At 38.1% G+C, this 71,232-nt stretch overlaps 4 protein-coding genes across 5 annotated transcripts in view; 2 read left to right on the top strand and 2 right to left on the bottom strand.

Annotated features, from left to right (window-relative positions):
• Positions 1-9,376: 9,376 nt before the first annotated feature.
• LOC128384248 (type I phosphatidylinositol 4,5-bisphosphate 4-phosphatase-B-like) lies at positions 9,377-20,314 on the bottom strand. The gene is made up of 7 exons (XM_053343795.1): positions 20,066-20,314; positions 15,596-15,780; positions 13,746-13,852; positions 12,325-12,436; positions 11,418-11,470; positions 11,219-11,309; positions 9,377-9,564 (listed from the first exon to the last, which is right to left on the bottom strand). The coding sequence occupies exons 1-7, from the start codon at positions 20,166-20,168 to the stop codon at positions 9,421-9,423; spliced, it is 795 nt and encodes a 264-aa protein (XP_053199770.1). The 5' UTR covers positions 20,169-20,314; the 3' UTR covers positions 9,377-9,420.
• Positions 20,315-32,258: 11,944 nt separating this feature from the next.
• Positions 32,259-34,459, top strand: LOC128383539 (uncharacterized). Its single transcript, XM_053343147.1, has 5 exons — positions 32,259-32,372; positions 32,718-32,899; positions 33,054-33,194; positions 33,629-33,773; positions 34,229-34,459. The coding sequence occupies exons 1-5, from the start codon at positions 32,259-32,261 to the stop codon at positions 34,457-34,459; spliced, it is 813 nt and encodes a 270-aa protein (XP_053199122.1).
• Positions 34,460-47,962: 13,503 nt separating this feature from the next.
• Positions 47,963-54,667, bottom strand: zgc:77880 (zf-DHHC domain-containing protein). The gene is made up of 9 exons (XM_053343793.1): positions 54,543-54,667; positions 53,329-53,417; positions 53,161-53,234; positions 50,234-50,346; positions 50,039-50,100; positions 49,516-49,639; positions 49,341-49,413; positions 48,171-48,345; positions 47,963-48,084 (listed from the first exon to the last, which is right to left on the bottom strand). The coding sequence occupies exons 1-9, from the start codon at positions 54,665-54,667 to the stop codon at positions 47,993-47,995; spliced, it is 927 nt and encodes a 308-aa protein (XP_053199768.1). The 3' UTR covers positions 47,963-47,992.
• Positions 54,668-55,639: 972 nt separating this feature from the next.
• Positions 55,640-71,232, top strand: part of stk26 (serine/threonine protein kinase 26) — a 43,034-nt gene continuing 27,441 nt past the window's right edge. For both annotated transcript variants that reach the window (XM_053343788.1, XM_053343787.1), the window contains exon 1: positions 55,640-55,982. In XM_053343788.1, coding sequence (XP_053199763.1) covers positions 55,962-55,982 — 21 coding nt within the window. In that variant the 5' untranslated portion in view covers positions 55,640-55,961. The remainder of the gene's footprint in view (positions 55,983-71,232) is intronic.

Here is a 71,232-nt window from a genome sequence, read left to right as displayed (position 1 = left end):
TTCTGGTGTAACACCTGTTCAAATGGCACTGCTCTCACTTGGATTAATTAAAACTAAAGCTTAAAATACATGAATGCATTTCTTTAAATCTGTTTTCATCACGCACACAGCTCCATACTGCACCCGAAATTGAGCAACATGTCTTTAGTTGGTACTTTGAGCCTGGACAGTATGTGTTACATGCATAGCTGACAAAAAGTTTTAAAGCCTTGGATTTAGACAGATGAGAAGTCTGCGTATACATGCATAAGAGTGTCACATACAGTTGTCCTCTTGATATAGCTATTGGGTCAACTGGGATAGCGAGGGTAATACCAGATGACTATTTCACACTTGCTAATTGCTTCATAGGCACACGTGGCCATACAAGAATGTGAGAGCTTTAAACTCACTGCGCCTAATGCAAGATGACCACTGCTCCATCCGCCTAAATCCTTGTAAGGTGTTGAAAACACATATTACCAACATGGCTGAGACAGTTTGATCCTGTTACTAACCCCACACAAACCTGATGGAGGTTGAATCACGCTTTCTGTAGCTAAGTAAAGTATTTTTTTTCCCCCAATTGAGAATTTTCTACTACAGTCGGATGAAAATGTTCAGACTAATAACAATATTAGCATTATTAGACAAGTAGCATAACTTAGCTGTCTTCATTAGGTTGTGTCAGCTATTACTGCAAAGCCAGGATGGGATTGTGAATCTTTACTTCATTTTTAATTGTAGTTTAATGCAGTGTATTAATTTTTAATGTGTCTTTTACAAGGATCATGTACTTTGATCAACATCACTGCTGTAAATGTGTTAGCAAGATGTTAAATCAGCCATTCAAAGCTCGACTGTGGACCTATCCATGTGTTTAAGATGTTCACTTTGACCCTGTGCTGTAACGTTACCAGATTTTATGTCGGTCACATTGTCACCTTTTTGGATCGCTTGAGAAAATTTGTGAAAGCAAGGTGGTGAGTTACAAACCAGGTTTCATTGTAGATTAAATCTAACTATCTAAATTCTGACCTTTCCCTTTTTCTTTAATTTCAATAATGGTCATACGTTTCCTGTTGGACTTGAGCATGAATAAAACCATGCATATTTAAAACCAAGCAACACATTTTGCACAACCTTGGATGCATACAGTTCTCTCTCACACAGAAATAAACTGTTAATTGTTCTCACCGGCGTGCGGGATCGTTGGCATTGCTGCTGTGAAAGCTCTGGTTGGTAGTTTTACCAGCCGTGGCCGAGTCATTATTGTTGTTGTTGATCTTCGACACCTTTTGTTGACCGCCATCCACTGAGCTCTGCTCCTGCAGAGAACCTCCGCTGGCCTTCTTTTCCTCCAGCATGGCCGAACACACACTCACACATGAAACACTTCTGTAATGCTTCTAATATTCTAATTTTTCTCCAACTGCACATTCACATTTATAAAGGCCGGCTTTTGCTGCAGAGGTTTTTAGGCAGGAAGCACACATCCAGTATAAGGTTAAATCCCAAGACTTCCCAATTAAGAAGCAAAACATGGAAAGAGGATTTTTCTCTTGCTATTTAGTTTCAATTAATTCCATATATATATAAAGAAAGTTTTATCCAGAAGAAGCAATTCCTGTACCCAGTTTGCAAATCCTCACGTAGTTCCAGAAAATTAAGGCAACTTCACTTCAAGGTGCTTGCAATGGATCATCATCAAAGTTTTTTTTAAATACAAACAAATGCAAAAAAAAAAAGAGAGTAAGTTTATCGTTCCCAAAGCTTCCCAAAAGTCCACCAATTATTCCGTATTGTTTCCCAAAATTTCAGGCATTCCAGATCTCGAGCATTTTGGATTTCTGAGGGCTTAAGACATGAGTGGCTCAGAGGGATTTGAGCTGCGTGAGGAACTAAAAAGCAAATCAGGAGGAACGCCGTGCTGCTCTACATACTCGTCCCACTAGAGCCAGCAGCTGGAGGAAGTGAGAGAGACAGGGTGAGATAGAGACAGACACAGAGAGAGAGAGAGAGAGAGAGAGAGAGAGAGAGACAGAGACAGAGACAGAGAGAGAGATAGAGACAGAGAGAGAGACAGAAAGAGAGAGAGAGAGAGAGAGAGAGAGAGAGAGAGAGAGAGAGAGAGAGAGAGAAAGAGAGAGAGAGAAGGGGGGACTAGGTTGTACTAATAAAAAGGTCACTTACTACCAATTTTTACCAATGTTATTCCTCTAGGAAGGATCTGCTGCACTGTGACCATTTTAAATTGTACAAATGTGGTTTAAACATCAGCTGCAGCTACAATAAATTCACTGGAGCTCAGTCTGTTGTCACATTCTCTTCAATACAGCTCAACAATCATGGCCGAACATCAGTATTGAGGTTTCTGGGAGGCTTAGGATCACAAAATGACCTTAACATGTTAATTACGTTATTGGTAAGACTCTTTTGTGGTTGAAAGTGTAGAATATGTTCATGTTTTAGGCTCAGAGAAGAAGAAATACTAATTTAAGAATACATTATATAAAGTATACTGTCATGTATCGATCTGCAGAAGCAACCAAATGGAGGCCAAACATAATCATATAAATTTGGCAAGGTCAAGGTTTGTGTTCATTCAGCTGCTTCCGACAACCGAAGCCATTAAAGTTTATTTTTCAATGGCAGATGGTCCGAGGAGGTCTTAACACATAAACTATTGTTTGTTTAGAGATGGACAAAATTACCGAAACAGGTGCAGAAGCTCAATTATAGACTAGTGCCCGAGAAAAACAAGGTAAATATGTGCTTGAACAAATGTGCCACGATCATAAACCATAAGATATGACAGTAAATAGTTGGACACCAACGGCTGCTACTGGTGTCTTCTCCGTCACCGCCTGGTCGAATACTGACCTCATGTGGTGCTCTGTGACAAGTACACGGAAATCAATAGTATGTGCTTGTATGGGTAGGAAAGGAGGAAAGGAGGAAGGAAGGAGAGAAGGAAGGACAGGAGGGAGGAAAGAGAGACGAAGGAAAGAAAGAGAGAAGGAGGGAGGTAGGGAGGAAGGAAGGAAGATAGGAAGGAAGGAGAGAAGGAAGGAAAGGAGGGAGGAAAGAGAGACGAATGAAAGAAAGAGAGAAGGAGGGAGGGAGGAAGGAAGGAAGGAAAGGAGGAAGGAAGATAGGAAGGAAGGAGAGAAGGAAGGAAAGGAGGGAGGAAAGAGAGATGAAGGAAAGAAAGAGAAAAGGAGGGAGGGAGGAAGGAAGGAAGGAAAGGAGGAAGGAAGATAGGAAGGAAGGAGAGAAGGAAGGAAAGGAGGGAGGAAAGAGAGACGAAGGAAAGAAAGAGAGAAGGAGGGAGGGAGGGAGGGAGGAAGGAAGGAAGATAGGAAGGAAGGAGAGAAGGAAGGAAAGGAGGGAGGAAAGAGAGACGAAGGAAAGAAAGAGAGAAGGAGGGAGGGAGGAAGGAAGGAAGGAAAGGAGGAAGGAAGATAGGAAGGAAGGAGAGAAGGAAGGAAAGGAGGGAGGAAAGAGAGACGAAGGAAAGAAAGAGAGAAGGAGGGAGGGAGGAAGGAAGGAAGGAAAGGAGGAGGGAAGATAGAAAGGAAGGAGAGAAGGAAGGAAAGGAGGGAGGAAAGAGAGACGAAGGAAAGAAAGAGAGAAGGAGGGAGGGAGGAAGGACAGATGGAAGGAAGGAAAGGAGGAAGAAAGAAAGAAAGAAAGAAAGAAAGAAAGAAAGGAGGGAGGGAGGGAGGGAGGGAGGGAGGAAGGAAGGAAAGGAGGAAAGAAGGAAAGGAGGAAGGAAGGAAGGAAGGTAGGATGGAGGGAGGAAAAAAGGAGAGAGGGAGGAAGGACAGAAGGAAAGAAGGAACAGTAAAATCAGACGGGGTCGATTTGACCCGGGAGGACGACACAATGTTTAATAAGAGACGATGAGGTATCAGCGCCCATGAAGGTTTTAAAGGCCGATATGATGAATTATGTTATTGGACGCTCTGAACAGCCGCGTCGTCGTGCTGACAGCTGTTCAGGCGCCGTTTGGGAACCTCGGCGAGTTTCTTCTGCCCCATTTGTTTCAATGACAGGTGTCGAGTGGAGCAGGCAGTATGAAACTATGAAACTATGAAAACGTCTGGTTAACCCTCCCTCCTACCTTCCTTCCCTCCATCCTTCCTTCCTTCCTCCCTCCCTCCCTTCCTTCTTTCTTCCTCCCATCCTTCCTTCCTTCTTTCTTCCATCCTCCCTTCTCTCCTTCCTTCCTCCATTCCTTTCCTTCCTTCTCCCTTCCTCCCTCCTTCCTCCCTCCTTTCCTTCCTTCTTCCATCCTTCCTTCCTTCTTTCCTCCCTCCTTTCCATCATTCTTCCTCCATTCCTTACTCCCTCCTTTTCTCCCTTCCTTCCTCCCTCCTTTCCTTCCTTCCCTCCTTCTTTCCATCCATCCCTTCCTCCCTTCCTTGACTTGAGAACAACAGGAGGGTTAAAGGAATGTCTTCGTCCTTTTATCGGTAATTATGGGAGCGGAAATGAGGCTTGTGCATGTTTGTCTAGTTCCACAATGACAGAGATTTATAATAAACCACATGTACAGAGTTTTTGTCATGAATCTACACTATAAAAGTTTTTTTTAAATATATATTTGGGTCAATGAAGTGATGTAACCCAGTGTCAAATTCCTTCCTTCCCCCTTTCCTTCCTTCCTTCCATCTGTCCTTCCTCCCTCCCTCCCTCCCTCCCTCCTTCTCTTTCTTTCCTTCCCTCCTTCCTTCCTCCCTTCCTTCCTTCTTTCCTTCCTTCTTCCTCCATTTTTTCCTTCCTTCCTTTCCTTCCTAAACCACTTTTGGAACATGACACTATGTTTTTTAAACTAATTTTACATAATTTTTAACATGATGCTGCTTATTACTGCTCAATATTGACAAAATGCTTTAACATTCAAATGTAGAAATACTCCAAAAATGTTTATTTTCATTTGATGTTTTAAAATGGAGTAATTATTTAAGTATTAAGTCCACTTGAATACACTGTAGGTGGATAAAACACTTAATATTTATCATTCTTCTGTGGTTACACCATTTGACATTTTCAGGAGCATTCAGTCTTTCTTTTGGTTTAAAAAAACGGTGCAAATGTCATTTCAACAAACCTGATGCTGCTTTTAAAACTATTTTTTTAACATATTTTTGAATTTCTCATCTTGACAATAATTTGCTAATAAGTCATAATTATCTAAAAGGACGCCGTTGATTAGCTGGAGAATTCATAAACATGAGTAAATAATGAGATCAATTCACTATTTATTTCAATAAATAATTAGTATACACTCTTTATAATCTAAAAATACTATAGATGTTTTCTCTATAATTACATTTTGTTAGATATTTTTTTACAGCAGTTCAGTTTATTCTAAAAACACTTAATCTACAACCAAAACCACGTCAACCTGTTACACACAGGATTAATAGTTTAAAATAAGACACACTGGAGTCAAAGAGGACCTTGTTAAAAGTATTACTTTGTTTCACAATGTACAAAAAAGAAAACAGTCCACTCACCTGAATAACTGTGACAAAAAAAACATACAGTAGTAGTACATCAGTACAATGTAGTGCAACATGTTTCACAGTCAGCGGGTACTTACATCAATCAGCCACAAGGGGGAAGCAACAGCTCAGATAATTCTGTACAGTCCGAAACATCTACAGAATATATTTACACTTTTAACCCTCCTGTTGTCCTGGAAGGAAGGGAGGAAGGAAGGAAGGAAGGAAGGGAGGAAGGAAGGAAGGGAGGGAGGGAGGGAGGAAGGAAGGAAGGCAGGATGGAGGAAAGAAGGAAGGAAGGTAGGAGGGAGGGAGAAAGGAAAGGTGGGAGGAAGGAAGGAAAGAAGGGAGGAAGGAGGAAGGAAAGAAGGTAGGAAGGAAGGCAAGATGGAGGAAAGAAGGAAGGAAGGAAGGTAGGAGGGAGGGAGGGAGAAAGGAAAGGTGGGAGGAAAGAAGGAAGGAAGGGAGGGAGGGAGGGAGGGTGGGAGGAAGGAAGGAAGGAAGCTAGGAGGGAGGGAGGAAGGAAGGGAGGGAGAGAGGAAGGAAGGAAAAGAGGAAGGAAGGAAGGAAGGAAGGAAGGAAGGAAAGAAGGAACAGTCAAAACAGACGGGGTCAATTTGACCCTTTAGGACGACACGAGGGTTAACAGAGAAAGAGACACTCCGTTTCTTTATTAGCTTGATTCAAGTCAGATCATAATTAAGATAAATGAATTCCCTGTGTGTGGTTTAACTGAAGAGAGACTCAAGACAGGAAAACAGCACTTTTAAGGTTCGGTTACAAAGTGTTTTTGCACATTACGACCCTCTGAAGTTTTACATATTGGAATATTTTCACTTATTTTTGTCCCTTTTTTGGGTGATCCACTGTGGAAAATGTATCCTTTTGTCAACCAAAATACTTAAAAGACCCCGTGAAATGACGCTTTTACTTCCTTTATTGTGTGTTGAAACAGTAAAATATCGAATTTGGAGTGAAACACACATTTTATTTTAAGGGATAGAAGGACAAAAGGGATGTTGAAAAGGTTTTATTGGTTGAAATTTGAATTTAAGCCCCACTCGTACAGGAAGTAAAAGTCACAAGGTCATTTCATGGGGGAGCTTTAAAGTATCACAATATGTTTTTTTGGCTTCTGTGAAACAAATAATTTTAAATTTTTTTTTAACGGCTGTTAAAACAAAAAAAAAAACATTAAAAGTAAATCAAATGAAATGCTCCATGATCCCTATGATGTGTGAGATGATAGGAATGCTGACATGCTACTAAAACTGACTTCTAAAATAAAATAAAAAATAATGCTGCTTACTCTCAGTTAATGCCTGCTTATTGATTTAAAGGTTCGCCCATTGCACATCCACTTAAGACTAACTCACCTGCACCCCCCCCCTCTTCCTCCTCCTCCTCCTCCTCCTTTATTGTCTTTACTCTTTATTAAAAAGCTGTTAAATAGCATCTGTTTAAAATTAGCAGATAAACTCTACCCATATCAAAAGGTAGGGCCTTCTCATTTTAATCAAGTATCACTTACAGCATGTTTGAATGTTGATTATTAAACACCATGATCATTAATTTAAAATAGGGCTGTCAACGGGTTAATCGCGATTAGATTAATGCAATCCATAACGCGTACATTTGTTTTTATCGCATTTTAATTTTGCAAGCCTTTTTGTCCCTTCTACTCCCCCGTAGGCGGCTCCTCTAGCTGTAGCGCTATGCTTTGAAGTGGCCTCCTGCAGTAAACCTACCGCGCTGATGGAAAGTAAGAGAGCTACTGGACTTTTGAACGGCTTGTTTAACTTTAAAACACTTCCAGACGGTTCAGTTGACAAGTCAAAAGTAAAATGCAACCTGTGTCAAACGGAGTTTAACTACCACCGGAGTACGTGGAGTTTGAGTTAGCACCTCCACGCTAAACACCCAGGTGCAGCCAAGCCAGCCTCAGCTCCACCAAAGGACCATTTTGGAGTGTGGGAGTCGCAGCAGAGCCGTGATTGATTCCCAGTTAAGACACTCTGGTAAGAAATGCTTTACATTATGGGCTTAAAACTGCCTTGAAATGTAAAATAACAGGATTTTAAACATGCAATTCAAAACGCGATTAATCGTGATTAACTATGGAAATTCTGTGATTAATTGCGATTAAAAAAATTAATCGTTTGACAGCCCTAATTTAAAAACAAAAACAATTTAATTTAATTATCAGTGAAAGCTAGTTTGACATTTTTCCCTTTAACAAAGGCGCCCTGTGGAGTTTTTTTGTGTATCATTTGTGCTCAGTGCATTTCTGCTAGCTTGTAATCTTCCTCTTCCTCACCTTTATTGGCACATTGCAACTGCATTTCTTGGTGTATATCAGTGTAATAATGTGAAATCATTGACTGTGTATTGCCTCACCCGCATGCATGTGCATCCCCTAAGATAAACACAACTGCTCTATAGTAGAAACTCCACAGGGGTATCCTTTAAATGTCCCCCCAAAAACATATGTGGTTCCATATGTAAATTGTATTTACAGTAAACGATATGTGCAATTTGGCTTGTTTTAAGTTTAAAGTTCAAGAGATTTTTTGTTTTTTTAATATATATAGTGCTTGATCGTTGCAAAGAAGATTTATTCACTCATTTGTCGTTTCCATCATTAGTTCTGCAAGATGAAAAACCAAAAAACCCCAAAAATGAAGTTACTATAAACTGCTATAGATTTATTCCATTGGGTAACTAATACTGGCCATTTTTGGAGTTTGTCGTCATGTTTAATGGACCCCAGAAAATAAATTCAAACACACTGCATGGCTTCAAATTTTTAAGCTTCTAATAACTAATTTAAAAAAAAAAAAAAAAAAATCATTTTAAAAGCAGTAATTTGAGATTCGGTGATGGGTTTTTTTTTCAGTTTGGAACAAAAAAACAAAACCAAACTCTTGCAGCTGGACCCAAAAAATGTACAGAGACCAAAGACACACACACAAAAACACACAGAGCTACTGAATCTCAATTTAAAAAGTAACAAAAATAAACTCATCTTGCTTTCTTCTTCCAATTTGCTTAGTTTGATTATGATTAATTAATGTTTTCCCCTTATTTTGGTTTGATTAACCCTCCTGTTGTCCACGAGTCAAGGAAGGGAGGAAGGGAGGGAGTGAGGAAGGAAGAAGGAAGGAAAGGAGGGAGGAAGGGAGGAAAGGAAAGAAGGAAGGAAAGGAGGAAGGAAAGTAGGGAGGAAGGAAGGAGAGAAGGAAGAAGTGAGGAAAGGAAAGAAGGAAGGAAGGAAGGAAGGTAGGAAAGAAGGACAGAGGAAAGAAAGAGAGAAGGAGGGAGGGAGGAAAGAAGGAAGGGAGGAAGGAATAAGGAATAAAGGAGGGAGGAAGGAAGGAAGGAGTAATGGAAAGGAGGGAGGAAGGAAGGGGGGAAGGTAAGAAGGAGGGAAGGTAAGGAGGGAAGAAAAGGGGATGGAGGAAGTACAGACGGAAGGAAGGAAGGGAGGAAAGAAGAATAAGACGGGGTCAATTTGACCCGGGAGGACGACACGAGGGTTAAATAACTTAAAAACACTAACAAAAACCTTCCCCTGTATTTCCGTCCCCCTTTTTAACAATGAATATATTTGTGTGAACTCTCTTTTTTCTCTCTCTCTCTCCAATATATCATCTGTTCAACCTCTTTGTACAATTGTAACAATCATCCACAATCTGTAATAAATGGTAAATGGAGTCCTGCTTTTCCACATGTGTCATTAAATCCAATTTGAATGTAGAGTTAATTTTTAAATATCCTAAACACGCCTTTTTCTTCTTCTTTCTTTCTTTCTTTCTTTCTCACATCCTTCTCCTCATATCAACCAACTTTCTAACCTTCCTTTTCATTCTTTCATTCCTTCCTTCCTTCCTTCCTTCCTTCCTTGTATTCCCTCTTCTTGCGTCTCCCTCTACGTGATGTTGGATATGGGCTCGCTGATTTTCAGACACCTCCAGTAGATGGTTCTCATCATGGCGAACAGAGCGAGCACGATCAGCAGCACCCACGACACGTAGATCCCTTTAGAGCTCTCGGCGGGCGTCCATGTACCGACCTGAACACACACAGATATACATACAGGAAAAAATGACAGAAAATGAGACTCATGTGTGTAGCGATCTTGAGATAATTTCTCTGTACAAGATTTTGCTCTAATTCTTTGTAAAAGAATCTAATCTGATCAAAATTATTCTCTCTCCTGTGTTTATGACTCAAGAATGGGTGAAAATAAATGCCAAGATAATCTTTCAAAGTTCCTTAATGTTTTTTTCATCTGTAAAACAGGAAGACAGTTTTGACAGGTAACATTTTTTTGCACTTGTTTTCCCAAAAAACAAACAAAAAGAACTTTTTTCCACTTACTTTCTGAGTCATAAACACAAGATCAGACTTACAAATTGGATCTCCAGAGGAAAACCCCCCGACCAAAAACAAAAAGCTCACTTGCCTTTCAGGGCTTCTGTATATTTTCAATACTTATCTATCTTATAATTGAATTCAATGCTTCTTCCAGATTTGGTCCAGGGGGCAGACACCCTCCCTACATTTAAGAGTAGGTTTAAAACTTTCCTTTTTGATAAAGCTTATAGTTAGTGCTCCTAGAGCTCTTCGCTTATGCTGCTATAGGCTTAGACTGCCGGGGGACTCCCATGATGCACTGAGCTCCTCTCTCCTCCTCCCTCTCTCTCTATCCATCCATCTATATCCATTAACATTCATGTTCTATTAATGCATTCAATAAGCTAAACTTCTTCCCCAGAGTTGTCTGTGCTTTCTGGTCTCACAGGTAATCTGGACCTGTAGACGTCCGGATGACAGATTCCAGTCCCGGACCTTCTAGCTTCATTGTTGATTTTCATTGTACTTCTCTCTCCTCTAACCTCTCTCTCTCTCTCTCCTTCCTCTCTCTCCTCTCCTTCCTCTCTCCTCTCTCTCCTGCTGCTCCTCTCTCTCTCTCTCTCTCTCTCCTTCCTCTCTCTCCTCTCCTTCCTCCTCTCTCCTCTATCCTTCCTCTCTCTCCTCTCTCTCTCTCTCCTTCCTCTCTCTCCTCTCCTTCCTCTCTCCTCTCCTCTTCCTCTCTCTCCTATCCTTCCTCTCTCTCTCCTCTCCTTCCTTTCTCTCCTCTCAACCCCAACCGGTCGAGGCAGATCTTCTCCCACTCTGAGTCTGGTTCTGAGGTTACTTCCTGTTAAAAGGGAGTTTTTTCTTGCCACTGTTGCTCATGTGGGAATGTTGGGTCTCTTTAAAGTTAAAACCTGAAGAGTTCGGTTTAGAACCTGCTCTATGTGGAAAGTGCCTTGAGATAACTTTTGGCGCTATACAAATAAAGATTGATTGATTGATTGATTGATTGAATGCTTTTTTAAAGACTTTTCCAGACCTGCCTTAGAGATACCTTAAGCTCAGAAAAGCTATTAAGTTGACCAGTGAGTTTGAGATTTTTTTTGTCACAATGCTTGGTTGCAAAAAAACTGCTGACTTAAGTGTATAAACTCAGCTCACTTGCATTATTTCCTCTCTTGTTCCTCAAAGTGATTTTTCTAGATGTAAAGTAAAGGTCATGCGAATAGAAAAAAAACAAGATTTGTTTACCACACATGAATTATTTTGGTATTTACGCCCTCATCGTTTCACATCTTGTTCTGAGTTTTCTTAGAAGAAGCTTGAATTAACTTGAAACAGTCAAAATGAAACACATAAACACACACCATAAGTCCTGCAGTGGAAGCGGCGAGCACTACGAAGAGCAGGAAGCAAAGCAGGCTCCTCCTCCTGGGGTACCGTCGACCAATAGATGAACTGGAAAACACAAACGGGAACATAAGCTTAAAAAAATAAAGCGTCAAAACAAAACTAATCACACACTCATACACACACACACACACACAGATACAGAGAAGTACTCACACTTTTCGGCAGTGTGGACATCTCGCCAAAGTTCGGTCTGAAAACTCTGTCCACTGAGAGAGAAAGAGGAAGTGAAAGGTTAGTGTGTGTGTGTGTGTGTGTGTGTGTGTGTGTGTGTGTGTGTGTGTGTGGTCTGTCATAGGTTACAGTTTGTGCAACTCCAGTCAAAAGGTGTATCCCCAATTGGAAAAACCCTGATGTATAGGTCAGTGATAATAATGATAACAATAATTACTTTCAAACAAGAAATGCACCTCAAAAAAATTACATACAGCAAGTGCTTCACATTAAAAGAGCCTAAAAGGAGCATAAAACAATGTTAAAAATGAACAATAAAGAAAAACATAAACATGTAATTTAAGATTAAATATAAAAATAGTAATAATTTTAAAACAGTAAAAAAATAGTATAGTACAGAGTAAAAGTAGCTGAAGTGGTTAGGGTTAGGATAAGGAAATGAACTGAAAGTCTATGTGATGTCCCTAAAAGTGACCTGAAGTTACCATGACCTAGTGTGTGTGTGTGTGTGTGTGTGTGTGTGTGTGTGTGTGTGTGTGTGTGTGTGTGTAAACAAAAGTTGTTTGTTGATATCATGTGATTTTCATAATCTGGAAACTCCCAGTAATATTACACTGGCCAGCACCTCTTAAAGCCATTCTGAAGGGGGTTGTTAAAATATGCGTCCCCAGAATTCACATAGACGAGTGTGTGTGTGTGTGTGTGTGTGTGTGTGTATGCGTGTGAGTGTGTGTGTGTTAAAGTAGCAACTGCAGATGTCAAGTAGATTAAAAATGAAATAATTACAGAAGTAAAATGTGCTCTGTCATTTTTAATGCACGCCTGCTTTCGTGTATGTGTATGTGTGTGTGTGTGTATGTGTGTGTGTGTGTGTGTGTGTGTGTCCTACCAGGAACGTGTTGGAGCAGTGTCCACAGATGACTCTAATGCCGACGGGCTGATGCTGCGGTTCAGGACTGTCCCTGCCAATGTGGACTGGTCCCAAGTTGATGATGCGTTTACTGGCAGGAAAAAAAAAAACGTGTAAATAAAAGTTAAGTAATAAATAAAATAAAAAAACAACTAGATTAAGTGGCCAAGCATGAATGAATTTGGTATTTATGCCCTCATCATTTCACATCTTATTCTGGGTTTTACAGAAGCAGAAGTTGAAAATTAAAATATTATATAAATATTAAAAACTAGTCAAAACTAGATCAATACTAAATTTGCTCCACCAATTTTTAGCAACGTGTGATTTTTACACTTTGAATATGTGATCAATTTTAGACATCTGGTATAAAATTAAGTACAAACCCAAAATGTCATCAACACCAGACATTGAAAACCATTAAGTACCAAAATTTGGCATCAAGTTTGGTCAAATTCGTAAATTGATAATCTGGTCAATTTTAAACTGTATTTTATTTTGGTAAATTCCTTAAACAGCTGCTTGTATTAACCCTCCTGTTGTCCTCGAGTCAAGGAACGAAGGGAGGAAAAGGAAGGGGGGGGGGGGGGGGAGGAAGGAAAGGTGGGAGGAAAGAAGGAAAGGAGGAAGGAAGGACAGGAGGAAAGAGAGAGGAAGGAGGGAGGAAGAACAGAAGGAAGGAAGGAAGGAAGGAAGGAAGGAAGGAAGGGGTTGGAGGAAGGGAAGAAAGAAGGAAGGAAGGGAGGAAGAAGGAAGGAAAGGAGGGATGAAGGAATGAAGGAAGGAAGGAAGGAAAGGAGGGAGGAAGGAAGGAAGGAAGGGAGGAAAGGAAAGAAGGAAGGGAGGCAGGAAGGAAGGAAGGGGGGAGGAAGGAAGGAATGGGGATGAGGAAGGAAAGAAGGAAGGAAGGAAGGAAGGAAGGAAGGAAAGAAAGAAGGAAGGAAGGAAGGAAGGAAGGAACAGTCAAAACAGACGGGGTCAATTTGACCCAGGAGGATGACAGGAGGGTTAAGCCAAAGTTTGCCTTCTTTAGTCTTATTGTTTTAACTTTTTGTTATTGTCTTTGGGAAACACAGCAGCAGTCAAACATTTGGACACTTATACCAAAAGAGATAAAAGGCTGTTTCAAATCAGTTTTTTCCACATTTCACTTTCAACCCAACATTCACTCCAAACAACAGGACGTCAAGATGAAATGAAACCTTCACATCTGACTAACTGACTGGGATGACAGCTTCTCTTTAGACTGATTAGGATGTCTTGATTTCTGTCTGTGCAGCTAAAAAAAAAAAAAAACCCCAATAATCTCATCCATGATTGTCGCTGAATGACGCTGGTGTCTTCTGCACAGATGGTGCGACTACAAGCCAACAACTGAGATGGTTTTCTTTCTATCTCACCAGTACGGTCTTGGACAGGCGATCCTCTGCGACGTGACTTTGCAGATCAGAAGACAGTTGCAAGGACAGCGGACGTACTTTTTCCCGACGGGGGCGTTCTTTATCGGCTGCACAGAGAGAGAGAGAGAGAGAGAGAGAGAGAGGAGAGAGAGAGAGAGAGAGAGAGGGAGAGAGAGAGAGAGAGAGAGAGAGAAGAGAGGAGAGAGAGAGAGAGGGAGAGAGGAGAGAGAGGAGAGAGAGAGAGAGAGAGAGAGAGAGAGAGAGAGAGAGAGAGAGAGAGAGAAACACAAAGAGAAGAGAGGAATATGAAACCTAAACCCACACCACGTTTTCTTTTTCATCGTCTAGACTTTCTAAATAGTTGTGTGAGTTCATCATCGTCTCAGATGAAAGAATCGATAGAGCCCGAAAGACGAGACACTTCCGATGTCTGCTGAATGAAATCCGACGCTCAAAAAGAAGCATTTTGTATTCTCAGATCTTTATGATGTGAAACGTTTGTGGTTTAAAGTCCATAATGAAGCTTCTCACATCATGAAAATGTGTTATTTGTGTCGTTTCTGATTGACAATGTGGAGAAAGGAAACAGGTCCTAGCCGGGAGTCCGTCCCCCGCTGACAGTGTGATAGTTTGTGTAGGGGAACTGAAATGCTACAGTAGCAAAAAGAGACGTGAGACAGGACATAAAAACTGGAATTACAAGCTTACAAACATGCAGCAGAAATGCAACACAGACATGAACACAATGTGCTGATATGGTTTAACAGAGCAAGAGCTATATAAGAATAATAATAATGATGATAATAGTAAAATAATCGAGCATCTTTCATACATGTGGGATGTAGCTTGAAGTGCTTCATGGAGAAAAGTAAGAATACAATACAATAAAACAACAGCAAATAAATAAAATAATAAAATTAGACTATAAGTTAAAATGACACTAATTAAAAGCCAGATTAAATAAATATGTTTTCTGCTGTAGTTTTAAAAATGTCCACAGAGTCCACATCTCTTATAGTTTTAGGTAGGCTGGTACCCAAAAACCATTTAAAACTATAAAAACAAGTAAAAAGAAGCTTAAAATCTATTCTAAAAGTTTGTTTTCACATTTGTCTGCTGGAATGGGGAAAGTTTCTACGTGCTTCTCGAATACCAAATGTCACACAAATAGAATATCTGTGAATACCCCCGAAACCTCTAGAAACGACTAAATTAGTGCCTCAAATTATTAAAACAATATTTTACACACACAGACCTTAGCATCCATGGCGTAGAACCCACTTATCAGATAACTTGGGGTCAAAAAATAAAAGATATCATTGGCTTAATTTACAGATGGGTCAAGAGGGGGCATACTACAGCCTACAACACTTTTTAGAGCTCCCCCTGCTGGATGAGATGGCAAATAACACAATAAAAACAACAAAACGGTCTAATGCGCTACGGGTGACATTTTAAAATTCAAATGGATTAATTTTACTTTGATATTCAAACAAATGTTCAAATATCGAAAAGAAGTGACCTAATACCACTATATCTGTAATAGATCAATATTACCTATTAGGTGACTTTTAAATATTGTTGATAAAATAACAAATATTATTATTGAATACCACTAAATATTGTTTTTTTTTTAAACCGTGTGTCTCTTGAAATGTACTGTATGTACTACTCTACTGTACTGTAACACAAATACACCATTATATGCTTGTGCTTCCATGTCAAAGAGCTGTGAGCTGTAGTAATTATTGTTGTTTTAATGGATTATACGCCAAATCCACCGGTTGAACACCCTGAAAGCGTTTACGCAACATCCACTATGTGTCCGAACCCGCCTCTCTGTGACTCACCGTAGCTTCGTTGCAGATGCTGCACTTCACCACGTGCTGGTGTGTTTTGCCCTCCACCGATATGGCGCTCTGACAGACTCGGCAGCTGATGACTGGAGCGCTGCTGCTGTCCGGGCTTCCCTGTGGTGAGTAAGGGGGCGGAGCTTCGCCAGGCACCACTGCCGCGCTGGGCAACGGCGCCAAACCTGGAGAAGAACAACCAAGAGGGAAATGGTTTAATGAGACTGAAAGAGCAGTAGTTTCGCTTGACGTTTCAGGACAATGCAGCAGAAAAAAAATACCACAACACTTTTTTCAAGATCTCACTCAAAGAAAGTTTACTCTACAAAACCCTTTTTTCATTTATTAAAAAGGAGCCAAACTTCTAAAATGATAGATATCTAAATATAATGGCGCTTTTCCACTGCATAGTTCCAGCACTACTCGGCTCGACTCGGTTCCAGGACCTTTTCCATTACAAAAAGGTACCTGCTCAACGTGGGTGGGGTCGTCATAGCAACGGCTCCGCAAAACTGACTTCGTTTAATACGCGACACAAACACATAAACAATGGAGGACATGGAGGCAGTGGTGTACTTGCTGCTGTATGTGGCTTTCTGTCACACACAAAGCAAGAACATGGAGCCGTATGGCTGTAACGCTGTTGCTGGTATTTAAAAATGGCGGGTTTGATTCTTGTGTGGGACGGCTCATGACTCTTCCAGCGACAACTCTTCTGACCAATCAGCGGCCGGCAGTCTGTTGACGTCACATTTAGTATCGGCTCGGCTCGCTTGGAACCTCAGCAGAGCAGGTACTAAAAAAGTACCAGGTACCAGGTACTACCTCTAGTGGGAATGGGAGTCGAGTCGTGCTGGAACTGTGTAGTGGAAAAGCGCCATTAGTATTTCTAGAGAGAATTCGAAGCTTTTTGAAAAGGTGTCAAGTTGGGTTAGTTGCCATTTGAGGTTGAGTCATACTGATAGACCCTAGGTCTAACCCGCACCATTGTGTTGGGGCCTAAATGGGGTCTTAGGTAGGTCGAACACTGAAGATGGGTGATCCAGTTGGGGCTAACTTGAAAGTTTTTCCACACCAAAACTGGAAAACCGTTTCGAGCCGAGCCGAGTCGAGTCGTGCTGGAACTGTGTAGTGGAAAAGCGCCATAAGCCGCCAGACAAAAACTTATGCCTGAATAAAATGGTCTAAAAAGATTTGGTCTCACATAAATGGGGTTTGATAACGAGCCATATCTGTAATACAATAGCCAATAAAATATAATTTGATAGCAACAATAACTCAAATACAGCCGCTGAAAATGTCCCAACATCTAAATTAACCTGACCCTCCCTGCTGTAATCATTCATTCCCTCTTCAAACATAATCTAAACCCACACCTAATGCAACCATTTCACAGTGAGTCATTTATTGGTCTGTGTGAGTGGCACACCCCAAAGGCCAAACTTTATAAAGTGTACTAGGGGAAAGGAAAGGATGAAGGAATAAAAGAGGAGTGTGCCAAATGAAGATAAGGGTTCAGTTAGTTAAGAGAAAACAACACAGCAGAGGAGGAGGAATAGAGCGAAGAGATAGAGTAGAAGAGTAGAGATTAAGATCAAATGTTCATCACAGAGTCTTCAGAGGCAGAGATGATGTCTTCAAATGACTTAAACCAACAGATACTCAACTTACAATCAACAAATCCTCACATTTAAAGAGGCTAGACTCAGAAAATGTACTTCATAAATAACTCCAACAATGAATTTAATCAACAGTATGTACAGCAATGGAAGATAATAGTAATAAACTATATTAAAATGGATATTTCTCTGCTTTACTTTATTTTTACAAATGTTTCAATGTGGCGAGAAGACGAATATCTGGCTAAAATATTAGTAGTAAAAAAGTAAAAAGTCTATAATAAGGAAAATGGAGCAAAGCTGATCTGTCAACTGTGAATTGATGAATAAACTGAGATAAATTGTGAGACAGCGAGAAACCCAAATGGAGAAAAAAGTGGACGGAACAGACAATTGTAGAGCCAGACCGATGTATTGTCTTATCACAGATATATCGGTATGTTGTCCGATATGCACCGATATTATTTAAGGCAGCATTTTATTCATATTTGATCCTTTTCTCTTCACATTTAATATTAAATACGTACATATGTTGTTTTTTGTTGTTGTATGTTACTGTTTCAGTTCAGTTCAGTTCAGTTCAGTTCAGAGCTTTATTGTCCCTTGAGGGGAAATTTGGTTTGCAGTGACAGTAACAAAAAACAACTAACACAACAACCATAAATAGATAAATAAACAGTGACAACACAACCAAACTTGATAAGAACAATTTCAATCCGAATAAAAATAAGAAATGTTATTTTTAGGGGTTGTACTGGGTTAACTGTATTGATTGCACGTGGGACAAAAGAAAATTTGAACCTATTTGTTCGTGCTCGAGGTATAGCCTAAATCTCCGTCCAGATGGCAGGGGAATGAATTCCTCCAGTTTATAGCTATACTTTAAAATATCCTGGTCTCCAAGTGTTTGATAACCACATTGCAAAAAGAAAAGTGCGTTGTATGTACATATTCTGAATATTTAAGATAATCGGCCGATTTATTGATATATCCAATTATCAGAGTATTTTTTTAATTCCGTAATAATTGTATTGGTAAAAGAAAGTGATAAAACAGCTAATTGAGTATATAAATCAACTGTCAGTTTTATATAGCTTATTACACATTTATAGATTTACACATTTATTACACATAATTTATAGCAGCTAATTCAAGTAATCAACTAATCAACTAATTGATCAATCGACTCTTTCAGGATTAATACTCTATATAAAACTGATCACAGCTTTGATAACAGAGAGTAGGAAGAGCCTGAGATACATTGTCAGACTGCAGGAAACCCCCCAAAAAAAAGTAGAAACTGAAATTATTGGAAAGGAAAGATGCACAACTATAAAAAGGAAATGGACATGTGTATAATTATTACTTGTTTTATGGATGTTTCCCCTCAACTATGTGTTCCTACTTTGCATATAGAGACAGTAAAACCATAATAAAGTGGAAAAAAACCCTGTTAATTAAGTTCATAAATCAGCTGTCAGCTTATATATTTAGTTTATTACACCTTTATAACAGAGAGCAGGAAGAAGCCTGGTTGAGCTTTGACCTCTTGTCCTCAATGTAAACCAAACATCACACATCAGCTAATTAATATTTACCAGTGTGTGTTAATATTTCAACAGTGAGGCATCAGTATGGCTGGTGGCATGATAATGTATGTCCTACTGCTGTATTTTATTATGTCTGGATAATGGGTTGTAGTTTTTTGTACTGTACCAAGACAAATTTCCCACTGGGACAATAAAAGTCTATCCTATCCTAAAGTAAAACCATTTGAACCTATATAACATGTAAGTGTTTGTCCCATCTCTAACAGACAGGCTCACAAAAATAATTAAAGTTGTATCTAATGATTTTTAGGGTAAAACAAAATACAATGATAATTTACTTTAATTTATTTTTAAGGGCGCTGTAATTAAATTTAGTGGTGCTTGAGCAACCATAAAAAGGGTATTTAGGAGACTTTCGGAGCATTATTTACAATCTTGTCTTGTTGTCATTAAATATATAAATATGCTGGATATGGTGGCAATTTAAAATAAACACATGAGCTAATTAATATTTACTAGTGTGTGTGTTAATATCAGACCGTGTGGTATCAGTAAGGCTGGTGGCAGCTTTAAAAAAAAGGTTAATTAACTTCACTAACAAGCTATAAAAGAGACTTTAGGATCCTTATTCACAGCTGACTGACATGTTAGTAGAATATAAACCCAGTGGGGCTCTGAGATCTACTGACAGGTCAGATAGTGGAGCCCAGAATTCAAACTAAACACTTTCATTTGCACTGTATGTGATGATTTTAAACCAAATCATTATTTCATGCTGCAAACTTATATTTAATGCTTTATTCTAGTCTAGTTTTTATTTTATTTTTTCTCTGTCTATTTTTCTGTATTTTTATTATTATTAGTGGGTTTATTCTGTTTTTAAATTGTATGTTTTAATATTTCCAATTTTTACTTTTATTGGGGGTTTTTTTATTTTATTTTTCTCTCTTTCTATTTTTCCGTATTTTTATTTTATTTTATTTTTATTATTATTAGTGGGGGTCTTGTTTTGAATTGTATGTTTTAATATTTCCAATTTTTTACTATTATTGAGTTTTATTTTCATTTAGCAAATTGCATGTTTTTAAGGGTTTTTTGTGTCCAATTCTTACTGTCAAATGTTTGTTTATATGTAAAGCACACTGAGTTGCCCCAGGGTATGAAATGCACTCTATAACCTACATATATATAAATAAAGCTGCCTTGCTTTGCCTAACTAGCTATTTAAATTATATAAATATGTATGTGTCATGCTGGATAAGGTGGCAATCTTTAAAAAAAAAAACACACAGCTGACATACTTTGAGGTTTTGATGGATATCCATACGAGCTTCCTCCAGGAGAGAAGCCATTCGTCCCGTCGTGTTGCTCGGACAGCAACGGCGACCTTTCCCCGTCCGCCATCACTCCTAGCAACCGGCAGGAGAAAACCTCTACAGCGGCGTGAAGACAGTCAAAAACCTCCCCCCGGTGTAGATATCCTGGAAGGTTTTTTAACAGGAGGAGATTTTGACCCTGTTAGTTTGGGCTGTTTGACATCCACATGACGAGGCGACAGAGAGAAGGCTGAAAGGCGGAAGCGAAACAACATAAAAACATCTGTCACATGACTGGGTGATCTGAGTCACACCTGTGATGGACAGCGAGCTCGACCAATGAGAGGCCTCGGTGAGCAGGCGGGGGGGCGGGCTTGTTCGATGACGTACGGTGATCGGGCTGCGTTCCAATAGTAAAAGGAAATATTATTGTGTTTTTGTTTTGGTATTTGGCCCATTTGTGAAGATATTCTGGCAACACCTCTGTGATTTTATAGTTTGAAATTATTGTTAAAAAGTTTTATTTTACTTTACAAAAATAAAACATGTTTTTATGTTTTTTTTGTTTCCAATTCTTACTGTTAAATGTTTGTTTTTATGTAAAGCACATTGAGTTGCCCCTAGGTATGAAATGCGCTATATAAATAAAGCTGCCTTGTCTTGCCTTGCCTTAGAATAATTTATTGTTTGGTCTCATGAATGTGAATTACATACTTTTATTTTGGCATTTGACCCATTTGTGAAGATATTCTGGCAAGACCTTTGTGATTTTATTGTTGAAAATGTTGTTAAAAGTTTTATTTTACTTTAGAATAATGTATTGTTTGGTATAACTGAGAATAACACACAGAAAAATTCATTTGAACACAGTTTTGGGGAGTAACTAGTCAAATCATTGTCATTATAGTTATGTTATAGGATGGATCCGAGTAATGTGGGACACTTTTTGCAATTGTGGCTTGTTCACCATATTTACATATGAATCCAGAACATTATATCAAGATTTTTGACTTACTTTGATTAAGTTAATTTGATTAATTACATTACTTTTTACATTTTAAATAGATAAACTAGTAATCTGTAACCTATTACATTTCCAAAGTAGAAAGAGAACCATGCTTTATTGCATTTAGTAATGAGATCAAACAATACATTTATTTAATTCAGTCCTCCCTTAAACCAAAAGCAATTAAAACTGTAACACACTGTGCAATGTTAAATATCTTAGATCGCCATCACACTAGCAGTAATTTCTAGTTGTAATGTGTACATTTTCTTTTCTTTGTATTTGTAACATGTACCCAGAATGTATATGGCTTTGTATGTTGTGTACACATTTTTTTGTCAATATAAAAATAAGAAATAGTAAAAAATAAAGTGTCCTCCTCTGAATGTTGAACAACCAGAGAGCCAGGGTAGCTCCCACTTTCTATCCAGGTTTAAGTTCAATAGTGAGTGGGACACAATAAAGTTATCCCAAATATTTAACAACCCACCTTTGTTTGTATATGAATGCAAGAAACCAAAGGTGGGTCAAACATTTGGGATATGGACACTGTCAGATAAGATAAGACTTCAAAGGTAGCAATATGAAAGCAGTGAAACTTGGCTTCTTCCAGCTCTAATTCCAATTAAGGTACATACTAAAAATGAGAGAGCAGAGGAAGATAAGAGATAAGACAGAGACAAATATACATGATATTGCACATTGGTTGGCAAGTGTGGTACTGCACATCAGTGGTGACTATATAAATAGCCTAAGCATATTGCATATAAGTGATGGTAATAAATAAATAAATAAATAAATTGGTGATAAAGGTGATAAACATGTCAAATAATAATGTCAGAGAGAACATTTGCTTGTTCAGTGCAGGCAACAAGGATATAGTCAAGAAGGTTTTTGCGGCCACAATAGGTGGCTGACGGGTATTCAGTTGGTTGCAGTTTTCAACCTCACCACTAGATGTCACTAAATCTTACAAACTGGTCCATAAAGATGCCTGTAGCCAGTTCAGTCAGTTTATTCGGTCTGTTTTGACAGTCACTCAGCCATGTTGATTCCTGCAAAGATATATGTAAGGCTTAGAAAGTGTGAAATTACAAGTGTGGTGTGTTCTCTGCACTTGGTTCCTGTTATGCAACTTTTTTTTTACAGGGTTTTATATAATTCTACTTTTTTCCTTTCAATCACTGACAACTGAGGTTAAATTACTGATACCTTGATAGCTTTCCAGATTAACGATAACTTACATTTTTTACATAACTACCCTTGCATATTTAAACACAGTCATATTTTCACTTTGAACACACACTAAGAACTGGTCCGTCCACCTACAGATTTCTGATAGTAATGGTTAATGAGTCATTTCAGACATCACATGGTTCATTGTTTACTGTTGGGACATATGTTAGACTGTGTATACTCCCTCTTTCTTTGTTCAAAACCAATTTTTTGAGCCAAGGGAAGCTACCAGTAGAGTGATTTTCCTCCCAGTGATGATAGCCAGAAGACTCTGATGTTTAGGACAATTTAAACTGATTCCATCAAATCTAACCAAGGGCCCACGATGAGAAACAACCGGTATTTTGCGTCTGTAAAGCAGATAAACTTAAATGTACCTGCCTTTTTTGCATGATCTTGTGGCCCCATCAACTAGAGAAGGACTGTGTCAAAGTATATTTTTAATACCTTTGATATATCAGTTGATATTATACCTATGTATTCCTTAGGGTAGTATTCCAGCATAGAAAACCACCAGACATATCAGCTCCCAGTTCACTAAGGGCGTAGTCAGACCAAGATTCAATTCACTATAATCAGAGATATGTTTTTTTGAAACTGTTGATGTTTTGAGTATATCGAGATTCACAAGAGGACATTAAAGGATCTTGGAAAGATGAACATAAGAGGTGTAAAAATGAGAACTACAACACACATAATTGTTGAAAGAGCTGGTGTAATGCAGCCAAGATGGTTGATTTATATCTTCTGTTTACATTAACCTCATGCCAGCACAACTGAGAGCTGATAATTTTATTAATTGCACTTCACTGTTCTTGTCATAAACTTGCAACCACAATGGGAGGGATTTCCTCATACCAGACCATTTCCTTGTGTACTGTTACATTTCAAACTAAACATGCTTCTCTGTGGCAGACAGACAAATGGGAAAAAAAGGAGTGAGAGAGCAAAAAGAGGCTGTCTTTGGAAGTATAAATGTGTTAGTGTTGGTGTATTAATTTATTGTCTTTGTCTGGTGAGGTGATGACATTCATCATGTCGTACCCACTGTTGCTGTTGCTGCTGCTGCTGGTCAACAGTTCCCAGGCTTCTCATTTTTATGGGACAGTGATGACCTACTATCCAAAAAGCACTAACGCAGATGGATCTGTTACGGTACGTACATTTTCTCTCCAATCCAAGTTATTCATCTTTTGAAAATACAATTAGAAGAAATTTGACAGAACGTAAACTCATGACAATATCCTGTAAATAAATCTGACTTTTAAGGAATAAAGACAGAAAAAAAACAGATTAACAGTATTTCTGAAATGTAAGTAATGATGTTAAATATCAGAAAATATAGGTTTTTATTTTCTCGAAGAAGAAAAAAAGATTGGCGGACTTCCCATGAGGTCCTTGTTGTTTTTATTCAGCTTTTTATTCATTATTTTGTATATCAGCAGGATTGTATCATGATGTTGTCATTAATGCCATTCTTTCACTGTAATACTACAGGTGGTCATACGCTATAAGCTGAACTTCCATAATTGCAGATTTAACAGTTGGACCTGCTTCAGTGGAAATTGTGGAAGTGAGACCAGTGTCCAAGGCACGGTTGACGAGGAGAGCAGTATATGGTGTCAGACAGAGAGAATCTCAACTCGGGTGGTTCCCAGCAATGCTCCTTTTGGGCTAGTGTGAGTGTACTTTGTGAAAAATTAAATTGGCATTGAAGCTCCTTGTAGGTCAATTATTTATGATCACATTCTGTGTTGGGGGCTAGATATCTGCACATGGGTACCTACAGGTTCTGTGCAGCAAAAAAATAACAGATTTTTTTTTATCAATGAAGGTTTGCAAGCGGTGCCTGGATAAGTAACACTAAAAATAACATTGTAAATTGGAGAGCCGTGACTCTGGTGGAACTGAGGAAACGATCAGATACCGGTCAAGCCAACACATCACCACAGACTACCATTCTGCCTGCCGTGAGGTAAGATGACACACTGCTTTTATTTATTAATTACTCTGTATTTAAATTATTTTGTTGAGTCACATTTTACTATTGAAATGTAATTAACACTTTAGTATCACACATAGCCTAGTCAGCAACAAGGTCAGAGTGATGGTATTTTCATCTAAAATCTTAACAACAATCTTTACCACTTCAAAACCATCATCTATCAAAAACAAAATTTTAACCATAAGCAGTTTTTCGATGAATTGGATTTTGTAATACAATAATGTGTGCTAATGTAATTTGCAGCTCAAATATTACCTCCAGCATTCTCTGATATAGTTTATTTCATAGGTTGAACTTCGTAGGGTTTTTATTTTCTCCCAGAGATTAAATCTTGTTACGCACAGAGGAAGGTATTACAAATTACTGCTTTGTGGTCAAACACATTTTGAAGGGGAAATCTGTTGACTGGTGTTCGAGACAAAATTCCCGAAAGGTACAAGTACGTTTCCTGGAGAAGACATTTTGGAACAAGGAATTGACGTAGAAATTCATTAGACTGACATATGGTGCTTAATTAGAGCTTAATTAGATTTACAAAACAGGTCCAACATGTACTTTGGCACATGATAAAAGCCTTGCATCGAAAATGATTCATAGGGTTTCACGGTACCAAAGAATATCCTTCTTCCTTTTGATAGAGATCTTAATTATGCAGCCCATACATCAGTGGAGAGAATAGACAGGAGTCCAGGATGTATTGTATTGAAAAGGTTTATTTTGTTGGCCAAGGAGAAGTTTTATTATTTTGTATTATTTTGTATTTTATTTATAATTAATGATCAGTACATGTTATGTTCTGATGCTCCCTTCAATTCTGAAGTTTCTGTCCTCCGGGGATAGACTTTAAACCACACAGATAATGGATAATAGATATCTTTATGACACAAAAACAGGTCCAACATGTATGCCAGCACAGATTGACAACCTAATAAAAGCTTAACATGAAAACTGATTCATAGGAATGCATAACACCAAAGAATATAATTCTCTCTCCTTATCTCTCTCTCCCTCTCAGAGTACCTTCAAACTGTCAAAGAGATTTCAACCTTTTGGCATTTGACCCTGATGGAGACGAAGTTAGATGCAGATATGGAGATGACACAAGCCCATTAAACGAGTGTAACCCCTGCACACCACCATCTGTTCTCAGCCTCTCATCAGTGAGTAGCCATTGTCTACAGTAACTCTTATTTAAATGAATCACATGTTTTATAACAAACTGGGCTGATAATGATGCAACCAGGCCACCATTATAATCGAAGTCAACAAATTTGGCACAAATTAGTAGTCAAGAAGTCAGTCCAAAACCCATACATATTAGTTTTTGAGTAAGAATACAATTAATGAAAACACCATTATCACAGTGGTGAACAGCAATGTTGTGTCAACAGTATGCTGTTCCAGTTTTCTACACTGGATGTGTTTTAGTCTTGGCTCACTCAATAACAATTGACGAAAGACAAAACTGTGAAAACAAACAAAGAAACAAAAACCAGATCATGATTTTGACAAAACTGTATAACCTTAATTTTATTACATGAACTTGAATTAGTGGTTTTGACATTGCCTCTTATTATTTTTCATGTTTTATTTCTTCTTCTGCAGTCTTGTACTCTGTCATTCAGCCCCACCATTAGCAGTAATGAAGGTCCATACGCTGTGCAGCTGGTGATGGAGGACTTTCCCAGACAGACAATCAACCTGATTCAAACTAGTGGATCGCAGGAGGTGAAAACCACCATTGATGCTATCAGCAAAATACCTGTCCAGTTTGCATTAAGGGGTAAGATCTCATGTTTTGATAGCCTGGATTTATGGCTGATCTTCACTGAGTGAGAACATTTGTTTTGGAGTGCATATCTCTATTAAGTTGGCATTATGTATGACAATGTTTGTAGTAGTAGTAGTGGTAGTTCCACCTTGCTTCAATACTAAACTATCTCAATAACTACTTTGTACAGATATTCATGGTTCCCAGACAATGAATCCAAATGATTTTGGTAATTTGACTTTTCCTCTCAGCCACCATGAGATTGACATTGTCGTTTTGTGTGAAATGTCTCAACAGCTATTGGATGGACTGTCAAGAAATGTATTAAAGACAATTTAATTTTGTCTAATGCTTACATTTATGATACAATACCTGCCAAACTAATGACGTTCTCATCAGCCCCAGCTGTACTTCGTTTTCAGTGCTAATTAACAAATGTTTGCACAATAAAATACTAAAGAAAGATGGTGAACAAGGCCAGCTAAAGCATGTTAGAGTGTTGACATTAAATGTTCAAACTGTAGACCCTTAAAGGGCCAATATACTTTGACAGCACTGTTTGTCAGATAGCCAAACAGCTTTGGGAATCCCTTTCCCTCCACCCACACTTTGGGTGCACACATGCCAATTTCTGTTATCAAATCTGCCAATCCGATATTCACACCCACTTTATGTCATGGTTGGCCGGGTACATGAAAAAGGAGTCAGACTTTAACATCTTTCTCAAGCTCTATTTTTTCATTCTTGAAATAACTATTTCCTTCCAGGAGAGACTGTCTAAAAGTGTGCATGCTTGTAGCACAAGAGGAAACACAATGGGACCAACAGCACCAAAGTTATTAGGATACATATTACTGGGGCAACAACATTTTATGGCAATCCATCCAACTGTTGTTGAGCTATTCTAGTCTGGACCAGAATGGTAGATCAGCTGATGGAAAGACCAACCAGCCGGCACAACCTTTTTTTTATTGTTTCAGTGGATTCTGTGGTGCCATCCTGCACAGAGGGGCTCTACCTGCCCAAGTTCCTGCCTCCAACCCCAGCCAACAGAGCTCAACTGTACGCCTCTGTCAATAACACCCTAGAAATCAACATCAGCGCAGCAGCAAGTATCTCCAAGTAAGTCAACAAAAAACACTTAAAGAAGGATTTAGATATCAACATAATACAGGTTAATAATCTACAGTGGAGCACTCTCTGATTAGACAAGAAGTACTTACCCCACATTAGATTTTTTTGTTTGACAAGAATGCAACATAACCAGCAGTATGGTGCTGTTAGGATGTCATGACCATACCAATCTAGAAATCATAAAACACTGAATGGTTTAGGCCCAAAATACATTTCAGATCTTCTACTACGTTATGTCTGGGACAAGTCTGCTTAATTAACTTAATTCTTTTAATATTTCATGTACAGCCAGTTGAATTGCCTTGGTGTTGAAATATGCTATACAAATAAACGTGGCTTGCCTTGCCTTACAGACAGTAGGTTAAATATAAACAACAGTATGCATTCAGTAGTTCCACAACTATACCGTTGTATAGATTAGTACAATTAGCTCATCGACTCAAGTGTCATTAAGGAAACTAAATTAAAAAGCAAGATAAGTCAGTCATGCCAAAGTGACATTTGTCATTACAGAAAACAACTTTGCTACATTTGTGGTTGACGAGTTTTTGGAAATGCATATGTAACTTGGCAAGCCTTTTTTCTTCTTCTCTTTGTTACAGTATTACTGAGCTGCAGTTCAGTGGGCCACACAACATAAATGAGACTACAGCGGGAGAAGGACAGTTCATTCTGAGATGGACGCCATCTGAAAGTGAAAATGGAGAGAGCCACCCCATTTGTTTTGTCGTCCAGGCAGAGTCAGAACAATATCCTCTAGAAAAGTTTATGGAAAAACTGCAGAAGTACCTATATTAAAAAAACATTAACAGTTTTAGGTCATTAATGCATACATTTAAAATCATTTGTGACATTATTTTGTAAACAAGCTACCGTATTGACTTATCTCCACAGTTCAATCAAATATCACTCGGAGCTTAGATGTGTCATTGTGACTGTTGGAAATGGTGAGTCCACCCTTCCCTGTTTTTGATGTTTTTCTACGTTTTCAAGTTTTTTTTCCAATTGGTGATTTTCTGGATTGATAAAATTATTGTATAATCTATCTTTTATATTTACTTTTGTTAACAGAACCAACGCCCTCTACACCAACTACAAATCCATCCACCATTCTCTCTACTACTACGCCACAAAACACAACTACTTTTTCTTCAACAACTACACCACAAACTACAACACCCAACGCTACATCTACTACACAAAATTCGACAAACGTCCCATCTACAACTGCAAATACAACCAATTTCAATTTGACAACTACACCACAAACCACAACACCCAACGCTACATCTACAACACAAAATCCAACAAACGTCCCATCTACAACTGCAAATACAGCCAATTTCAATTTGACAACTACACCACAAACCACAACACCCAACATTACATCTACTACACAAAATTCAACAAATCATTCAGTCACTGCAACTAAAGATACAACAACTTCACCAAAGACACCTTCGAACCAAAGTGAGTATGACAGACGGTGATGTTTTACACCATCGCTGATTGACGAAATGGATTGTATTACTGTATTTCTTACTTTCAGAACCCTTCTGGCCTGCTTTGTAATGTAGTTGTTGTGCTTCTAGATGTTGTAGCTCTGAGGATGAGGATTTCCTCTACATCTCCACTGTCTGATGATGACATCAGAAATACTATCGTACAACAGGTAAATCTTTTCTTATTAATAAGCATGTTTTACTTGGTGTATATTCTCCTAAAAATAAGAACCATTGTATTTGTGTTACCTTAGAATGACCCCTTTATATCTATTTATCTGTATATGCTGTACCACCATGTTTCTACAATAGCCCAGAATAGACAAACCAAACACTGGCTCTTCCGAGATCTTTTCATGTCTTTTGCTAATTTTGCTTGGAAAGGGAGGGTGAGGGGAGGTGTATTGAAATGGTTAAATCTGTAACCAAAGCCTTTTATTCCTCTGTGCCATAGACATTCATTGTTCTCCTTGATTGTCCAGAAAAACTTGTAAATTTCTCAAAGAACTTTAGAACAAAGAGGTTATAATATATAGCATAACAAGCGTCTCCACATATGCACAGTGGCATCTGCCTTACGAGGAACCATTTTCCAGAGACTGAAAATGTGATTGCTGTTATCAGTCTTTTGAGCCTTTTCTAAACAAACAAATGTGTCCAATTTTATCATGATGAAGGAACTCAATGGAACAATGGCATGGCTTATTGACATGTCTTTATCACTTTTATATGTTTATAGTTTCTCGTTCTCATAGGTCTGAGAGTGAGGTTTGACAACTTCTACTAGTGACTGCATTACATACATAACTAGAAAATTCCAGGGAAATTTTGAGTGAAGCCGGCAGATTCTGACAGTGTTTATTTTATTCAGATATTCCTTAAAATGAGCGAGTAAGCTCAGTGTGAACACAGATTGAGACTCTTTTGAAAAAAGAAGACGATTACATTAGGGTGAATGGGAAGCGAGACAGGTATTGCTGCCGGTCTCGGCCCCCCCGTTTAAATTTTGTGCAGACCCCGTCTGTCAAAGTCACATTTTATGAATCCCAACACCTAAGTCTACATTTTGACAAAAAATGATTTGTTTCCTTTTTACGGTTTGGTCATGAGCTCGAATTAAAAATAAAAATTATGGTTAATTTTTTACTGCTTCTCGCACTCAAGCTAACTGCCGCTCCCACTCTAACTTTGACGAAAAAGTGATTTCCACTCCTCGTTTGACTGCTCATAGTTTGAAAAGTTTACATTTTATGGAAAAACAGTTTGGTATTTTTCCAGAGAGCACAAGTTTTCCTCCGTTTTAAAGTTTGAATAGTTAGCCTAGTAAAAGGATGCTTATAGATAAATGTCTGTGTGTATTTGTGTTTCTGGTAATCCATAAATTCCTTGGAACCCAGACACTCTCATAGGCCCTTGTAGAAATAAATAATCCATCATGTTAATTTATAATTCAACTAAACAGTAACACCTGGTCATGAAACAGTGGCAGTAGTTACTGTGTGTAACTACTGCCACAGCAGATTCCCATTTTTTTTCCTGCTCTATTCATGCTTTCCCTTTTTTCTGGCGAACTTTGAAAATGGAAATACTAATTGTTATAGTACTGCTCTAACCATAACTGCAACAACTCTAGTTTGGTCCCAGATTTGAACTGATGTGCATTAGCACAACATGTTATTATGGGGCTGATCCCAATTCCGATATTAGGTAGTAAATGATTCCAATATGAATGCATCTATACAGAATAGATACACAAACGTATATTTTGCAGCAATTTCCGATGTGGTTATTATATATCGGACAGGCTCAGTGGTGGAAGAAACAGGGCAACACCAATAACTATTTATTATCTACATACACAATATACTGATGTCCATCCGAGATCAAAAGTGTGAAGAGAGAATTGTATATATATAAAATAATATCTCAGCATCACTATTTGTTTCCTTTCCTCCAGATTAAAGATGAATTGGTGAAACGTGGGCTACCATCAGACATATCTCTCCGCCTTGTGAGCAGTGAGGAGGTCTAAAAGTCAGAACCACATCAACTGCTGGTGGTTCATTGTGAATATGTGCTGACCCCTGCTGGGAAGTTTAGTTTTTTCAGTCTTCTGACATTTACTGGACATATATTAGGTGTTTTTCCTACAGTGTTTCTGGATTGTTGTTGTTTTTGATAAGAAATGTTTTAGTATCTTTGTTTTAGACAATTACTTATGATTATTTGACTAATTGATTCCCTGCCTATCTAATATGGTTTTTCTTTAGTTCTATATGTGGGGCTGTTTAGATATTGATACTGTCCTATGTTGTAAATGTTCCAGTTGATATTCAGAATAAAAACTAATACATCATAATTTACAAAATAAATGAATGTTAATAAAGCCAAATATCCATGGAAATTCACTTTCATTTGTCCGTCATAAGGTTTAAGTTACTTCAAGGAACTTTAAACTGGTTATGAAACAGTCTCATGATGCCTCTCTGATGAGTTTCATAAGCAAACTAGACCATCAACGACAGGATTGGTTATTTCTGTAGTTACTCTAACTATTTTCACTTCCCAACATATATTCCCATTGGTGCACTCATGCCCTTTGAGAGCTTTACTAAGGTTTTATGTCTATAATGTATTACTGTACTACTAAGAATCTTGTAATTTTTGATAAAACACTGTTTCCCCCATAGCATAACACAGCATAGCAAAGGTGTGTTGTTATAGTCAAATGACAGTTGAACAATCACATTACATAACATATTTATATTTATAACACATTTAAAACACTAAATTGTGTGAGGCAAATAAAGAAAAGAAAACAAATATAAAACCAGAATCATATTTCAAGAATGAAGTAAAATGATACTAGTAGACACACATCACTTCAGCTCAGCTTTATCAAAAGATTACCTATTTTCATCCCTGTGTTTTGATTGTATTTTCTGAAGTCCTCAGGGTGTTCTCACAACAACCCTTGTATGTTTAAACATAGTCATATTTTCACTTTAAACACACACTAAGAACTGGTTCGTCCACTTACAGATTTTTGATGGTAATGGTTATCAGACAAGTGTCTATCCAGGTGGCTGTTCAATTCACTATTATCAGAGATATGTTTTTTGGAACCTGTTGATGTTTTGAGTAGCTATATGGAGATTCAAAAGAGGACATTAAAGGATCTTGGAAAGATGAAAATATTAGGTGTAAAAAAACACACATAATTGCTGAAAGAGCTGGTGTAATGCAGCTAAGATGGTTAATTTATATCTTCTGTTTACATTAACCTCGTGCCAGCAGTACTGAGAGCTGATAATTGCATTAATTACACTACTTAGGATTCCCTTGTACCAAACCATTTCCTTGTGTACTGTTTCATTTCAAACTAAACATGCTTCTCTGTGGCAGACAGACAAATGGAAAAAAAAGAGTGAGAGAGCAAAAAGAGGCTGTCCTTGGAAGTATAAATGTGTTAGTGTTGGTGTATTCATTCATTGTCTTTGTCTGGTGAGGTGATGACATTCATCATGTCGCAACCACTGTTGCTGCTGCTGCTGGTCTGCAGCTCCCAGGCTTCTCATTTTTATGGGACAGTGATGACATACTATCCAAAAAACACTAACGCAGATGGATCTGTCACGGTACGTACATTTTCTCTCCAATCCAAGTTATTCATCTTTTGAAAATACAAATAGAAGAAATTTGACAGAACGTAAACTCATGACAATATCCTGTAAATAAATCTGACTTTTAAGGAATAAAGACAGAAAAAAACAGATTAATAACAGTATTTCTGAAATGTAAGTAATGATGTTAAATATTAGAAAACATAGGTTTTGATTTTCTCAAAGAAGAAAAAAAGATTGGCGGACTTCCCATGAGGTCCTTGTTGTTTTTAATTCAGCTTTTTATTCGTTCTTTTGTATATCAGCAGGATTGTGTCATGATGTTGTCATTAATGCCATCCTTTCACTGTAATACTACAGGTGGTCATACGCTATAAACTGAACTTCCATAATTGCGGATTTAACAGTTGGACATGCCTCAGTGGAAATTGTGGAAGTGAGACCAGTGTCCAAGGCACGGTTGACGAGGAGAGCAGTATATGGTGTCAGACAGAGAGAATCTCAACTCGGCTGGTTCCCAGCAATGCTCCTTTTGGGCTAGTGTGAGTGTACTTTGTGAAAAATTAAATTGGCATTGAAGCTCCTTGTAGGTCAATTATTTATGATCACATTCTGTGTTGGGGGCTAGATATCTGCACATGGGTACCTACAGGTTCTGTGCAGCAAAAAAATAACTGATTTTTTTTATCAATGAAGGTTTGCAAGCAATAGCTGGATAAGTAACACTAAAAATAACATTGTAAATTGGAGAGCCGTGACTCTGGTGGAATTGAGGAACCGATCAGATACCGGTCAAGCCAACACATCACCACAGACTACCATTCTGCCTGCCGTGAGGTAAGCTGACACACTGCTTTTCATTATTAATTACTCTGTATTTAAATTATTTGAGTCACATTTAGTATTGTACTGTACGTAGCCTAGTCAGCAACAAGGTCAGAGTAATGGCATTTTCATCTAAAATCTTAACAACACATTTTGAAGGGGAAATCTGTTGACTGGAGAAAACATTTTGGAACAAGTGATTAAGATTCTGTAGAAATTCAACAGAATGACACTCCTGAGCTGACATTTGATGGATAATAGATATCTTTATGACACAAAAACAGGTCCAACATGTATGCCAGCACAGATTGACAACCTAATAAAAGCTTAACATGGAAACTGATTCATAGGAATGCACAACACCAAAGAATATAATTCTCTCTCTCTCTCTCTCTCTCTCTCTCTCTCTCTGTCTCTCTCTCTCTCTCTCTCTCTCTCTCTCTCAGAGTACCTTCAAACTGTCAAAGAGATTTCAACCTTTTGGCATTTGACCCTGATGGAGATGAAGTTAGATGCAGATATGGAAATGACACAAGCCCATTAAACGAGTGTAACCCCTGCACACCACCATCTGTTCTCAGCCTCTCATCAGTGAGTAGCCATTGTCTACAGTAACTCTTATTTAAATGAATCTCATGTTTTATAACAAACTGGGCTGATAATGATGCAACCAGACACTAGCGCTTGGAGATGACACCATTATAATTAAAGTCAACAAATTTGGCACAAATTAGTAAATTGGTCCAAATCACCTACATATCTTGGTTTTCAAGTGAGACTGCATTTTATGAAAACACCATTATCTTAGTAGTGAACAGCAATGTTGTGTGGAGACTACGCTGTTCCAGTTTTCTACACTGGATGTGTTTTAGTCTTGGCTCACTCAATAACAATTGACCAAAGACCAACCGTGAAAACAAACAAAGAAACAAAAACCTGATCATGATTTATGAAAGAGGTTTATAACCTTGATTTTATTACAGGAAGTGAATTAGTGGGTTTGACATTGCCTCTTATATTATTTTTTTTTATTTCTTCTTTTGTAGTCTTGTAGTCTGTCATTCAGCCCCACCATTAGCAGTAATGAAGGTCCATACGCTGTGCAGCTGGTGATGGAGGACTTTCCCAGACAGACAATCAACCTGACTCAAACTAGTGGATCGCAGGAGGAGAAAACCACCATTGATGCTATCAGCAAAATACCTGTCCAGTTTGCATTAAGGGGTAAGATCTCATGTTTTGATAGCCTGGATTTATGGCTGATCTTCACTGAGTGAGAACATTTGTTTTGGAGTGCATATCTATGTTCGTTAGCATTATGTATGACAATGTTTGTTTATCGGTTGGTTTCACCTCGCTTCAATACTAAACTATCTCAATAACTACTTTGTACAGATATCCATGGTTTCCAGACAATGAATCCAAATGATTTTGGAAATTTGACTTTTCCTCCGAAGCCCAATGAGATTGAAATGTGTCATTTTGATTGAAATGTCTCAACAGCTATTGGATGGATTGTCAAGAATTTTATTTCAGACATTTATATAACCAGGACTTTATGCCATGGTTGGCCTGTTCTGGGTACATGAGAAAGGAGTCAGACTTTAACATCTTTCTCAAGCTCTATTTTTTTTTAAATTCTTTAAACAACTATTATTTTCTTTCAGGAGAGACTGAAAGTGTGCATGCTTGTAGCACTAGAGTAAATACAGTGGGACCAACAGCACCAATACATCTTATGGGGGCAACAACATTTTATGGCAATCCATCCAACAGTTGCTGTGCTATTCTAGTCTGGACCAGAATGGCAGATCGGCTGATAGAAAGACCAACCAGCCGGCACAACCTTTTGTTTTATTGTTTCAGTGGATTCTGTGGTGCCATCCTGCACAGAGGGGCTCTACCTGCCCAAGTTCCTGCCTCCAACCCCAGCCAACAGAGCTCAACTGTACGCCTCTGTCAGTCAGACCCTAGAAATCAACATCAGTGCAGTAGCAAATATCTCCACGTAAGTCAACAAAAAACCCTTGGAGAAGGATTTAGATATCAACATAATACAGGTTAATGATCTACTGTGGAGCACTCTCTGATTAGACAAGAAGTACTTATCCCATATTAGATTCATTAGGTGTTGTGTAACTCCAACACAGATGGACAAGCCTGGTTTGACAAGAATGTAACAGAACCAGCTGTATTGTGCCGCTTGAACGTCAAGATTTTGACCACACCACAGCAGACTGCTGTTGTTAAAGTCTTCAATGACATATAGTTCAACACAGACAGTGGCAGATTTTCAGTCTTGATACTAATGGATCTGAGTACTCCATTTGACATGGTTGACTGCAATGTATTACTAGACTGGAAAACTGGGTGAGACTTTCTGGCACAGTACTAAACTGATTTGAATCCTACTTAAAGGACTGGGACTACTTTGTGTCAATAAGTAATTACACATGTGAGCGGACAAAAATGACATGCAGAGTTCCCCAAAGCTCAGTTCTTCTGTTGAACGTCTACATGCTCCCAATGGTTCATACAGTTGAACACAACAAAACATGCTCCTATAATTATGAATACAAGACACAAACATACATAATCATATCACCAGTTTGATATGGTTCAATACAAGCACTGAGTAAATGTGTTGAACAAATCAATGATCAATGATGTGCCAGAAGAACAATTAAAAATGCTCAGAGTTTCTAGACTCAAGTGTCAATAAGGAAACTAAAATAAAAATCAAGTTGAGTCAAATGCCAAAGTGACACTCATGCATCACAGAAAACAACTTTGCTCCATTTGTGGGTGTGGAGATTTTGGAAATGCAAATGTAACTTGACAAGCCTTCTTCTCTATTCTCTTTGTTACAGTGTTTCTGAGCTGCAGTTCAGTGGGCCACACAACATAACTGAGAGTACATCGGGAGCAGGGCTGTTCATTCTGAGATGGACGCCATCTGAAAGTGAAAATGGAGAGAGCCACCCCATCTGTTTTGTTATACAGGCAGTGTTGAGGTCAGTCCCAAGAACAATTTCTTTACAAAAAGTATATGGAACAACTGCAGAAGTACCTTGATTAAAAACTGAAGTTTGAGGTCACTAATGCATACATTTAGCTATAATAAAAATTTTTACGTAAGAAATATTTACCTACATTTGCTGAAACAGAATGTTATCATTTGGGAGAGTAGCATTATTTACTTTCATGTTTACTTTTCCCTTCAAAAACCTCAATAAACAGTTTATAATTGTTTGTAATTGAGTTTATGGCCTCAATTACTACCTTTAAGACTTTTCTATACAGATTGATGTTTAATTTTTATAAATAATGGTCCCATTTAATTTAAATTTGATGATAAACCAGGGTATGCTTTAGATTGTGCCTACATTGCGATTGACAAGCCACTACCACAATGACAAAGCTCCTTTATATTTGTACAATCTATGCTGGAAAGAGAGAACTACTGTTTAAAAATAATTCATTTCGTAATCAAGCTACCATATTGACTTATCTCCACAGTTCAACCAAATATCACTCAGAGCTTAGATGTGTCATTGTGACTGTTGGAAATGGTGAGGAGAGCCCCTCCTTGTTTTTTCATATTTTCATGTTTTTTTTCTAATTGATGATTTCCTGGATTGATGAAAATTATGTATAGACCGTCTTTTACATTTACTTTTGTTAACAGAACCAAATCCCTCTACACCAACTACAAATCCAACCACCATTCTCTCGACTACTACGCCACAAAACACAACACCCAACGCTACATCTCCTAGACAGAGTTCAACATACGTCCCATCTGTCACTGCAAATACAACAAATTTTAATTTGACAACTACACCACAAACCACAACACCCAACGCTACCAATGCTACATCTATTACACAGAGTTCAACAAACATCCCATCTACAACTGCAAATACAACCAATTTCAATTTGACAACTACACCACAAACCACAACACCCAACGGTACATCTACAACACAAAATTCGACAAACGTCCCATCTACAACTGCAAATACAACCAATTTTAATTTGACAACTACACCACAAACCACAACACCCAACGCTACCAACGCTACATCTCCTACACAGAGTTCAACAAACGTCCCATCTACAACTGCAAATACAACCAATTTTAGTTTGACAACTACACCACAAACCACAACACCCAACGCTACCAACGCTACATCTACAACACAGAGTTCAGCAAACATCCCATCTACAACTGCAAATACAACCAATTTCAATTTGACAACTACACCACAAACCACAACACCCAACGGTACATCTACAACACAAAATTCGACAAACGTCCCATCTACAACTGCAAATACAACCAATTTTAATTTGACAACTACACCACAAACCACAACACCCAACGCTACCAACGCTACATCTCCTACACAGAGTTCAACAAACGTCCCATCTACAACTGCAAATACAACCAATTTTAATTTGACAACTACACCACAAGCCACAACACCCGACGCTACATCTCCTACACAGAGTTCAACAAACATCCCATCTACAACTGCAAATGCAACCAATTTGAATTTGACAACTACACCACAAACCACAACACCCAACGCTACATTCACTACAGAAACCTCAACAAACGTCCCATCTACAACTGCAAATGCAACCAATTTCAATTTGACAACTACACCACAAACCACAACACCCAACGCGACCAACGCTACATCTATTATACAGAGTTCAACAGACGTCCCATCTACAACTGGAAATACAACCAATTTCAATTTGACAACTACACCACAAACCACAACACCCAACGCTACATCTCCTACACAAACCCCAACAATCATCCCATCTACAACTGTAAATACAACCAATTTCAATTTGACAACTACACCACAAACCACAACACCCAACGCTACCAACGCTACATCTACAACACAAAATTCAACAAATGTCCCATCTACAACTGCAAATACAACCGATTTCAATTTGACAACTACACCACAAACCACAACACCCAACGCTACCAACGCTACATTCACTACACAAACCTCAACAATCATCCCATCTACAACTGGAAATACAACTGATTTCAATTTGACAACTACACCACAAGCCACAACACCCAACGCTACATCTCCTACACAGAGTTCAACAATCGTCCCATCTACAACTGCAAATACAAACAATTTGAATCTGACAACTACACCACAAACCACAACACCCAACGCTACATCTACTACACAGAGTTCAACAAACGTCCCATCTACAACTGCAAATGCAACCAATTTGAATCTGACAACTACACCACAAACCGCAACACCCAATGCTACATCTCCTACACAGAGTTCAACAAACATCCCATCTACAACTGCAAATACAACCGATTTCAATTTGACAACTACACCACAAACCACAACACCCAACGCTACATTCACTACACAAACCTCAACAATCATCCCATCTACAACTGGAAATACAACTGATTTCAATTTGACAACTACACCACAAGCCACAACACCCAACGCGACCAACGCTACATCTCCTACACAGAGTTCAACAAACGTCCCATCTACAACTCCAAATACAACCGATTTCAATTTGACAACTACACCACAAACCACAACACCCAACACTACCAACGCTACATCTCCTACACAGAGTTCAACAAACGTCCCATCTACAACTCCAAATACAACCGATTTCAATTTGACAACTACACCACAAACCACAACACCCAACGCTACATCTACAACACAAAATCCAACAAACATCCCATCTACAACTGCAAATACAGCCAATTTCAATTTGACAACTACACCACAAACCACAACACCCAACATTACATCTACTACACAAAATTCAACAAATCATTCAGTCACTGCAACTAAAGATACAACAACTTCACCAAAGACACCTTCGAACCAAAGTGAGTATGACAGACGGTGATGTTTTATGCCATCACTGATTGACGAAATGGATTGTATTACTGTATTACTTACTTTCAGAACCTGTCAGGCCTGCTTTGTAATGTAGTTGTTGTTTCTAGATGTTGTAGCTCTGAGGATGAGGATTTCCTCTACATCTCCACTGTCTGAGGACGACATCAGAAATACAATCATACAACAGGTAAATCTCTTCTTATCCACCCACATCAAAACATCAGATAAATGCATAAGTCAATGTCAAGTATCCTATACCTGCATACAAACCATAACAATCACAGTGTGTAGAATGTAGCAGGACAGACTCGCCAGAAATGGAATATAATATTCATGAATATGTTTTACTTCGTGTATAATCTCCTAAAATAAGAATGATTGTCTTTTCATTACCTTAGAATGAGCCCTTTATGTCTATCTTTATACCTATCTATATCTATATATCTTTATATGCTGTATGACGGGTTTTGCAGCATTTTGCATCATAGGTTCTCCTATATGCATGAAAGGGGAGGTGTATTCAAATGGTTGTACCTGCAACCAAAGCCTGATATATTTCATTCTGTGAAAACGTTCAATGTTCACTAACACTATTTAAAGTGAAATGGATTCACCAATGGAAATACAATTACATTTCACCTACAACCAATCTCTTGTGGGATTACATTCTGCACAATCTGCTTTCAGCTTGTGTTTGATGGTTTCTGGCTCCTCTCCAAAATTGGGTTAAAATCAGTACAAACTCACTTTCATTCTTCTTTGTTCACGCTTCCTCGTTTCAAGAATTTTATCATCCAAAAGTGATAAAAACATGTCAATGAACCATGCCATTGCACTGTCACATGTTTCTTCATCGTGATAAAATTGGACATGTTTGTTTAGAAAAGGCTCAACAGTGATTCAGTCTCTGGCGAGTACTTTCTTGTATGGCAGATGCCACTGTGCATGTCTGGGGACCCAGCTTCGTTCACAATGCTTCTGTAGCTTGTTCTATACATCAGAACTTCTTTGTTTTAAAGTTCTTCTAAAACAAAGTTTTCAGAATGGCACAAAATGATTTTTCACATGGCAAAAGTACAGTATATAGCTTTATATTAAGTAATTTATATTTATTTATATTCTGTATCCCTTTTAAAAAGAAATTTGTTTCCTTTCCTCTAGATTAAAGATGAATTGGTGAAACGTGGGCTACCATCAGACATATCTCTCCGCCTTGTGAGCAGTGAGGAGGTCTAAAAGTCAGAACCACATCAACTGCTGGTGGTTCATTGTGAATATGTGCTGACCCCTGCTGGGAAGTTTTGTTTTTTCAGTCTTTTGACATTTACTGAACTATCAGGTGTTTTTATGTTTTTTAAAATCATTATTATTGTTGATGTGACAGTAACTTGATAAGAAATGTTTTAGTATCTTCGAATTAGAAAAAGACTTGGTGGATTAATTGGCTGTCATCCATAATTGCAGATTAATTCTATATAATATGATTTTAACAAATTGTTTTACTTGTTTTCTGTGTTGTGCTGTTTAAATATTGATGCTGTCCTATGTTGTAAATGTTCCATTGATAGAGAAAAAATAACTAATAAATTATCAATTAAAAAACAGAAAGAAATGTTAATAAAGCCAAATATCCATGGGAAATCACTTTCATAAGGCTAAAGTTACTACAAGGAACTTTTAACCTGTTATGAAAGTCTAATGATGCCTCTGGTGCCTTTATGACTTTCATAAGGAAACCAGACCATGAACAAGGAGATTTCTATGTAGTTTTTCCAAATGCGCTCTACCTGGTCAGATTCCCTGTAAAATCAGACAAACCAAAATAATACATTTCAAGAATGATGAAGTTGAAATTAACTCAAGAGTTCATACAATGACACACTGTAAAAAAAAAAAAAAAAAAAAAAAAAGAAGACAAAAGGACCCAGTGAAGTTCAAAAGACATCTGTTTTACTTCCAGTTGAATAAGCCAGTGCAGCATGTCAATAGGAATAATACACGGTTTCAAGATAGTAACAATAAATAAAACATCAGTCGGTTGTAAACTTGTTCATCATGAAGCCACATGATATTAAACTCTTTGTTGGTTTGTTTGCAGGGCATGAAACTAACCTTTTCAGCCAACCAGCCAACCAATAGAGAGAAAAACCTTTGCTTAGTGTGCAAAAATATGAAGACATGTTCCTTTTATTGACCTTAATCGTTAAAAACACCTAAACAGCCTACCAACATTTTAGTTTTTGTTGGTTTGGTTCGACTATAACTGTCTAAAAGTTCTCTTCTTTAAATTATAAAAATACGAGTTTGTTAATTACAGGCCGATAAAACACACAAAGGAAATGGTTGTAATTTCTTCTATTTGTACATGGAGGTCAATAAAGGCCATATATTACTAATAAACGAGGTAAATTAATTGCCACACTGGCTAATAGAGCTGAATATGTAACGTTCAAGTGTCTGGCTGGTGGCAAAGTGTTAATTTAAAGCCCTCTTTGTTTGTACACACATTCCTTCCCGCTGTCAAGTACAACAGCAAATGGGGTGCGCTTGTTTTGTTTCAGCTCACAGTGGGCGAAAGCCAGTTTTGGTGGGATTTTAACTGACGGACAGGCGACTGCACCAATGTGGATGACAAAAACAAGCGCACCCCTTGTTGATCGACATTGATACATAAGAAACAAAAAAAAACAACAGATCAACTGCATCTTTCAACAGAGTCAAACAAGCAAGCCAGTACCCTGATAATTAACATACACCTGGACAAAAAACATTGACAGTTTGAAATGTTTATAGGTGACAATTTTAGTCGAATCAATCTTGGCTAAAAATTTACGGAGAGACAAATTACAAGACTAAATCTGGCACACCACGTGATTTTCTTTCCTTCTTTTTAAATATTCAAAAACATTTCAAACCTTTTTTTCTTTTACCCAGATTGCGATAGAAAACAAACAACACAACAACAACGAAAAAAAAAATGCTTTGAGTTTCAGTAACCATCCCTTCATGAGAATTGCACATCATCAATATAAAATATGTAACTTTCTATGTACAGCTAACGAAAGCCAAACCTGGGTGAGGATGTATCGTAAGTATAACTGCCTGTTTACGAAGTGTGTGGAGAGTGGTTACCAGTGGTTACGAGAAACATTTGTGAAACAGCCGCCTGCAGTCAAATTTAAACAACACTATAAAAACCATCGGAAATAAGGCATCTTCTAGCTTGGTGGACGGTTGCTTCCATCATTGGGTTTGATTATTAGTCATGTGAAGGTAAACCTGCATTCACACCATGCGCAAAATGATGAACAGACCAATAGCCCATTTATTGGTCAATAAACCGACAACATAGCTTCCTGTCACTGATAAAGTTAAATCTGGTAGCTTAACTTCCTGGTGTCCCTGCTGATTTTTATTACCTACAAAGTGCAACATGGTCCAGCCGAGAAGAAGAGGCCAACGACTGATGGTAAACTCTGAAGGGTTTTTGAGCCTGGGCTTGGTGGCCATGTAATATATTGTTGATAGTAGGAGACTAGACATTATATATATTACATGTTCGTCTTTTCCTGGTGGTAAAGGCCAGACTACAGTTCACACAACGTTCTGCATTTCTTTGGCTGGCCTGAGTGAAAAGAAGAAAATTCTCTATTTTCATTCTTAAGTCTTAATCCAAATAAGTTTATTTGAGAAACTTATTTACAGTCTTGGCGTGAGTTAAACAAAAAGATGAGAAGTGTGCAGCCATTAGCCACTTAGCAAAGCATAAAGGCTAAAAACAGGGGAAACCAGCTAGTTCTGTCTAAAGGCTGATTTATGCTTCTGCGTTGGAGCGCCGCTGTTGGAGCGCTGCTGTTGCTACGCCATCGCTCCGACGCAGTCGTTGTAGTATTGCTAGGGGGTGTGTGTGTGAAATTTCAGAGGAGTCTCTATCTGTATCCTTGTTTATCTCCCGGTCACAGTAGCATGTAGCATTGTGCTATGTGCGCTAATAACAGAAAACACATACCTTCTGTTCATTATTAATAAATAAAGCAACTGCCGGAGGAACTGACGCTTTGACCGGATCAATCACAGCCATTGCGGTCTGCGTTGCCGTGACTTGTAGTTAGGATTTTTTGGAGGTGCACATCAGGCTACGGCGTAGACGCAGAGGGCTACACGTAGCTACGCCGTCGGTCCAACGCAGAAGCATAAATCAGCCTTAAAAGTATCGAAATCCACCTACTAGCACTCTAACGCTCACTAATTAACAGGTGCTGTTTGTTTAATTTGTGCAAAAGTCTAAAAATATCACATAACCGTTTGATGTTAGAGGTTATATGCTGGATTATTTCTTGGCCAGGACCAACAAGTTACGGTCTTTAGTTGACTGTAAACTGGTTCCCCTGTTTCCAATCTTCACGCTTAGCTAACCAGCTGCTGGTTCTAGCTTCATAATGTATTTACTAAACAGACATGAGGATCACACCTTGTCGTCTAACTCTTGGCGGCAAGAAAGCAAATATGTGTATTTCCTTAAACTATTGCTTGAATGAAAAATGGGGGAGACTACCAAGCCATGATGAACAGATAACCGTGATGCCAATCCATTTGAGAATTATACTCAGAAACGTTTAAAGATTCAACAGAAAACTTTTGGATAAAGTAAAGGTTGTTTGCTACCCTTTAAAAAAACACAACTGCCTTACTGTAACAGACAACAGATGTAACCAAAAAGAAAAGAGCAACTCCAGTTCTACACTGTCTTTTAGCGTTATGCTTTGACAGTTGTACATAAAAACACCATTTCCAAAAACCACCAAGTCATAATACAACAGGCAAAACAAATACCGGTACTAAGTTCTGTTGATATACTGTACAAAAAAACCCGGTAACACAGCACCACCAGAGCCTGATGTACTAAACTCAAGAGCGAAAAACGATCCAAGTTGCTCACAGTGTGAATAGAAGGTTACAAACCCTTTGACAAGGCTGCATGCCTCTCAAAACCACTGCTAACATCTCTCCAAGTATTCAGTTACTTTGTTAAGAGACTTGAGGACGACCCTGATTATAACGTTTAATGTCAAACATGTTTTATAGCCAGTCATCATCAGTAAATATCAGTAATTAGATTTTCTTAAAACATGTGAGTTTAGTAAAAAAAGGCAGATCACCTTATGTGATTTAAGATTATGTCACATGATTTAAGAAAAGGGCTTTTTTTCAGAGCTCCTAACTGGCAGTTTTTCTTAGTTTTTAAGAATGAGGTTCGAGGACCATCATGCTTACTCTGTTGAAGTCATAATTTTCCTCATGTTCAGCCCAGGTCAGACACAGAAGTCAGAATATCTACAAACACATACATAAACAAACAGTGATGGGTGAAGTTGCCTTTGTGTCTGTGGTTTCTCTGCCACATAATGTCTCAGACGAAAAAAAAGTCTTCACAATATCATCTTCTGAAAGCTGAATTTTGAAGATCTTTTCGACTTCATTTAGTACCAATTTACCTATTTATCTAAAACCTACTCTGGTGACTCAGTCTTGACTTAAGGTGTTGCTTTCCCTGTATTGTATTGATACAAGCAGAGCTGCAACTAATGGTTATTTTTATGATCGTGTAATATGTCAATGACTTTTCTTCTTCGTCTTAAAAAGGTGTGATAAGTGTCCATCGTGTCACTTAAATTCATTATCAACGATCTCCACCAACACCAGCAACTTGTAGGAGAAAACACAGGCAGCCATATGGTTTCATGGTTGGAATTGGTGTCTAAAGCTACGTCATGACGCCTTGATGCACCACTATGAATCCAGCTTAATGCTCTGTCAATACCAATTGAAGCAAAGCAAAACGTGAGGTAGGGACACAGGATAGCAAATACTGGCCAACTTCAGACCTCCAGGTTTGACCCTGGAGGAGAGAAATGTGTCAGGTAACGCGGGATAAAGATTCTCATATGAGCCTTCGGGACTATCGAGAGGTGCTAGCTTCTACTGTTAACTACTACAATATCGAACCCTAAATTTGAGGTAATGTATCAACAGACGAGATGAAAGTTGGGGTGAAATGAGCCTCACCTTCATTCAGTTTAATTTCACCAACTTCATAACCGTACAAATAAAACTGCAGGAACTGAAATGTTTCCCCGAGTCGTGACGAAATACGACGTTCCCTGACAATGTCTAACGAACTTTTGTGTGGTTTAAAACGTCAAAGAAAGATTACACTTCATACATAAATCATCAAAAAAAGCAGCAGATCTAAACCCAGAGAGGCAACTTCACCCTTCACATAAAAATACACAGTTATTGGTAGAGTTAACTCCACTGAATAGTTAGAAACAATAAATAAGTTAAGAATCATCCCTTCACTGAGATACAGCAGAATACTGTTGTACTCTGTGTGTGTGTGTGTGTGTGTGTGTGTGTGTGTGTGTGTGTGTGTGTGTGTGTGTGGTTGGGGTGATTTGATGAGGAATGAATGACTCTTTTCCCAGCACCCCATCTTTAAAATCACACCCTGCTTGAATATAATATGTATACATGTGTGTGTGTAGTAACCTGTAAGTGTAACACAGTTTAGTTAGTAGCATGTCAAACCCCTTTTTTTTGTATTTCAAAATAACCACAGGAATGAGGAGGTGGGGTGGGGGGGGGGGGGGGGGGAGGGGATCACGAAACAAAACGCACAAAAAAAAGGAATCTCTTTGCAGACATTCTCCATTTCCTGTTTGCTTCTGAATCCCAAGGCATCCAAATTCCAACATACAGTATATCTTATATTGGTTAAATCAGTTCGGGAATGTTAATTCACAGGATGTTACAGTAGGACAAGGAGCTAGTATTTTTTTGTTTTTTTTTAATATAAAAAAGAAAATTTTAGTGAATAGTAAAAATGTAGAAATTGAACTCCATGATGTTTAAAAATGTGTGATTTCTGATATCAAATAGTGTCGCTGTCGTGGTAAAATTGGTCGATTTAAGAATAAAAATGAGTTGATAATAGAAAAATACATTGACCTACAGTGTTTTTGTTTTTTTGTGTGTGTTTGGTTTAATATTTTGGACCGTAATTGAACTCAGTAACAGGAAACAAAATCATTAGAAATGCATAAATACACTGACCAAAAGTATGCAGACGTTGAGGGATGTTATTACGTATTTAAAAACCATCATATGTGGGTGCAATGTTTGGGTATCCACATACTTTTGGCCATTTTAGTATCTGAGATTATTTTTATAGTCAATATTTGCCCTGAAAATAATCAATTACCTCATGAAAATTAAAGCTTGACTTGTTTTTTTGCTCCTGTGATTTTACTAAGCTTTACACAAATGTATGTAACTAATATGAACGGGAAAGTATCATATTTTGGTATCAGCCTTCAAAATAAAACACATCAGGGCATTCCTGCTCATTATTTAAAGCTCGACTCGGACGTTAACTGAGATCCTAAGAAGAAAAAAATACGCAACATGATTTGATTCACAGATGAAAAAAAAAATACATTATCATCTTCTTCTATCTAATGTAGTTCAGTAACAACTAAAACTTTTAGGGCGATGTTTGCTTTCACAGTTCAACAACCGCAAGGCCAGTTTGGATCCGTTTTCATTCAGGGGGGGGTTAAAGGTTTAAAAAACAACACATGACGAAACAGGAAGTTGACCCAAGGCCGATGCCCTTTTACCTCCTTTACACACAGTAACTGAGTGGGTTTTTTTTAAACAAAATATACTAAGCAAAAAATACTGGCAACTCCCTTGAACGCACCACCATAAAAAAAATACACTGGGGTTAAACTGATATGAGGGTAGACGCCGATGAAATTTGATCATCTAACTGACGGGTTTGTTCGTAAATGGCCTGTTTAAAATGGAGTTAGTTTAAACCAGAGGTGTCAAACTCATTTTCATTCAAGGGCCACATACAGACCAATTTGAACTCATGTGGGCCGGATCGTTAAAAAGATGGAGGGAAGGAAGGAAGGAAGAAGGGAAGGAAGTAAGGAAAGACAGACAAAAGGAAAGAGGGAAGAAAGGTAGGAAAGAGAGACAGAAGGACAGATGGAAGAAATGGAGGGAGGAAGGAAGATGTAAGGAATAAAGGAAAGAAGAAAGGAAAAAAGGAAGGTAGGAAGGAAGGATAGATGGAAGGAAGGACAGAAGGAAGGAAGGAAAAGAACACAAAGGAAAGTGGGCTGGATCGCACCCCTCAGCGGGTCAGTTCTGGCCCATGGGCCGCATGTTTGACACACCTGGTTTAAACTGAGGGGCTGCATAAAGGGCCAGTACAAGATAAATGACACTCTCTTTTTTTAACTAATCATGCATGTCAAACATTTATATTATAAATAGTCAAATTTTAAGTTGGTCAATACGTCCGGTATTAGCAGCTTTAGTGTAAAACTGTCCACATCAACCTTGAAACACCCATATCTGTCAAACCCCAGTGTCCACAGGGGGTAAAAACCTCCACGTTTGTCCGAATAATGAAAGAAAGCTGGTAGTTAAACTATAGATCGAGACCATCAGTGCTATTCCCTTATAAAAGGAAATATATTTTCATGAGTCTAAGGGTCTGAGACTTTTTTTTTTCTTAGGTCCTTGGGAGAAAAAACCTCCCACGCACTCATTATTCAGTTATTCATTCATCCATCTTATACACACACACACACACACACACACACACACACATTCATTCATGTTCTTTCATCTCCATCTCGGCCTTCATACTCCTTCCTCTTCATCTCTCAGGTCCAAAGATAAGACATTATAGTTAGGCAGAAAACGCAATCTCTCTCTCTCTCTCTCTCTCTCTCTCTCTCTCTCTCTCTCTATCACAAATACGCACGAAACCCTTCCTCGCCTCGTCTCGCTCTCACAGGTCAAAGGTCAGACATTGTAGTCAGGCAGGGCGGAGTAGCTGATGCCGCCGACCGACGGAGGGCTGGAGTGGAGAGGAAGAAGCCAGCAAAAGACCGAACCTGGAGACAGACGGAGACAAAGACGGAGCTTAAAATGATTAGTCGATTCAGTTGAGTGATTTAAAAAGATGTTAAAGACAACGCACCTCTTCCGAAAACCTCCCGCAGCAGAGCCAGCTTTGGCTTGCGGGTGTGCGTCAGATGGTGAGGTGGCTGCGAGGAAGAGGAGGAAGACGAGGAGGAGGAAGAACCTTTGTCCTTTATCATCAGCCTGTTCCTCATCTGTTCAATTGGGGTCTCGTCCGTGATTATGGAGACCAACTGGTAAACACAGAGAGAGAGAAAGTCAAATGTACCTTTAAAATGATTGTACACTGTTATGTATGATCATGTGGTATTATTTCCTCTCTTTTGACCTTCCTGCTTCTACTTCAGTTTCATTTCCCACTTTTCCAAGAAGGCCTTTTAACAGACTTCAGTAAACTTGCAGCTTTCAGCTCTGGGTTTTATGTCAGCTTGAATTCTGTGATTATTTAGTTTGATGTGTGAAGAACTTTGGATCAATCATGTTGTATTTAAGGTGCTATATAAATAAAGTTGAAATTGAAGTTATTGTAGCAGCTCAAGTAAGGAGTTAAATAGGGCTGTCAGCGTTTAGAATCGCGATTAGATTAATGCAATCCATAACGTGTTAATTTTTTTCAATCGCATTTTAATGTTGCAAGCCTTTTTGTCCCTTCTACTCACCCGTAGTCGGCTCCTCTAGCTGTAGCGCTATGCTTTGAAGTGGCCTCCTGCAGTAAACCTACCACGCTGATGGAAAGTAAGAGACCTACTGGACTTATGAACGGCTTGTTTAACTTTAAAACACTTCCAGACGCTTCAGTTGACAAGTCAAAAGTGAAATGCAACCTGTGTCAAACGGAGTTTAACTACCACCGGAGTACGTCGAGTTTGAGTTAGCACCTCCACGCTAAACACCCAGGTGCAGCCAAGCCAGCCTCAGCTCCACCAAAGGACCATTTTGGAGTGTGGGAGTCGCAGCAGAGCCATGATTGATTCCCAGTTAAGACACTCTGGTAAGAAATGCTTTACATTATGGGCTTAAAACTGCCCTGAAATGTCAAATAACAGGATTTTAAACATGCAATTCAAAACGCGATTAATCGTGATTAACTATGGAAATTCTGTGATTAATCGTGATTAAAAAAATTAATCATTTGACAGCCCTAATTGTGGGTAATGTTGGCACCAGATTTTTACCAAGGACGAAGAAGAATTGGAGGAATAAAAGTAGTGTTGGTGTTAGTGCGTACCTGATCGTAGAAGATGACCATGACAAACACGCCAAACAACACCGACTCCACCAGGAGGATGATGTAGTGAGCACTGAGAGACAGGAAGCAACAAAATAATAGAAAAACTTGTTGATTAATTACACAATAGAAAACACCCAAAATCTCAAAACCTCTCACTCTGCAGAGGACTCACACTATCAGGTGTTTGCTGGGCGTCTCTTCTCCTTCTTCTTTTTCTGCCTCGCCGTCTCTCTCGTTCCTTATCCGCCACACCCATGCAGACACCACCAGCACCATGGAGTACAGACTGGCCATGCCTGCCAATGTTAAAGGCCGAAAAATAGAAAATATTGCATTTAACACTTTCTGGTTTGTGTTTACTGAATTGAATTTAAAACAAGGAGTGATTCAAATTAAGTTTCTTGACTTATAAATAGTGATCACAGCAATTTCCAAGTCATAATTGCATAATGCCTTTTCTGAAAACGTCCGCTTTAACTCTGTACATTTCAGTTTGGGGTTAATATTAGTCGCAAAGGCAGGTGACCACTAGAAATATCACCTTTTTTTTATTATGATAGCTGATACTACATACTTATCACTAGTATGGTAATCATTGTGATTGTGATTTGGAGCAGTACTCATAAAGCTAAGAGAGTAATCATGATATCAGGGGTAGAATTTAATGTATAATGTGATGTATTACATTTACTCACCTGTGTAAAAAAGAAACTGGATGAAATACTTCTGGTTTAGCTCTCCTACGCAGTTATTGATCCTTAAAATACACACAGAAAGACAAATTAGATTCTGACAGTAATCTTCAGGAAGAGGAGTTGTAGATGATGAAGAGGAGAGAATCAGAGAGAAAGAGGAGACAGAGGACACAGAGGCGAGAGGTGAGATCTCACCAGGGACAGTGGTGGTCCATGCGGCGTATACACCTCTGGCAGACGCGGCAGTGATGCGCTCTGGGAGGTCTGTAGGTTTCACAGCGACTGCACACCGTCCAGCCCTCACAGCCCTGCAAGCAGCAGGTAAGACGACGGGTAAAAAAAAAAAAGAGTAAAATAACTCACCTGAGAGCAATGTAATAACAAATATCACAACGTCTGACTTCCTGGGTATCATAGAGACTGTGTAGAACAGAGGTGTCAAACTCATTTTCATTCAAGGGCCACATACAGACCAATTTGAGCTCATGTGGGCCGGATCATTAAAAGGAAGGAAGGACGGAAGGAAAAAGAAGGAGAAGGAAGAGAATACAGGAAGAAAAGATGGAAGGAAGGAAGGAAAAGAAGGAAGGGATGAAGGAAGGAAGGGAAGACAGATGGAAGAAAAGAAGGAAGGAACTAAGAAAGGTAGGAAGGACAGATGGAAGGAAAGAAGTAAGGAAGGGAAGACAGATTGAGAGAAAGAAGGAAGGAAAAGAAGACAGGATGGAAAGATGGAAGTAAGGGAAGAAGGGCAGAAGGAAGGACGGAAGGTAAAGAAGACAGGGAAGAAGGAAGGAACAGAAGACCAATAAAGTATCCTAATCCTAATCCTAAAAAGGACAGACGGAAGGAAGGTAAAGAGGAAAAACGGAAACGGACTGGACCTCTCGACGGGCCGGTTCTGGCCCACGGGCCGCATGTTTGACACTCCTGGTGTAGAACATGATCAGATTGTTTTCATACATGCTTTCATGATCCAAGACACAGCTGCTTATCAAATAAACCGTATCCTAGATTAAAGGAGCTGCAGCTAAAGTGCATTACACAGCATGAAAGAACTGTGCACGGCTCATTAATTGTACTTATAAGCAAACTAAATTGATCTTCTGTACCCTGATGTTGGATGATTTGAGTTTTATGTTGTTCCACCATCTGAAAAACAAGTCTACTCTTTAACTAACACATTTCATTTTGAGGCACCGACTTCAGGCATCTCAAGTACTTTAACTTACAGTTCAACATACAGTATATACAGTATATGACTTCTGCTTTGTGAGAATGTGTACAATGGAGGTCAAAACAGAGGTTTCTCAGGCTTAAAATCTGTATGTTTGTTTTTTTGGAAATGTATGAAGGCTTATATTTTTACTATTTTTCCATAATATGTTATTTTTATAATATATTTTGTGGTGGGTAATGGGGTTAGGAGTGTATGGATCTGTTTAGATTGTGCGTTCTTTGTCATATGAAGGATGAAATTTGAGCTTTCATACATAAATAAGAATAACTTATTGTGTGCCTTGACCGAGCCAGTCAGTTTACATCCATTAGTCTGTGCAGACTCATAATATTTGTAGTGAAGACACTGAAGGAATTTAATAAAATCACCACAGTTTCAAGGTGGGCACTAACAAATTAGGCGTTTATTGAATAAAGGCCAGAAAGTGTTTTTGCAGAACATTATGATGTCAAGGTGAAGTTGACCGTTGACCTTCTGGATTTAAAATATCATCACTTTATCATTTTATCTAAACACATACATAAACAAGTGAGACTTTGTCATTATTAACATATGAATTCAGCCGGAGATGGGATTTTGTGAGGTCACAGTGATGTTTAAGTACCAAACTCCAACCAGTTCATCCTTAAGTCTAAGTGGACTTGTGCCAAATTTGAAGATTTGCCCTCAAAGTCTTCCTGAAATATCGTGTTCAGAAGAATGGGACATACGAACGACCTGATCATGCATAAAAACACTGGTCACAGTTCTGTAGAGACCAGGAGCATTTAGACACTGCTTCAGTTTAATTTTATTTTACTACATTTGTCCATTTTATCAATGTATTTCATTTTCATTCATTAAGATTACTGCCCTTTAACGAGAGCCCAAAAAACCAGTTGTAAACCACTGATTATATCTACATGATGTCCAATAACAGTGAAAACTAATTAAATACCTATTTACACATGCAGACATTCAGCCTAATGTAACATTCTAGAATGGAACATGTAACATTCTAGAATGGAACACATACAATCACAATCACAATCACAATCACAATCGTATTCCAGAATGGAACATGTAACATGCCGGAATGGAACATTAACCATTACAATCACATTCTAGAAGGAACATGCAACATTCCAGATTGTGCAGCTGTGGCTCAGGAGAAAGAGCAGTCGACCACCAATCGTAAGATCAGAGCTTTGATTCCCAACTTCTCCAGTCCACATGTCGATGTGCCCTTGGTCAAGACACTTAATCCCAAATTGCCCCCCATGGTTGCGCCAACTTTTAGTGGCACAACGTTAAACATCAAAAATAGTTAAAATTTCCTGTTTTACAGCAGAGTAGTTGAGTGTATTTATATATCATCCCCAATACTGGACACAGGTCTCATACTGTACACAATCCCCCTTATAAAATCCTCCTTACAGACATCTGTCACTGAGATCATGAGTAGATAATGACAGACCGCACAGCAGACATGAGCACAGCTGCTCAGATGTAAATACAGAGTCACACCGAGATAAATACATAGCTGTTAATAATACAGTTACTATCACAGAGTGCTGCATTCCCCCTGATACTCCCTCTCTGTTATTAGCCTCTTTTTTTAGCTCTGTACATTATTATTATTTAGTCGGTGAGAAGAAGAAAAAATGGGGATAGTCAAGATTTCAAGGTTGAAAAATCAACCAAAACCACAACTCTGACCTTTAGAGCTCCAGTGAATGTAAAACTTTGAGGTCCTATAACCTTTTATGAATATTTTAGCAGTTTTTACATTTTTTAAAACAAATTTTTGGGGCAATAAACACATGGCTCAGTGGTAAAATTAAGGGCTCGACTTGTGAAATCAGTGAGAATTCCCTGGATTTAAACTTTAAGTGTGACTCACCCGCTCATTCATCCGAGACGACTGGGAGCGAAGGTCTGAAAAGTCTATGGCTGTGTCAGGAAGAGGCACCATACCTGGATAACGATAACAACAACACATTCAAAAACACATGTAACACACAGGATTAATACATTAAAATGATAAATAATCATAAAAAAAGTTACTGACCAGGGTCTGAGAAGACAGCTTTGGAGTGGCAGGCCAGCAGCAGCAGCAGAATCAGGTTGAACACTGATCCATGTAGAGTACACCAAACACTGTCAGAGAGGCACAGAACAAGACTTAATACTAGGGATGCTCCATATTGACTTTTCTGCCGATATCCAATATTTCCCAACTCTTAATTTCTGCTACCGATATCACCCGATACCGATATATACAGGCTTCTTACACCAAAACTGTTAACAACATAACATATCTCCGATTGTGGAATTAACACATTATGCCTACTTTTATTGTGATGCCCCACTGGATGCAAACATAATGCAACATGGCTTTCCAAATGTCAACACTGTCTGTGCAAAATAAAAGAATTTCAACTTAAGTTATGGAAAAAAGTGCCAATATGTCACTGCCATATTTATCATGCTGGTTTGCATCATTTACTATCTGTAGGACACACTTGGAAATAGTTCCAAACCACAGATATAAGCCCCGTTTCTGGAGGCGGGACCTTTACAGGAAGTCCTCTCACTCGGTCCACTCAGCTGTTGTGTCATCAGTGACATTATCACAGATATATAGGTGTCATTCCACTTTATTACACATAACTTTATTTATGGACTAACCCTAACCCTAACCCAAAAACAATATTAATGACAGAACTATCCAAATTCCATTAGACCTGTTAAAATAAAACCATTTGAACCTGTAGCATGAGTGTTTGTCCCATCTCTAACAGACAGGCTCACAAAATAAATACATTTCTATCATTTCTTTTTTAGGTTAAAAAAAACAACAATAATTATTTACTTATTTTTAAGGGTGCTGGGATTAAATTTAGGGTCTTAAACTCGCCCCTGTAATATAGAGTATGTACACATTAAATAAAGATTAAGTCTCTGTGGTGTCAGCTGAGTTTAATCTGTCACAGACAACAGACACCAAACAGCTGACTGAGTGTTTTGGTGCCTCAGCTGGTAAACAGACAAACAACAACAACACAAACACACATTATGCTGCACCATATCGATACAAGACTGCTAAACACACAGGAGATATCTGAGTGCATGTTTCTGTGAGAGAAACACGTTTAAATATCGCAGCAGAGGAGGAAACAGCGTCAGGATGCTGTCAGATGAATGGAGACAACACAGAGCCGCTGCCGCCATGTCGGGCTTTTATTTAATGCTTTAAACGATTTAAAAACACAAAGTACAGACCTGTCCGAGTAGGCGGGGATGAGGACATACTGTATGACCACGTAGTCCGCGTAAAACACGCTGAAATAAGTTAAAATAAGACAGATAACGCCGCAGGGGTCCCGCCTGCAGCGTAGAGGAGCCATCTTCTGCCGGGCTCCGCCCCCCCGATCCCACGCTTCCGGGTGACGTCAGATCGAAACCTGACGCTGCCTTCAAAGACCGTCAGGAAAAAAATACATTCATCTTTTTTTTAAAGGGCCAGTTCACCTAAATAAAATTGAAAAAAGGGATAATCATAATCAGCTTAATCTTGCTCTATTAGTGTTATTATTTTTATTTTTAGCAGCAGTAGAAGTAGTAATAGTAGTAGTAGTAGTAGTAGTAGTGTAGTAGTAGTAGTAGTAGTGTAGTATTATTATTATTGGTATTAGTATTAGTAGTGGTAGTTGTAGTTGTAGTTGTAGTAGTCTAAATATTATTATTATTATTATTATTATTACTAGTAGTAGTACTATTAATTAATTAATGAATTACTGACTACGATTACTACTAGTAGTATTAGTATTGTTGTAGTAGTAGTATTAGTGGTATTAGTAGTAGAAGTAGCATTAGTAGTAGTAGTAGTATAGTTGTAGTAGTAGTATTAGTGGTATTAGTAGTATTAGTATAGCTGTAGTAGTAGTAGGCCTAGTAGTAGAAGTAGCAGTAGCAGTAGTAGTAGTAATAGTAGTGGTAGTAGTAGTATTAATTGTACCAACAGGAATATTGGTAGTGTCAGAATGATAATAATACACCTAAGTGTGATATCTGAGTGATATTGCACATATTTTAAAGTGCCATATATTACATACTGATAAATACTGATATATACTGATATAACTGATATATACTGATACTGATACTGTACATTAGTGTCCATTAAAACCTACTTTCGTCACTACAGAGAAGTGAAGAGTCACTGCTGTGATGAAGGCAGGAGGTGGCAGTATCATCCACATGCGTAACACTGACACACATGTTGCTCCTCCCTTGAAGTGGGCAGTAACCAGCTCGTCATGCTCCTCGTTTGCTCAACACTTCTTTTCTTTTCTTTTTTTTCTTGTAGTTGCTGCAGACTCTCACAGCAGGACGTGTATATGTGTGTGTGTGTGTGTGTGTAGTTTGTTCATTTCATTTTTTTTCAGCTGCTGCCTGCAAAACACACAAAAACCCCCTTCAATCGGATATTTCTCATTTTTACTCCATTTTTACCTTGTTTTTTTGCCTTTTTTGGGAGAAAGTTTCTCCTTTTTTTGTTGGTGTTGTTGTTGGTGTTGTTGGTTGAAGCTCAAAGAGGAATAAAAAAAAAGAAAGAAAGCTAGACTCAGAAGGAGAAGAAGAAGAAAACAGAGACCAACCTGGAGGAGGAAAAGGGCGTTCATACTTGTTGAAGTAACCATGGAAGTTCCTGGTATGCAGGTAAGCGCAAAGGTGGACGCACTGCTGGATCTGACGCTTTGTTTGGTGTTTTTTAAGCCTCCATACCACTAAACTAAACCAGTTTATCAACAGTGGAGGCGGCATTGTGTAACAGCAGGCCCCTTTCTTTATGTTATAAACTCATTTGCTGCTCTTTATGTGGTGTGAAAAACCTCCAGAAACACTTCATTCAATGATCCGACGTCAGCTCTCCGCACCCACTTTGTAGAAAAAGTCTGTTTGTCAAAGCAGCTTCAACATGAGTTACAGTAGTGACTTTAGTGGAGCTGTGTCACTCTGTATTGTGAAATATGACACATTATTATAATATTCTCGCCTTCAGTGACTTGTATGTATCCTCCATATTGACTTAATAGTGACATTGTGGTGTTAAAAAGCACTTAATACATCTAAATGATCTCTATAGAGACTTCAAATTGAGTTTACACACATCTTATGGTGTTTATATAGCTCACAGCATGTTCCCACAGTGCTCCTTTTTGGCTCATATGTGACTTTAGTACTCCATATTGGGTAAATAATGGTGTTTATTTTTCTCAGTATCTCCTTAAAATACTCCTATAATGAAGCTTTGATACTTCAAACTGAGTTACAGACATTTTATAGTGTTTGTATCTCAATGGATGTCACTATAATATTCCTGTTGGCTTATATAATGTGACTTTGGTACTCTGTGTTGACTTAATAGTGATCTTATGGTGTTTATATCCTTCATATCCTTCCTAAAATGTCTTTAAAATATTCCCATAGTGACTTTTAAAGTGACTTTGATGCTCCAAATTGAATTAGTAGAGGCCTTATAGAGTCTATCTGTCATAATGTCCCTTTTAATACAAATATATTGACTTTTATTAAGGCATTAGCAGTCTGTATTGAGTTTATAATGGAGTTAGGTGTTTCATTTCATTTCATTCATTTCTAATTATGTTAGTATAATATTTCAATGATATGACTTTGGTACTTTATACTAGTTAATATGGTGTTTATTTCTCTCAACATGTCCTTAAAATATTCATATAGTGACTTATAAAGTGACTTTAGTGCTATGAATTGAATTTATACCGACCTTAGGGAGTCTATATCTGTCACAATGTCTCTTTTAATATACATATAATGACTTATATTGTCATATTGGTTCTCTGTTGAGTTTATTGTGGTCTTTAAGTGTTTAAATCTTTATCATGATGCCTCTAAATTGAATTTATAGTGACATTATGGAGTCTATATCTGTCGTGATGGCCCTTTAAATGTACAGAAAAAGACTTGTGTTGTGATATCGGTACTCTTTATTGAGTTTATTGCAGTCTTTGATGTTTAAATCTTTATCATGATGCCACTATAATGTGACTTTGGTGCTCTAAATTAAATTTATAGTGACCTTATAGAGTCTATATCTGTCATGATGTCCCCTTTTAATGTACATATGACTTCTATTGTGATATCGGTACTCTTCATTGGGTCTATTGCGGCCTTTGATGTTTAAATCTTTATCATGATGCCACTATAACGTGACTTTGGTACTCTAAAGTGAATTTATAGTGACCTTAATGGAGTTTACATTTCTCATTATATCTCTTTTATTATACATATAATTACTTCTATTGTCATATATATATAAGTTATAGTGGTCTTAGGTGTTTAAATCTCTCCTGATGTCATGTGATGTAACATTGGTACTCTCAACTGAGTTTAAAATGACCTTATAATGACCCGTTGGCATTTTAAGGTCCTTGGTCACCTGAATCTTTACGTAACGGTACATTTCTCTCGTTGACTCGCTGTGTCTGTGACCTTATATCAAACATATTTTAAAGCTCAGTATCCTTATCTCCTTTATGATGTTGGCTTTAATAGGACTATACTCACAAGGACCAAGGTGTCTCTGTGCTTCTGTGAGACTATTATGGTAACTTACGTCATTTATGGGAGCGAGTAAGGATAATTTTAATTTTTCATTTGGTCTATAAAACAATCACAGAGTCCAGGATGTCTAAATTTATCCAACAACTATAGATGTTTAGTTTATAATCATATAAAACAGAGAAAAGAAGCAAATCCTCACATGGAAGAAGCTGGAACCATACATTTTAATGACTTTTGATTAGAAAACGACCCAACGATTGATTGATAATGCAAATAGTTTCAGCTCAGTATTGTATCTGTGTTGCTCAATAGTGGATTTATATTATTTAATGTCTTTTATTCTATGCTAAGTAGCTGGTTTAACACTGGATTTGTACGACAACCTTAAAATCTATTATAGGATTGTACTTGTTGTGGATTATCGAAGGTAAATCAGTAGATAAACTGTGTCACTGCCACTTGAAAAGGTGTGGACGTTGACTTATACACCTCCCTTCTGCCTCCTGTTTGTTCGGCTCTCAGGTGTGTCTACCTGTGGGACCTGTAGGCTGCCTGGCTGTCAGCTCGCTCGCTCAGTCGTTTGCTCGCTCTGCCTGCTCTGGTCGTCCCAGGTGGGCGGGGCGGAAGTGGTGTCACGAGCTGTTTTAAGACAACATGCACCTGACACCCAACAGCACCAGCAGCAGCAGCAGCTGTGACACAGACGCCGTCAGGACAGGAATATGTGTCGTACCTGTCGAGAAGATTGATGATGTGTTAGACGGATGTGTTGTGTAACGTAGACACAACTTGATTTATTGCTGAAGTGACAGAGAATATATTGCATTTAGGCGAGTCAGTTTCTTTTAGTTGTAGTTGTTCATTGAACCATTAGCAAACAATCACTGATAGACAGGTTTTCAGGTGTTGATGCACAATTCAGCCCCCTAACCCTAACCCTCCCCACCTGCCCAACCACCATAGAAACTGATTAGACGAAAAAAAGAATAAATAAATAATAGTAAAAGTCAAATATTATTTAAAATATTTATTTGAAATGATCTTTTACTAGGTAATTTCTTTTTCAATTATGAATCAAATACAGATAATTTCCATCTCTTTGTCCAAATATAGACGGACACTTTGGCTTCTGGTAACTTAAAGCTGCAATGACTAGTCAATTAGTCTATTTTGGTAATCAATGAAGTGTTTTGAGTGATTATTTATATAAAGAAATACACACTTTTTCTTGTTCCAGCCTTTTAAAAGTCAATATTTTCAGGTTTTCTTTAGTCTTCTATGACATTAAACTACATATATTTGGTTGGTTGGGACACAATTAAATATTTTAGGTTGTTTCTTTGGCTTTGGGAAATGGCAATTGACATTTTTCACCATTTTCATAGACTGAAGAAAACCACAGATTAACCAGATGACAACATCCGAAGTGAAAGTAACTGCTTCTCATAACAAACCCAAAGATAGAAGACCCAGGTTTCTCTGCTCCTCTCAGCTCTGTGCAGCCTTTTAGCGTCTTTCAGCTCTTAGTTTTGGTTTCATGACCCCAACATTATTGTTTACAGGTAACTTTAAATCCCTACTCTACCTTCTCAACACCAAACCGCAAACAGACAGTGTTAGCTGTTGACTAGCTGGTGAACATAGTGGAGCATTTAGCAGCAAAAGACCCAGATATTTCTCTCCGGAGCTGGTGGAGAACAAAAACAGAGCTAAAATAGAGTGAATATTAGATTTATATTAACCCCATGGATGAGTAATGTCAACTGCAAGTCTTATTTTACAGTAAATCTGCCTTTAACAAGAGATTTAATGGCATCACTTTGAGCTTTTTACCAAACAATTACTCAGTGAATCAAGAAAATATTCATCGGGTTAACAGATAAAAATAAATATTAGTTGCTGCTCTTTAAATTCAGTGCACTGGCTAGTCAATCTAACGTTCTCACACTCTGTTAGTGGATAAAATATTAATTGCAGCCTCAGTGTTGTTGCCTTTTAATAATTACCCCTTATGCTTTTTTCAAGTTACCGTCCAGTTACATAACAGCTGTGTAGTTCATTTAGTATTCATTGTGCATTAGACAGAAAAGCTCTGTGGACTCCAGGACGTCACAGTTACACATGTACCTTTGGACCTCTGAACCACTGGGGACGCCTCAGTTTTTCCTTCCTGCTATCAATGGATGTGCTGTTGTGAAATCCCCAACACTTTAGAAAATGTTTCCTAAAGCTCAACCAACTACCAGACAGCTCATGTTTTTTTGGGTTTTTTGTGTGTGTGTGTGGGTTGTAACAGCATAAACTTCACACTGTGGACGCTTCATACTTGTTTTCACACCATGTTAGGAAGAAGAGAGAGAGAGAGAAAAAAAAATTACATAAAGCAGATAATTAAGCTTCCAAGTATTTTCCGGAATGGGCCTGTTTTTACGTAAGTTCGACAGCTGACTCCATTATTTTACAATGCTTTTACAGTCTGTTTAGAATAATAAGATAATTGTTCAGCTGTAACATTTGCTGCCTGGGGCAAATGTCTTTTGTATCAACTCTTTCAGGGATTCTCAGAGCGTATTATAGCAGAGGCGGCCGGCCTAGCCTGAAATACAGACTACTTTCACTTGTGTCAGAACAATTCACTACACTTAAGTATTTATCGTTGGTATTGTTTAGCTGTTAAGTTGTCTTCTTGTGACTAATTTGTTCACAAGAGAACATTGTGTTGAATAGAGGTCTGTTGACGCCCTGAAGCATCCTGAACACAAGAAAATAAGAAGAAAATACACATAAAACACCACCAGACACTAAATATGAAGGTTTTTGAACTGTGAATCATGCAAATATCTTCCAGTAGAGCCCCAGATTATAAATGTAGAGCTGCACAGATCATCAGAAAGTAGAGAGAAACACTCAAACCCAGTATCCTTGACATTAAACAAACATTTCTGGAGCTCTAGCAGTAACTTTTAGTAGCAAAGCGAGGTTTATTTGTGCAGCACGTTTCAACAATAAAGCAATTCAAAGGCCTTTGCATAAAGCATAAAATGTATCAAGACAGCATGTAAAAGCATCACATGGCAAATAAATGGACTTTAAAGTGTTAAATTGGTAATAAAATGAAGCTCAAATCAAATAAAACAGATGAAACAGGAGAATAAGAAGTTACATTGCAGTGTAAGATATTAACCCCCAAAATTTGGACTTAGTAAAAAAGCTGCAGTCTTCTTCATTTTACATTCTTGACACAAACTAACCCTAAGACTGTCAGACTGCCTGAAAAGTATGTCCCATCTCATATTTAACCGATAGCTTCACATAAAGCAGGATTGTCTTTTTTTATGGATATATTACATGTTAAATTTACAAATAGAGGTTAATATATTTAGTTTTTGGCTATGTAAAGGTGCTGCTTTGGGTTCTGTGGAATCATGAAATGGTATTTTTCACCATTTTCTGGCATTTTGTAGACTAAGTGACGCATCAGTTAGTTGGAAATATAAGCAACAAATTAAGCAGTCGTGAGAATGATTGACTTACATGTCTCACTTCATACAAAAGAGTCATTTCCAAAGATAATATTGGTTTTATTTGTAGTTTTCCACAGTGAAGTTATGCCATTTCACCTTCAGATTTAGGTATGTGTAGATCATTTAAATCCGTGACACTATAATTCGTCTTTAGAAGCTACAAAATGTGAAAAGATGATGTTTTTATGAATGCTACTGAATCTGAGGTTTTGCTTGTTGACATTGTGAAACTCAGTGAGCTGCTTCTCTAAATGGCCTGAGGAGTTCCTGGTCCCTCTCCCTCTATAAAATCTGATGAGTCACCGTCGTTAGCAGCTGATATATATATATGTAACGCAGACTTAATCTGATTATTTTATTGTTTAATTGATGGATGACGTCGTGCTGGCCGTTTAGAGGAAATCCTTTTGAATGACTCATATGTTTTTATCGATACCTTTTTATATATGAAATAACAGCAAGCAAAGAACATTAGAGCTTTGTCATGTTTGTCTCCGTCAAAGTTAAGAACATTAGATATTGGCATTGGAGTGTAAAGCTTAAAAAAATAGCTTGACTACAGCAGATATTTGCTTTTAAACTTCACTTTCCTGAAGTGTTGAGTCCCTGCAGGCTTCAGTGCTTCAAGCTGACTCCACTTGACGTAGAAAAAACAGAGAAGGAAGACTTCCTGTTTTTCTTGTCAACTTAAACTCCTTCAGGGGATCAATTCTTTACGTTCAACTGGACTTTCCCACACACTTTCTGCTTGAACCTTCCTGCTGTGTGAATCACTCTGCTGTGAACAGGTACAGAACTCGCCCGGTGTAGCGGGAGTAACCGTCTGCAGGCGTTGTCGGTAGAGATAGACTTGTTCAAACACCAGGGAGTGTCCTCTTCTTCCTCTTCATCTTCTTCTCTCTGTAATTTTTTTGTTTTTTATGGCTGCACCTTTTTCACAGTCAGGCGTCCCTTTGTGACATAATCACAGCCTCCGCCAGACTGAAACTTATTTTAAAAAAAGAGACACTTCTCTTGTCTGTGTTTGTTGCTGGGTGAGAAAATCACCAGCAGCCACCCAGCTGACCGCTCATCAGTTCAGGCTGAGGTTGGTGAGTCAGTTTTTCTTTGGTGTGAATCACAACATAACATACTCACCCTGGTTTGTTTAGAGTTCAGTCATTGTTTACTTAAAAGAGAAACTGTATGGTACCTTTATTCCAAAAGGAGCAGCTTATTTTCAGGTCTACAGGGAGTTGTAGTCTTGTTAAAAATCCTGTGGTGTGAGCTGGTCAAACCCTCCCATCATAACAGGAACTTTAAATATCCAAAGAGTGAGTGTGAGCTGAATGTTTAATGTTGATCTACTAGCGACTCTGCAGCTTTACAGCGAGTTTTAGCTCATTGTTTAGCTCGTCTGGCTGCAACTTTACTGGTTTGTTTCACTCTCAGCGCTCTAATAGTGACTTTTATGTAAGTCTGGAAATCACTTAACAAGTTTTTCAAGATTAGGGAGGAGTATTTTTGACCACTGACTAAAATGTATCTGTGCATCATTTATCAAAAGCTGTCAATTCTAGGGAACGCCCCATCGCCAAGTGGTTACAACCAGGCAGGGAGTTCCGGTCCTCTGAAATGAAGCCAACGCAGAAATAACTTAGAACTGCATTCTAGTAAAAAGCCACCAGGGGGCGACCGTCTCTATACAAGTCAATGGAGAATTCACCAACTTCTCACTTGATTTCTAACCTCAGTAAACGTTTTCAAAATGTGTTTATGGTCTCAATCGTTAGTTTAAAGCCTTCTTCAATGCAGTATGATGTTCATTTGGGACATTTTGGCCTCCCTGATTTTATATTTGATGATAAAGCAGGGTATGCATTAGGGCGTGGCTACGTCCTGATTGACAGGTTGATTGACCAATGTCTTCGAGATCCAGCCCTCGCAACCATAGCAACCTCCCCGCTCTGCCCATGGCCCCGCCTCATGCCCATATAAGTAGAATCCGTGTTTTTATTTTTCCCAGCATGCACCTGAAATTGTCAAGATGGCGCTGCCCAGATTCGAAACTATTGGCTTCAGAGCAGCAGTCCACAAACCAATGGGTGACGTCACCGATGTTACGTCCATTTCTTTTATACAGTCTATGGTTAAAACGCATGCCATATACTTGCAATGTCCCTGGTTTGGGTCCAACAAGGACTATCTCTCTCTCTCCCCGTGTTTCCTGTTGGCCTCTATGCCACCAACTGTCTAATAATGATAATAAAGGCTAAAAAAGGAAACAACCCATTTTTTATTGCATTTTTCAAGTGGAAGCAACAACACAAAGTATTAATTAAGCAGTATTCATGCAACGGGCATAAACAGTATAATCAGTGGTATGTAAATGTAAATGTGATTTAGATATACATACAGACATTAGTTCACTCATACTGTCTGTCTTTTTACCTTGCGATCACGCGTCTGTCACCCAACCACAACTAACGCCCATCCTGAAGTGTCTAACCACTATACATCGACACTTCCCTTTTTTAAATATAAATACTGCATACTGATAAGGGCGTCTTATGAACTTCCTCTTGTCTGCTGAATACATATCGAATCACACATATACTAAATGCAGTTGATAAATTAAGCTTGAGTAATAATTTGATTTTCTGAGCTGCAATCTGAAGAACTTGTATGTTTCATATCTCGGTCCGTGCACTAAATAATGACTTCATAAAATGATAGCTTCCACTGATATAGTTTATGAGGTAGTTTCCATCTCGTTACCAACCATTCGTATGCAGCTGTTTAAGCTTGCTGACAGTACTCTCTTCATATGATGAGTTAAGCTTAGAGATGTTACATCATTCAATCATAAAATGTGTGTCAGACAGGGTTTCATGTTCACTGACCCAAAAACTTTCAGCATGTATATTCTAATATTAGACTGATGCAAAGGTTGGCATATATATATATATATATATATATATATATATATATCTTTCTTTAATGTTTTATTTAATTATGTTACGTTATGGGGGGTGTTTTTTACCCTTGAAAATAACCAAGAAACATGCACGCTTAATTTCAAAATAAAAGAATTGTTTGTCCCAATTATGTCAGAAAGGAGAGCCTTTACTGACCCAAAAACTTTCAGCATGTATATTCTAGTATATTAGACTGATGCAAGAGTTGGCATATATATATCTTTTTTTTAAAATGTTTTATTTAATTATGTTACGTTATAGGGGGTGGTTTTTGCCCTTGAAAATAACCAAGAAACATGCACACTTAATTTCAAAATAAAAGAATTGACTTATATTTACCTATATTTAAATTCTTGGTTCTTAATCACCTTTTTATCAAGAACTTTGTTGAATTTAACACTCTCCCCCTGAAATGTCCTTCCTCAAAACAAGGAAGTAACGAATAAAAATGAGCTGACAATAATAATAATAATAATAATACACCGATCAGATACGGTGTCTAGGACGGTAAGGGCAAAGTGCGCAATTTAAAATCCAATAACAACCATTATCACCATTGTTATCAGATTCATCGTTATTGATCGACACAGTTATTCAGAGCAATAATATCTCAGTGTAAACATCTAAGTAGCCAATCTGCTAAGTTTAGTATATTTCGGCATCCTTTATGAACGATAGATGTTTATAGCCTTCAAATTAAGGTATTAAAAGACTTTTTGGGACTAGTACTAAAACTCAGGTGTCATATTAATGTTAGTGAAAAAACAAAATTTGGCCATATTGCAGCTGTGTTTCAAGTTTGTTATGTTAAAAAATCATCTTGTTTCAAAGTCAGTTTTTAATGAGTTTTTGGACAACACGCTTTATGACTCAACAAATCACGTCATGTTTTTCAGTTCAGTTTAAAAGAAACAGGAAATATGAGAGTGTGGTGAGATCTTCACATGATGCGGCCATGCAAAGGTCATTTTTGAGAATGCCGGGTTTGTACTTCCTCCTCCAGCAGCTGTGACCTTTAACCTCTAACACACACACACACACTCGTACGGCTTTTTTTTTTTCTTTTTGTTTGGATATTTGAACACCACTTGTTAGTGAAAACATGGATCTCTCTCTCTCTCCGCTCTCACTTAGTCACTCTCACACACTGTTTCCGTTGCCTTGTCCAAGTTTTTCCTGGGCCGCTGAATGTTTTCATGTTTGACGGACCAGGCAGAGATCACTAACCTCTAAAAACCCAGCTCTCTCCCTCTCTCCTTGTTCTTTCTTTCTATCCATGCTGCTTTGACTTAAATCCATCTGTTATCACCACCAGTGTTATCCTTATCACCATTTAATCTACAGTACAGCTGTAAAACTCAGGTGTGCGTCCATTTCATGCTGTTAATTCAGAAGCCTCAACTCTTGTTCCTCCTCTATAATATTTAAATCTCTTTGTATAGTCTTTGTTTGAGCTCAGTCTAATGTGGTATAAAATGTAAAACTATAGAGATATAAAATGAAAATGAAAATACTACACAAGGAGTGGACTGACTGGACAAAGAGCTTTAAAAAAAAAGAAAATTACCTAATGGAAAAATGTACCTACCTACCTTCTGAAAGTCAAAAAAAAAAAAGGGGGTTGTTTTTTTTTTAAACAGAAAATGTGACTATTTATATAAATCAAGTTGCCAGAAAAGTAATCATGCACATTTCCAGGTCTATTTTTATAATCTACTCTAGAAACTCTTTCCATGATTTGCAGTTTATCTTACAATGGCCCTTTATGCAGCTCCTCTTTTCAGCCTCTGTCTAAAATAGCCCGTTCATAACAGATTAAGTTTTGCATTATGGTCACCAAACTTTGACTATATTTAGCTTCCAACATCATAACAATCTAAAAATACTGCCGGAGTATCCCAACATTGTTTTCTATGCTATGTTGTTTTCTTACATTGACAAAAAATTAACTAAAGTCTGAAGAACTGGGATGTTTTTGGACGAAGCAGCAAACTCACAATCCAGTTAACTTTGTTAGTTGATTACTTATCCCAGAGTTGTCTCGGGTTAATGAGTTTACACTGAACTGTACGGCGAAGGCATGAGAATTAAGGCTGAGACATTTACGGCACAACTTGCAGGGCAGGGTTTATTAGAATGATTAATGTAACCTAAACACACTGTTGACTTCTTGACATTGTGGCTTTGGTTAAACATTAACATGATTTTTTTTAATCTGGAGAGTGGGGTTTTTTTTCTGTGTTTGGTAACTCTCCTTGAATGCCTTTTTAACTGATAAGGTAAAACTTAAATTTCCAGTCTGTAACAAGTGTTTTAAACATTATTTGACCTACAGCAAAGGTGTCAAACTCATTTTCATTCAAGGGCCACATACAGACCAATTTGATCTCATGTGGGCCGGATCATTAAAAAGATGGAAGGAAGGAAGGAAGGAAATAAGGAAATAAGAAGGGAAGGAAGGAAAAACAGGCAAAGAGAAGGAGGGAAGAAAGGTAGGAAAGAGAGATAGTGAAGGACAGAAGGAAGAAAGGAAGGAAGGAAGGACAGAAGGAAGAGTGGAAGGAAGGACAGAAGGAAGAAAGGAAAGGAGGACAGATGGAAGAAAGGACAGAAGGACGAAAGGAAGGGAGGACAGAAGGAAGAAAGAAAGGAAGGACAGAAGGAAGAAAGAAAGGAAGGACAGAAGGAAGAAAGAAAGGAAGGACAGAAGGAAGAAAGAAAGGAAGGACAGATGGAAGGAAGAAAGGAAGGAAGGAACGAAGAAAGGAAAAAAGGAAAGGAGCACTGGATGGCAAGTCGGCCGGACCGCACCCCTCGGCGGGCCGCATCTGGCCCGCGGGCCGCATGTTTAACACCCCTGACCTACAGTGAAGCATTAACTCTAAAAGATAGCAGTCTTGAGTTATATTTCTGTGTGGAATTAAATAATTTATCTACAGTACGAAAAAACTCCCCTCATGATCTGTAATGATTAAGCCAGGACTGAATATTTAACTTCCTTCTTGCCTTCAAGTACGACTCTCCCACCGTCCTGAGACTGAAAGGTCAAAGTATAACTTCAGGTTTATATGATCTCTCCTCCAAGTACAGTCTGTTGTGTTTACTTATTTTATGTTTGTGTGTTGTGGTATTTATAGCGTAAACACTGTAACTCTCAAGAGTTTCAACCACTAAAGATTTTATTACCACTTTTCTCAGTAAATAAATTGTTTTTGCTCTACAAATATGCAGCTATCGTTCATGCCTCATTCATGACAAGCAGCCACAGTTTAACTTTTGACAGAAATGTACCCACATTCACCGAGAATGGGTATAAAGAATAATATTGGGATTTCATTAATTGATTTTGGATTATTCATTTGAAGCTCAAAATTAATCTGATAATCTAAAGCTGCAACAACAGAATCAACAGGAAGTTAGTTGGTATCTAAAAGATTTCACCTTTGGTATTTTATAGCCCAAGCTCATTTGCATATTTTATCAATAATCAAAATAATTGCTAGGTGTAGCCGAGGTCAGGAGGTCAGCAAAACACTCTGGAGCGAAGTCCTTTACGACCTTTGAAACTGATCATTGACATTTTTCAATTCGCTGTAAGACGGACTGTGAACCAATAAACCGACTTTAAAACTAGAGTGAAATGTTCCTTCCTGTTTGACGTGGTTATGTGTCTGTCAGTAGCAATATAAATAAACTTGAGGTTTATTGAGGTTTTGTTAGGTAGGGCATTGCAATAATCTAACCAGGAAGAAATTAATGCGTCAAATAGTAGATAAAAATGACCTGAATTTAATAAGCTTTGAACAAAAACTGGAAGGCATTTAATCTACACTCAACACCACAGCTAGGACTGCGGATCAATTAAGTATCCATTCTAAAGCCATCTCTACCAAAGAAACCCATGATTGGACAACCAAAATAATATGATGGTCGAAGTTAAGGTGGTTCTCAAGAGATAACACTGAGGTTTCTACAAGAGTTAGTAATGTTAGATGAGGGGCGGCCAATATGAGAGGAAATGTAACTCTGCAGTGAATCTGAACCTATGATAATAATATCGGATTTTTCTACGTTTAACTGTAGAACATTTGACGCCATCCATGTGTGAAGATTGTATAATTGAGTGAGAGATACAATTGAGTATCGTCAGCATAGAAATGATAACTGATATTGTATTTTTCTTTTTAATATTATGACCAAGTGGTAGCTTATAGATGGAAAATAGTAAGGGCCCAAGATTGGATCCCTGTGGAACTCCATATTTTAGCAATACTGATGCTGATGATAAGAACCAAACCAATCTAAACCCAAATCTGAAATGCTTACCAACCTTTTAAGACGTTTATGGAAATATTCTCATCAGCAGTGTCAAAAGCTGCAGACAGATGCATCAGCAGTAGGACAGTGTTTTGACCACAGTCATTACCAATCATGAAAAGAAAGAAAATTATTAAGATCATTGCAAAAGATAGTAGTTTTGAGATTGTATCTATGTTTAATTAATGAGTATGGGTATTGGTATGGGTATTTGTCTCTGGCTGTTTTCACTGCTTGAATAAAGGTCTTGCATCTCTCAAAGTCTGCAAGTCTCAAACCTCTCTGTTTTCATTCAGTCTTACAACATGACTACTTTAGAAACGTTACGTCAGGTTGCGGTGTGGTTTTCAGTTTTCTCGCTCTTAAGGCAGCCACAGCGTTCAGAATATTAGCAAATGTTGAACTGAAAGTAGTCGTGGCATTATGAACACAGAACTTAGCAGCTGAAGTGGAATTAAAAATACAAGTCTATTATTATCATTTCCGACTGTGTTATGGACTTAAGTATTTTTTTAAATAGGTGCTTATGATTTGTCTCATTAGTATCGAAGGAGAGATACAACTGAGTATCATCTGCATAGAAATTGTAACTCATATCATGTGTTTTTGAATATTATAACCAAACGGTAGCTTGTAAATGGAAAATAGAAAAGGTCCGACAATGAATCCCTGTGGAACTCCATATTTAGCAGTACTAATGCTGATGATAAGAACCAAATCTGAAATGCCTACCAACTTTTTAAGATATCATAAGGTCATTTTAATATTTTTCTCTGGCTGTTTTTCACTGCTTGATTTAAAGGACTTCATTGGATCTCTCAAAGTCTGCAAGTCTCAAACCCTTCCATTGTCATTCAGTCTTACAACATGACTACTTTAGAAACTTTACGCCAGAGCTGCGGTGCGGTTTTGGGTTTTCTCGCTCTTACAGGAACCACGGTGATCATAATATTAGCAAATGTTGAACTGAAAGTAGTTGTAGCATCATGAATACTCGCTGAAGAGATGAAACTAAAAGCTTCACAGAACAGCTGGAATAGAGTTAACAATGCAGGTCTTGTATTATTAACTGTATTATGGATGTTAGGCACTTACAATGAGATACTACCTTTTTTCTTGATGATGCATAAAAAAGAAATGAAAAGATATCATAAGACCATTTTTTAGTGGTTGTTCCTCTTTAATGTAGGGACCAAGTATTGATATTACATCACTTGTCTGACTCATTATGAAAGATCCTGGTAATGTGCCGTCATGTTTATAACACCGAGTATGAAAACCTCTTCAAAAGATGGCACATAGAGAACACTTTGCTGTTTAGTGTTTTATTATCTTATATTTTAGAAATGTACTGCTTGAATTAAGTCATAATTTCTATACTTTAACCCTCCTGTTGGAAGGAAGAAGAAGGAAGGATGGAAGGGAGGAAGAAGGAAGGAAAGGGAGAAGGAATGGAGGAAGAAGAAAGGAAAGGGAGAGGAAGGAAATGAGGAAGGAAGGAAGGAAGAAGTAAGGGAGGGTGGAAGAAGGACGGAAAGGAGGGAGGAAGGAGGGACGGAGGGAGAAAGGAAGGGAGGAAGGAAGGAAGGATGGAGGAAAGAAGGAAGGAAGGTAGGAGGGAGGGAGGGAAGAAGGAGGGAGGGAGGAAGAAGCAAGGAAAGGGAGAAGGAAGGAAAGGAGGAAGGGAGGAAGAAGGAAGGGAGGGTGGAAGAAGAACGGAAAGGAGGGAGGAAGGAGGGAAGGATGGAGGAAGGGAGGGAGAAACGAAAGGAGGAAGGAAGGGAGGAAAGAAGGAACAGTCAAAACAATTAATTAAATGTATTATTGTGATTGAGACAGATTTCTTTTGTCCTTTTTGTATTACAATTATGTCTTTTTATTATAAAATAGTTAAATATTGAGACCATAATTACAGATAAATACTTGAACTTTTAATCTTATAATCATAATAATAATCTGTCATTATATAATACAGATAGAAACGGGCGTATAGCGACCGGTGTTTGCTACCAACAAACATTACATGTGCGGACCATAAAGTCAAGATGTTAAAGGCCTGGTTGATGATAGGTGGAGCAGTGCTGGGAAAAGTATGATGTAACCTAGCAAGAATAATAAGGATGTTCAGTATGTCGGCCTGTCATTATCAGTTGTAAAAAAAAAAAAGAAAAGCTATGAGGATATACAGGACGAACACACACACCCACAGACACACACAGACTAGGTTTAACCCCAAAGAAGAGGTCAAATGGGTTCATTTAGGTACTCTGTCTAACTAACTGTGCAAGATTAAACTTTCTTTTATCCAAATCTAGAGCAAAACTTTAACTAAAAACACCAGAAAATGTGAACTATTGATGTTCACTATGTGTTACCATGGGCAACCGTTATGTGGCTATTAGGAGTTTGTTTGGTGCACGCTTTAAACAGCTGGTGGTGTTAGTCCTCCAGTGTGATACCATTTTATAAGTTGCAGAAGAAGAAGAAGAAAAAGAAAAAGAAGAAGGAGGTGAGATGAGGTGACAAGATAAAAAAGAGTTGCAGTCAAACCTCAAAGGATATAAAAAT

The sequence above is a fragment of the Scomber japonicus genome, chromosome 22 (assembly GCF_027409825.1).
Source record: "Scomber japonicus isolate fScoJap1 chromosome 22, fScoJap1.pri, whole genome shotgun sequence".
NCBI lineage: Eukaryota > Metazoa > Chordata > Actinopteri > Scombriformes > Scombridae > Scomber > Scomber japonicus.
The sequence above is the reverse complement of the archived record's forward strand: the minus strand, read 5'-3'. Positions and strand labels throughout refer to the sequence as shown.

Coding starts and splice junctions, on each gene's coding strand:
- LOC128384248 (XM_053343795.1), bottom strand. CDS start 20,168: ATGGCGGACGGGGAAAGGTCGCCGTTGCTGTCCGAGCAACACGACGGG. Junction 15,781..20,065: donor ATATCCATCAAAACCTCAAA/GTATGTCAGCTG, acceptor GTTCTTCTCCAG/GTTTGGCGCCGTTGCCCAGC. Junction 9,565..11,218: donor CTTCCACTGCAGGACTTATG/GTGTGTGTTTAT, acceptor GTGTGTGTTCAG/GTCGGTACATGGACGCCCGC.
- LOC128383539 (XM_053343147.1), top strand. CDS start 32,259: ATGTCGCAACCACTGTTGCTGCTGCTGCTGGTCTGCAGCTCCCAGGCT. Junction 32,373..32,717: donor ACGCAGATGGATCTGTCACG/GTACGTACATTT, acceptor GTAATACTACAG/GTGGTCATACGCTATAAACT. Junction 32,900..33,053: donor AATGCTCCTTTTGGGCTAGT/GTGAGTGTACTT, acceptor TTATCAATGAAG/GTTTGCAAGCAATAGCTGGA.
- zgc:77880 (XM_053343793.1), bottom strand. CDS start 54,667: ATGGCTCCTCTACGCTGCAGGCGGGACCCCTGCGGCGTTATCTGTCTT. Junction 50,101..50,233: donor ATGGACCACCACTGTCCCTG/GTGAGATCTCAC, acceptor GTGTATTTTAAG/GATCAATAACTGCGTAGGAG. Junction 48,085..48,170: donor GCGGGAGGTTTTCGGAAGAG/GTGCGTTGTCTT, acceptor GTCTGTCTCCAG/GTTCGGTCTTTTGCTGGCTT.